This window comes from Colossoma macropomum, unplaced genomic scaffold (assembly GCF_904425465.1).
Source record: "Colossoma macropomum unplaced genomic scaffold, Colossoma_macropomum, whole genome shotgun sequence".
NCBI lineage: Eukaryota > Metazoa > Chordata > Actinopteri > Characiformes > Serrasalmidae > Colossoma > Colossoma macropomum.
Genome location: NW_023494810.1, coordinates 34,213,617 through 34,285,705, shown reverse-complemented (window position 1 = coordinate 34,285,705; position 72,089 = coordinate 34,213,617). Strand labels below are relative to the sequence as shown.

General features: G+C 41.7%; 1 protein-coding gene and 1 pseudogene across 1 annotated transcript in view; one reads left to right on the top strand and one right to left on the bottom strand.

The window, feature by feature from the left end:
- Positions 1-35,173: 35,173 nt before the first annotated feature.
- On the top strand, positions 35,174-65,057 carry LOC118800034 (annotated as a pseudogene).
- A 1,415-nt stretch (positions 65,058-66,472) lies between these two features.
- Positions 66,473-72,089, bottom strand: part of LOC118799421 (olfactory receptor class A-like protein 4) — a 5,647-nt gene continuing 30 nt past the window's right edge. Inside the window, exons 1-3 of the mRNA XM_036559264.1 lie at positions 71,983-72,089; positions 67,074-68,018; positions 66,473-66,604 (exon numbers count right to left, since the gene is read on the bottom strand). The exon at positions 71,983-72,089 is cut by the window's right edge and continues 30 nt beyond it. Coding sequence (XP_036415157.1) covers positions 66,473-66,604; positions 67,074-68,018; positions 71,983-72,069 — 1,164 coding nt within the window. The 5' untranslated portion in view covers positions 72,070-72,089. The remainder of the gene's footprint in view (positions 66,605-67,073; positions 68,019-71,982) is intronic.

The following is a 72,089-nucleotide window of genomic DNA, read 5'->3' as shown; positions in this document are numbered from 1 at the left end:
TTTCTTTCATTCTCTTCTATTCTCCTCCTACTCTTTCTATTTCTTCTGCTTTCTTTACTTAAGATTTACAATAAAATACTTACAACAAACGCGTCTTCTGACGTCTTCAATTGTTTCATACAAACTGCAGTGGCTGCATTTATTAAATCTGTTGTGTGCACTGCCTTTTTAATATGACGAGGTCACTGCTGATTGGGTAACACCTCTGACACGCCCAACAAATGAGAGAAAATGTACCTCAAAGCCTGATGCACACCATTTCACACTGTTTCAGCATGCTGTTCAACCCAGAGCAACCAGTACAACGTTTTGAGATCGAATGCCTCCCTGTTCTAGTAGTACTTTCGAAGGAGCAGCATTTAAGATTTAGTGGCCTCTAGTGGTCAAGTTGCAGACTGCACCCAGCTGAATCCCCCTCCCTCACCACTCCCTTTCCAAGTGTGTAGTAAAACCTATGGTGGCCGTCAGGTTTTCTGCCGTCGCCTGTCCTGATTTTGTTTTGCTTCTTCATGTTTTCTCTTGCTTGTCGGTGAGGATTCACCCTCCTTAACTTTATCTTGTGCGCAACATGGCGGCCTCTGTTGGAAGAGAAGCCGCCAGAGAACTTGTAGAGAGGAGAATTACCACTCTGTAATGTCTTCTGGTTTCTCAAACTCTAGAGGGCGCTCCTGAGCGAGTCCAAATTGAATAAGTTTAGATGGAGCATTTGAGCAAAATCATAGTTTATAAATGATTAAACGTAAAAGAATACATTCATTTCCTGAACACAGAGCAGCATAAAACATTTTAACACTGCTGTTATATTTTTAAGAGCTTTTAAACTCGAGTTATAGGAGTTTAAAACGCGCCTCATGTACGTTCATGATGTTGGTGAGCGCGAACAGCCAATGAGCTGCTCAGCTCGCCAACCAATCAGCACTCAGTAGCAGTAATGTTAGCGTCCTGCTGCCCAAAACCCGTTTGCTGTAGAAAAAAGGAAACATACAGGTGAGAATTCTTCGCTGTTTTAGTGAAATTCATCCTCCTACTTTCTAAAATTAAAGGAAAGTTCTGGTTCAGTGATTAGAAACTATTTTAACTTTTCATTTTTAGCTGTTTAGCTCCATTTACTCCCATTCATTGAGGACTCACTCGCGGGCGCCCTCTGCTGTTTTGCAGTCATGATTTTGATATAACGGGGGAAATAGGAAGTGGCCACACTCCTCATAAACTGGCTGTGGAGCCACTCCCTGTGTAGATATGAAAGGTTCATTCTAAGCTAACGAAAACACAACGATTTGAAACAGGTGTTTATACACTAATGAAAACATTTTCTTTACTGTTTTCCATTTCCGCTAAATCTTGAACACACTGAACCTTTAAACCAACAAAATACAAATATATATTACAAAAGCTGGTTTCGTCATGTTCTTTGTTGGACGGGATCTCTTTTTCTTTTCCCCATCATCCTTCTAAGCAGCGAATTCACACCTCACACGCACAGCTCGTACCTCAGCTGTGCATTTTGTTCTGTTTTCTGGTTTTTACAGGTCAGAATGGATCCCTTCCCCCCCACAGCGGTCATTACAGCCGGCTGAATGAACCAAAACATCCCACGCTGTCCTCTCCTCTAATCTTCCATTGTGTCTCTCAGTCCATCTCTCTCCTCATCTGTGCGCTGAGAGTCATTCCTGGAACAAACCGCTGCTCTCACTGTTTCTCTCTCTTTGGAGGACCTTGAAGATTCGGGACAGTCTAATGGTTTTCTTCTTAAAGCCATAGTTCAAGAAATGACCTTAAAGGGGAATTCCACCAATTTGTCAATTTTTTTGCATAATTCCGTCACTGTGATGTAAACAAATTCGTGCAAGCTTAGATTAACGTTAATGTCTGGTACACATTTCAATTGAAACATATGGAATATCTTTTACATGCATCAAATGTCCACATTTAATCTGGTTTAACCCTTGTGTGGTGTTGATGTGTTTGTTCCTCAGTGGTCTGCTGGACCCACCACAATATTGTTTATTAAATCAATACAGCCATAACAATGTATGTAAAAATACCAGATGTTTAAAATATCACAAGTGTCCAGCGTAGGGTTCTTCTTTAGCAGCTGTAGCCAGTCAGCAGCCTGTCCATGTTGTCCACCCTCACACACATACACACACACACACACACACACAGACACATATACACACCATGTAGGAGGAGAACAGAGTGAAGGACACAGCACCTCCACACTTTTACTCCCCACGGGTTCAGCCCAACACCACACCTGTATTATAAATGTGTGGGGGGTGAACAGAGTGAAACACTGAAAATGGGTTCTTCACTGAAATCTGAGGTTGAAATAATAATAAATCACATTTTTTCTTTTGGTAAACAGTGAAATACCACAAAGGGTTAAGGTCCCTAGCTAACATAATATTAGAAACCCCATATGTGACTTTTAACATAACTGTTGACTTTAACATCATTAACTCAGCGAACCTAGGGGTCTGTCATTTACCACCACAAAATGGACCACATAATCAAGTTTATTAGAGATACTGAGCACCTCCACACACCTGTGGCGGTTCAACACTCAGTACTGAAGGAGGCGCTAGAGGACAAATCAGAGAGGATCTACTGTTATTCAGCCTCAGCAGCTGAATGTGGACAGTAGAGGAGAGTGAGCTGCTTTACCTGCTCTGTTGGATTGGAAAGACGATAATGGATCATATTTTGTATGATTATGTAAGCCGTCTTTGTGTGAGACTGAACTGCTTGTCTGCTGTGGTAGTTGAGAAACATGCTGGCGACCACTTGGACAGACTTAGCTGTCACTATAGCGCCCCCTGCTGTAACGCTCAGAATGCAGCTCGCACTTGTGTTGCATTATGAAAGGCGTTGTGACACATTTTTGAATCAGCATAGCTTGAAGTTTCGCGGCTTAGCCATGCAATGATAATTAGCATACATAAGCTTCCATTACATATTAGCTACATTAGCTTCGTAGCTGCAGTGCTTAACCTAAAGAAGCAAACTCGAGACGCGAAACATGTCTGATCGGCTATGTTTGAGGTAAGAAGGGCAAACTTAGAGCTGAACTGTTCCACCGATTTTGTAAAAATCATTTAATGGTTTAGATGTAAACAAAATCATTCAGAGAAGTTTGGTGTGAAATGTACCTTTCTAGAGAAATTTCACGGAGTCAAAACTTGTTGTTGATGAGATCAGCACTTTCCATTCGCCCGGGGCTGCTCTGCGTCGGCGCCGGCAGGTTCAGTCTGTCTCTCTCTCTTCTTTAAACCGCTGAAACTCCTTTGTGTTGTCTGGTTCAAATTGATACGGATCTACAACATTTTGGAAACAGACCTGCTCAAAGTTCTCCGTGTACTCTGCCATCTTCCAAAATAGGTAAGAAAACCGTAAAAATAAACTGTAAACAAAAGCCATCGCTGGCGTTAGCCGTGTTGAACGGCTGCAGCTACAGGCTAGTCACAACAGAAGCACGTTAGCTGGCGCGCATTGATCTCAGCTGAGCTGCAGTTTTCACAGGAAACACTGAACTAATCCTGGAGTAAAACTTTATACTAAAACTACATTTTAGGCCAAAACTTTATAACAAAACTATCACAAAACAATGTCTCAAGCCATGCATTCATAACCATTTTGTGTAATAACTTAACAGGATGCGGCTTTTAGAGCCATTAAACGTGTCAGACGTCTGGTTCCTAGAACTATAATGGGGAACAATTCTGACTCTTTACATTTCTCTGGAAAAGCGCATTTCACACCGAACCACTCTGAATAAGTTTCTTCACATCTAAACCATTGAACGAGTAATTTTACAAAATCAGTGGACTTCCCCTTTAAAGACACACAGGGAGAAGCACTGCTGACTCATACACACTGCAGTGAGCAGTGCACAGTGTGCGCGTACGTGTGTGTAAGAAAAATTAGGCCTATTCATTTTTAATGCCGTGTAAGACGCCCCACACTACAGCGGCTTCGCTTGATTCTGCTGCCTTTGTTTTCTGTGTTTTCTGCTTTACAGCGTCTCAGCAGCACTAGAGCGTTACAGTAATGCTGGGATTTGCCATCCGCCGTAATGAACATAATCAATCTGTTCTCTCGTTGCCGCGCGGAGCTGCTGTGAGTCAGACTGAAGACTAAAGGCCTTACGAGAGAAACATCAGGATGCAGGTGGAGTTTATTGGGGCATAAACACTGCGGGTTGATAGCGAGGATGACAGTCTCTATCCCGGTAAACTGTTCCGCCTTACAGTCATATCACCTCTCAAAGGGGAATTCCACAGTTTTCCCCTTTCAAAGCTGTGGTTAATGACAGTCTGTGCTGTCAGACTCCTATATTAGCTACTGAGCAACTGCTCTGTGTTTTCTTCAGAAATCATAACTTTTGGACGTGATTTTAATGCAGACAGAACAAGATTATAGAACTGTGTAATGAAAACATCACTTCAAGTGTTTCTTTGATTTATGTAATCATAATAATAGATGAGAGCATCACATCCGGGTACTTTGCCCTGGCGTAATGCCCCGCCCCACTTTGGGTGAAAGCAGCTGGCACTAAGTGTTCATCTTTGACAAGGTCTAGACAGGACTTTGACAATTAAATAGCATAAAATAAGAATATCTTTATATTATATTTATTTATAGCTATTAGGAGCCCAAATCCTGTGGCCAGTCAGGCAAACTATTGTGTCATGTGATCGTTCAGCATCATTATATAGAAAAAATGAAAGAAATATGGGCTGATAAGTGTCCTTTAAGCCTGTGTGTATCAAAGTAGACAAACGACTCGACCCAGTAGCCAGAGGCGTCGTATTTACGATTCAATTCCCTACATTTTTATGATCATGGTATTAAAGGAGAACTCCGCTGATAAAAGGTCTGCACAATTAAGTGGTTAAGATGGAAACAAAGTCATTCAGAGTGGTTTGGTCACTCTGAGTCAGAATTGTTCATAATAGTGGTGATAGGAACCAGACGTCCACCTCTAAAAGCTCCCTCACAGAAAGATATACGATAATATGAGCTCTAAAATGTGAGATATATGCTGTCTGATGTCTGATACATTGTTTTATGATAGATTTATGATAAAAATTTGGCTTAAAATGTGTTGTATTGTAATCGAATCATGGTGGAGGGATACATGCAGGGCGCTGTGAGGCAAAATAGTCCCCAGGGAAAACTTATTTTATTAGGTTTTCCACTATTTTCCATCATCAACATTCCATATAAACTCAGAAGACTCGTGTAGGTTCACTGTGTTGTAGTCATGGCGACCCCTGATTCCTGTCACCACCACTGTAAAGACCTCTGAACCAGCAAGTTTCTCTACATTGGACCATTTCACTTCAAACCATCTGAATGACTGTGTTTACATCTCAAAGACTGAGTTATTCAGAAATTTTGAAAAAATGGTGGAATTCCCCTTTAAAGCAACATTTAGACACACTTTGATTTTGTATTATTTTGGTGATAATCATAACACAAAAATCACAGAAAACAGGCAGGTGAAGCTTTTTGACTTGGTTTCTATGTTTCAACAAACCAGGAGAAAAGCCAGCTGCAGCCAGTGCTAGCGAGTTAGCTGTTCGCTAACTAAACCCTTAAGACAGGCTGACACTAAACTGGGATGTCCTGGTTTTTCACTGTGTTCTATTTACTGCCCTTTTAATGCAGCATCAGCGTTCACTACGCTGACTTTTAACATTATAACTGTTGACTTTAACATCATTAACTCAGCTGTGATGACGTGTTTTAGCCACAGACGTGCACACACTGACCGACCGGGTCCCACAGTTTACCATTTTTATCCTCTCTGGACGGCCTCATCTCTCCTTTTACTGCCCTTCGCTCTTTGGGAAAGGAAAGAAGATCAAAAACTGGGTTTTTCATTGTTAGACGATCTCAGTTAAAGAGCTCGTTACCCAACTCGAAAAGGGCATTTCCAGAAGAAGAGCTGTTAAACCAAACATTTTGCTGCCAATGAAGCGAGTGAGTTAGCAGCCAGTCAGGTGGAGTAGCCAGTCACAACTGACCCGCTGAATACCAGAGTTCACACACTAACTACAGCACTACTGCACACCGATCTATGGCAAGAAAGGGAGATAGTTGGCGACAGTGGGCAGCTGCAGTTAGCCAAAGAGCTAACATTGACTTTTATACTATCCAGTGGGTAAATTAGACACTGAAGGTGGGGCTGCACTCCTTCAGAGGTCAACACAGCCACTGCAAAGTCAAAGTGCTCCGTAACATCCTTACTCTGTTTCTGTCTGTGTCTGCCTTTGTTTACCTTCCCTCGCGTGTTTACCCATGTGCTTTTGTTTTTGTTTTCATTTCTGTCTCCTCCCCCGTCCTGCCTCCTGGTTACCTGCCTCACCTGTCTCTCGTCTGTAGCCCCGCCCTCTTATCAGCCCCAGGTGTTTCTTGTTCACTCTGAGTGTATTTGCATCCCTGGTTGTTTGTTGTGTGTTTGTTTGGTGTTTTTGTTTCTCAGGCCCTGTTTTGTGTGTTCTGTTTCCTTCACGCTCCGTAGTCTTTTGTTTTCTTTCTGTTTGAGTGTTTGGTGTTCTTTCTTCGTCTCGTTCTTTGTTTTGTTGCTTTTGTAGATTCTTTTTTGTCATGGATTATAATAAAACCATGGACTTGCGCTTGCCTCCTGCCTCTTTTGCTGTTTTCCTTTGAAATGAACGTAATTACGCCCACAGAAATTACGCTGGCAACACAAGTGTGTGACTCTGCCTTTAAGCTATTATAGGGTCAGTATTAGCTAGTTGTCCTGCTAGAAAAACCAGCATTGACCAGCATGCCTGGTCACCAACAAAACCAGCATTTGTTGTATTTTAGATGCTGGTATGCTGGTCAACCAGCATGACCATTCTGGGTGAACAGGTTATGATGAGGAAAATGGTTTAAAAGCAACAGTAAAAGATGGAGAGTGGCAGTGTGGTTGGAGGGTCGGTCGGCCGGTCGGTCAGTTGGTTGGCATTGTATGTCCCTTATTTGTCCACACTGAATGTGCTAACCCTAATCTTCAGTCACATTAGGAACAGAGGTGTCAAACTCGACCACTAAGAGGGCCGTATTAAAAAATCTGAACAGATCTGTGGGCTGTGTGTTTATTTTATTTTTATTTAACATTTTGTGGCGTGCGCCCGCCCCCCGAACATCGAGCGGCGACGAACCCCGGCAAGGACGGAGGACTGCCCATTTGCTTAAACTGGACACCTGGCATCTGTTTTTGTGGCACTGGCCCATAAATCGTCGTTGGGGAGCGGGTGGGAGCACACATTAGGTTGCAGTGCAGGCTGGGAACTGTAGTGCAGTTTACGATGGAATGGGCTAATGTTAATAGTAAATTAAAACAATTTGGCAGGCTGAATAGGATTGTGCCACGGGCCTGACTTAGGCCTTGTGTTTGACACATGGGGTTTAGACATTTGCAGGTTGCGGCAACAAAAATGTCCTCCATATCAGTGCAATTAGCGAGCTAGCTAAGAAGCTAAACAGTAACAATATAAAAGTGAACATACCAGATAATTATTCATTTGTGGGAGTGCAGTGCACTGATCGACAGCCAGTGTGTGACTCTGCCTTTAAGCTATTACAGAGTCAGTGTTAGCTAGTTGTCCTGCTAGAAGAACCAGCATATGTTGTGTTTTGGATGCTGGTCCATTCTGGGTGACTAGTTAAACCAGCATAGACCAGCATTAACCAGCATAGACCAGCACGGACGTCATGCTGGTCTGTGCTTTTTTTTTCAGTAGAGTGATCACGCTGCTCTCTCTCGGTTATTATTATTATTATTATTATTAATAATAATAATAATCCTGAAAATCAGATCCAGCACTTCTCACAAACCAGACTGGGCTTCAGCAGTTTTACTGTGAAGAAGTTCAGGCTGAAATGAGAGGAAGGGTTTGGGATCTAGAGGAAGCGCAGAGGAGGGTGGGTGGACGTTCGAGCATCAGGTGTGCTGTGGACCATGAAAAGAGAGAGATAAGAGAGAGTGTGAGTGTAAAGTGGTAGAGACAGACAGAAAATACGGGAAGTAAAAGAGAGAGAGTGTGTTGATTGTGGTAGAGAGAGAGAGTCTAGTGGGAGAGAGTGAAAGAGAGAGTGTGTCGAGTGTGGTAGAGAGAGAGAGAGACTCTAGTGGGAGAGAGACAGTAATTAACAGTATGATAGCTGTCACTGCTTCCCCCGATTAAGCGGAGCTGACCGTCGCTACAGCAACAGGTCCTGCCTGCACTTAAGAGCTTCCGCTGCTCGTTTCTCTCTTTCAGCTACATCTCTGACTTTTTTCCTCTGTGATTCGTTTCAAAACTTTATTTTCATGTTTAAATTAAACACTTTGACAATCAATTTAAGCACAAACATAAACAATATAAACAGGTCCACAGACACTGAGTCATTAGAGCGATGAGAACTTTTCACTTGGGTGGTTTAAAGGGAATGGGTTTATTGAAGAGGGGGCCCTGACCGTCTAAGCGTTGAGCCTATCATCAGGGGATTGTGAGCTCGATCCCCGGTGATGAAAACATCTTGAAGTATTGTGATATTACATTTATGACCCACCTCTACATCAATCTAATGTTCTAATGTGCAATCTGATGTTGGTGTGTGGTCTGGGGCCCTCTGAGGCGTCTGGGCACTGGCCCCAGTGGCCCTGTCAGTAACTAATCCCAGTTACACTTGTGGGCCACATGCTTGGGTTTGTTCTGGCCCGGTATAAGACTGGGTCCTCAGCCCACAACTGACCCACACACTGTAAAATGAGTAGAACCAATGCAAATCTGGCCCAACTACATTGTGGTCAACAACATTCACACCAGAACTGGCCCACAAATACAGACACAAGACACAATTGTATGCAGCTATATGGCGTCTGGCCCTGTTCTGGCCTGCATGCCTCATTTCTTGCCAGTACTCAACCAACACTTGCGTAAGAAAGTCAGAATCGACCCAGAAGTGTCTGCTGTCTGGGATCCCTGGCGTCAGTGCGGCTTTGTACGGAGCTGATTTGGTCGTGTGTGTGTGTCTGACTCTGACTCAGACTCCTGCTGGTCTCTCTCTGAGTCAGACAGCGATGTGACACTCCTCAGTAATATAATTAGACATGTCTCTCACATACTGATGTTCTGCAGGGTGGCGCCGCGGGGCAGGGTGTTACTGCTCATCAGAGGTGTGTCTGTAACTCTTAACCACATCAATTACATAATTACAGACACACTCATCTGTAATCTGGTCTTTTATTATAGAAAAACCGGTAGCACTTTCTATGAATGTCACCTTTGTAAGCATCTATAAACACATTCATAACATGTTATAATGTATTCATAAGGCATTATAAACATGGTTATAAATATTTATAAAAAAGAATTACACTGAATTACACTTTATAGCCATGTTTATTATACATTATGAATTGTTAATATAATGCATTATTAATAGTGTTAATAACATGTTATACTGTCAGGGCCAAAGAAGTCAGTCCCAGCTTGGAGAGCGTAAAGTAAAGACAAATACCAAGCTAACGGTGGTGAACATTACCTTTCCCACATTGGGTAAAACACTGATGGCAGCTCTAGTTTAAACTCTGACATTTGAAGCCTGTAATGAGCTTTACTGTGAATGTTTTAGTGTTTCAGTAAATCCTTCAGTAAATACTTCAACTTGAAGCCTCACTCTGAACACTGGAGGAGGCTTTAGTACAGTACGCTTCACTTTACTTAGAGCGGACAAATACAACTTATGATCTCTTATAATTTGTTATGATCAGCACTTATAATGTATTATGTTAACAATTCATAATGCATAATAAGCATGGCTATAACGTGTAATGCATTTTTATAAATATTTGTAGCCATGTTTATAATGTCTTATGAATGCATTATAACATGTTATGAATGTGTTTATAGATGCTTACAAAGGTGACATTCATAGAAAGTGTTACCGAAAACCCTTCAGTCAGGAGGACAGAGCCGAAGCACTACACCCAGCAAGTGCTGTGTTTAAAGCAGGCGTGTCAAACTGGGGACGTTCTGGTCCAAAGTGCTGTGGAGATCAGCGTTTACCCTCATCTAACATTCTGAATTCAGTTCATGAAGCCCTTGCTAATTAGCTGATGTTTAGCTGTTGAGGCTGCTGGAATAACAGCAGATCCTCTCTGATTGTCCTCTATCGCCTTCTTCAGTACGGAGTGTTTAAAACCGCCACAGCAACGTAAGAACACACGGTGAGTTTGCACAGACGGACCAAGCATTTGAGGGCGTTGGCTGAGCGCCATCATTTGCATTCACGTACTTGCGTTGAGTCAGTTTCTGGCCTAAATTCATTATCTTGTTCAGTATCTCTAATAGACTTGACTATGTGGTCCATTATATGGTGGTAAACTGTAGAACACTTTATCACAGCTGAGTTAATGATATGAAAGTCAACAGTTACGATGTTAAAAGTCAAAGTAGTGAATGTTGATGCTGCACTGAAAGAACAGCACATAGAACACATTAAAAAGCCAAGGAAACTCCAATTTAGTGTTAGTCTGTAACAAAAGGGTTAGATTATCTAACATTGTGACACGCTGTTACCTGTTAACATGGACTAAAGTATGGACGAAGTTCAGGCTCCATGTTGCGGCTACTTTTTTAGCTATGTAATGTACTTTTGTCCATTTTACAGAAGCACTGTGAAGCCATGTTAATTAGAGTGAGGCCTTCGCTTTGTGCCATAAATATCAAAACTTGGTCAAGAAATGAGAGAAACAAATACCTTTTCTAATTTCTATGCTAATTTCCGCTTGTGCACCTATGGGATTTCTAATAGTATGTTAGCACTAAACTAGGGACCTTAACACATTTATATTACATATGTGGAGTTGGGTGAACCTGCGGGGAGTAAAAGTGTGGAGATGCTGTGTCCTTCACTCTGTTCTTCTCTTCCATTCACGCCAGTGGGAAGTTTAATCAAACTTTAGAGATTATATTTTCACTCTTTAACAGTGACGTTTTGGCCATTTCTGTAAATCTGGGGATCTTGTGAGTATTTTGAGCCTAATCACAAATTTTCTGATGAGCTGATTTTTATTTCATTTTGGGTTTTTTTTGGATTTTTACCCAATTTTCTCCCCAGTTTAGTCGTGTCCAATTCCACCCCGCTAGTTAGGACTCCCCCAGTCACACGATACTATCAACGCTAGGAGGATGAAGGCTAACACAGGCTTCCTCCGAGACCTGTGAAACCAGCCACTGCATCTTTTAGAACTGCCGCTCACGCAACGTCACTGGACAGCTGAACGAGCTCGGAGGAAAGCGCCAACCACCAGATCTGCTACGTCAGCTAACAGATGCCTGTGTTGACTAGCATCGCATTAAGAGATGGGGGAGAAGGAGGGGCCAACCCACCCACCCACCCACCCAGAGAAAGCGAGGCCAACAGTGCTCTCTAGGACTCCCGGCTGTAGCATCACCAGGGATCAAACTTGTGATCTCCTGATGACAGGGCCAACGCTTAGACGGGTGCGCCACTTGGGAGCCCTGCTGTTGCCCCAGGAGATGGCGGCAGGGTGAAGCGGTTCACCCAAGACTTAAGCAGTTGAATAGGCCTGCACCATCTCAGTTTAGCCTATATATAATATCTGCCTTAATCTGTCTCTACTATGTGCTAGCTAGCATAGCCTCAAAACAAACTACAGACTGACCGACCATTTTGCCTCTTTTCCTTTAGACCACATGTGTCAAGCTCCAGTCCTGGCAGGCCAAAACACTGCGTGCTTTTCAGCACGCTACCTCATTACTACTACTGAGTGCTGATTGGTTAGCATTACTGCTACTGAGTGCTGACTGGTTAGCATTACTGCTACTGAGTGCTGATTGGTTAGCATTACTGCTACTGAGAGCTGATTGGTTAACATTACTGCTACTGAGAGCTGATTGGTTAGCATTACTGCTACTGAGTGCTGATTGGTTGGCGTGTGCATGTGTGTGTGTGTGTGTGTGCGTGTGGTGTGTGCGTGTGTGTGTGTGTGTGTGTGTGTGTGTGTGTGTATACAGATGATATAAAGTGGCGTGTGTGTGTGTGTGTGTGCGTGTGCGTGTGTGCGTGTGTGTGTGTGTGTGTGTGTGTGTATACAGATGATATAAAGTGGTGTGAGTTTGTGTGATGATGACAGAGCAGTTGGGGATTTTATAGCTATTGGCCGACAGCAAGGTCATCCTTCCTCTAATCTTCCTCATCCTCCTCTCATCCGCACTCCTCCTACATACCCCCATCTCCCCCCATCATATCTCTCTTTCTGTATATACTCCTCTGTCCACTGTCTCTCCCTCCTCTCTCTCTCTTTCACTGTCCTCTCTCTCTCTCTCTCTCTCTCTCTCTCTCTCTCTCTCTCTCTCTCTCTCTCTCTTTCCCTCCATATTTCTGTCACATTGAAGTTAAAGTTCAAGTTCAGTGCAGCTTTTTTGGCATGACTGTAAGGTCCAGTATTGCAAAGCATCAAAGCGTTATAACAGTGACAACAATGACAACAACATGATCATATAATAACAATATATATATATATATATATCAATAAATGTGAGAAGGGCCTAATTAAGGTGTTTATGACCTTATGATGGCAAACTTCATTAAGGAGCCCTTATCCTATATTTGTCTTGTATTCGCTAATTTGTTTTGTTTTGCTTTTTTGTTTTGCTTTGTTTCTGAGCTGAGTGACCTCTGTGTGGCGCTCTACAGTGTAATATCACTCTGTCCTGGTCAGCGGCGATGTTTGTGAGGGAGTTATTCAGGCAGAACGCTGACCAGGCCCTGTGATGACCCCCGCTGCCCGCTGAGTTTAAAGCGGAGCAGCTGTGGCTCTTGGCTCAGTTTGTGTTTCACTCATTAACTTCCCATTTACTATTAAACATGCATCTCTCAGTGATTCAGTTCTGTTAGGATTCTTTAGGAAATGATTCAGTACATCATGATTCAGATTGTTTTGATTCTTTTGGTCTGATTCCGATTTCTTGTTAAAGCTGCACTATGTAAGATTGTGTTTTTGACAAAATTGAAGGAAGTGTCACCAGGGCCAGTCTCAAAGTGGAACTCTACCCATTTTTCAAAATTCCTCCATAATTCAGACGTAAACAGAGAGATTCAGAGAGGTTTGGTGTGAAATGGACGTCTTTACAGTGGTGCTGATAGGAACCAGGGGTCGCCATGACTACAACACAAATATAGACATTTTATTTACTCTCCAGAACCACCAGTGAACCTACACGAGTCTTCTGAGTTTATATGGAACGTTGATGACGGAAAATAGTGGAAAATCTGAAATAATAAGTAGCAGTAGTGCCAAAACTGATTGGTTAGCATTAGTGCTACTGAGTGCTGATTGGTTAGCGTTACTGCTACTGAGTGCTGATTGGTTAGCATTAGTGCTTCTAAATGCTGATTGGTTAGCGTTACTGCTGCTGAGTGCTAATAGGTTGGTATTACTGCCACTGAGTGCCATTAGTTAGCGAGCTGATCAGCTTATTGGCTGAGTGAGCCGTCATCATGAATGGACAAGAGATGCTGTTAAAAAAAAACTTTCTTCAAGATCAAAGACACTCAAAAATATAACATAAGTGTTCATATATTTTATGCTGATGTGTGTTGAGTAAATGAGTGCGGGGGTCCCACGCACAACCCATGTTACAGAATGATCTGCAATTACACATTTCCACCAGAGAGGTCTCCAAATCCCTAAATCTTACATAGTGATGCTTTAAAGATATTCAGGTCCCAAATGTAACTAGTGAACTATTTACACCATTACTGTTTACAGTAGTGTAATATAGACAATAAAAACAAGACTCTGAACTTATTTTATTGGATTTTAATGTTAGAAAATAGCTGAGGCCAAAAAAATGAAAGCATACTTTATTGTCATCGTAATCCATCATAATTGCAATTTCTGCTGGCATGAAATAAGTTCTTACTTTAATTTAACGCCTCATACAGTAGATTCATAGTAAAAAATTATAGAATTAATCAGCGATTCTGACGTTATTTGATTCTCCTCAATAAGATCTCACACTGAAACGCTGCAGCTGTGTTGCTGATTGATTAAAGCCAGCAGGTCTGTAAAAGCAGGAGGGCTCCCCAGTTTTGGGGAAATTGCAGTTCCTCATTCCCTCTGTGAGATCAGCCACAGCGACTGTGTTCTATAATCACACACTCCGAATCAGAGGATCCCACTGTGTTCATTTTAGCTCCTTTCCTGTTCACAGATCCCTGATGCATCTCATCTGCTAATTCACTTATCCAGCTCCGCCCACTAATGTGCTTTTCACGGCTGTGAGGTTCGGGCACGCTTTAAAGAATGCAGAGAAAAATCCTGTTCTCTTTTTAATCATAAGCAAAACATGGTACACAGCGGATACAAATAAAAATATAAACATATAACAGTGTACACATACATACATTTGCTATGGGGATATACACACAAATGTTTGGGGTCCCTGATTTCATTCATAAAAACCCAATTTCTTTGAAGATGCATGTATAAAATGGTTCTACAATTAAACTACTGTCTTAGTTTCAAATAGTCTGCAGGAAGCTGTAAAAATGAAGAGGTTGTGGATGATAAACGAGCTGTAAGTGATTTCATGGTAATTGAGAAATTTACAGCATCGAGAAAGAACTGATAAACAAACTGACACCCACAATGCTTCATGCCTCATAACAAGCTGGATGGTCCCTCTCCTCTTTAGGCTGGATGAAACAGCATCCATGATTCCAAAAGGAATTTAAAAATTTTATTCGTCGGACCACAGGACGTTTTCCACTTCACCCCAGACCTGAAATGAGCTCGGGCCCAGAGAAGGTGGCGGCGTTTCTGGATCCTGTTTATATATTATTTCCTCTTTGCATTGTAGAGTTTTATCTCACATTTATATCACAGTAGCTACATTTAGAGTCAGTTATTCATTAAACCTAATGAGAAACTGTAGAACAGACTCAGTTTATATCACAATACCTACATTTAGAGTCAGTTATTCATTCAGCCTAATGAGAAACTGTAGAACAGACCCAGTTTATATCACAATACCTACATTTAGAGTCGGTTATTTATTCAGCCTAATGAGAAACTGTAGAACAGACTCAGTTTATATCACAATACCTACATTTAGAGTCAGTTATTCATTCAGCCTAATGAGAAACTGTAGAACAGGCTCAGTTTATATCACAATACCTACATTTAGAGTCGGTTATTCATTCAGCCTAATGAGAAACTGTAGAACAGACTCAGTTTATATCACAATACCTACATTTAGAGTCGGTTTTTCATTCAGCCTAATGAGAAACTGTAGAACAGACTGAGTTTATATCACAATACCTACATTTAGAGTCGGTTTTTCATTCAGCCTAATGAGAAACTGTAGAACAGACTGAGTTTATATCACAATACCTACATTTAGAGTCAGTTATTCATTCAGCCTAATGAGAAACTGTAGAACAGACTGAGTTTATATCACAATACCTACATTTAGAGTCAGTTATTCATTCAGCCTAATGAGAAACTGTAGAACAGACTCAGTTTATATCACAATACCTACATTTAGAGTCAGTTATTCACCAAAAATTGAAAGTTCAGTGCAGCTCCGCTGGTTCTCTGCTGTTCTGCTCCACAGAGTGAAACAGTAAAAAGGATTAAAGTTCCATCTGTGTTCCTGAATGTTCTGCTGTGATTGTCTGAGCTGAACTGAAGGCCTTTGTGGGAGAATAAAGCTCGAGACGTGAGATTTGAGTCATAAATCAGTAGTTCTGATCTGAGCTGTCACTCTGACTCACTCTGCAGCGCTACAGGCTCACAAGGTTCTACACACAGACCGATGGAAACCAACACCACAAACAGGACCAAACAGGACCTCCACGGTCACGCCGCAGCGAGGCGGAGAACTGAGCACTTTACAGAGGAATGTGAAACCAATGTGCTCAATGTCTGCTCTCTCACCTCACTGAAGACCTTATCTCTCTCTATCGCTCTCTTCTTTCTCTCTCTTCTCTCTCTCTCTCTTCTTTCTTTGTCTCTTTTCTTTCTTTCTCTTTTCTTTTTCTCTGTATTTCTTTCTTCTTTCTCTCTTTCTTCTTTCTCTGTCACTCTTTTTATCTCTCTTTTCTTTCTCTATCTGTTTGTCTCTCTTTTCTTTCTTCTTTCTCTCTTTCTTCTTTCTCTGTCACTCTTTTTATCTCTCTTTTCTTTCTCTATCTGTTTGTCTCTCTTTTCTTTCTTCTTTCTCTCTTTCTTCTTTCTCTGTCACTCTTTTTATCTCTCTTTTCTTTCTCTATCTGTTTGTCTCTCTTTTCTTTCTTCTTTCTCTCTTCTTTCTCTGTCACTCTTTTATCTCTCTTTTCTTTCTCTATCTGTTTGTCTCTCTTTTCTTTCTCTATCTCTCCTTCTTCTTTCTCTGTCACTCTTTTTATCTCTCTTTTCTTTCTCTACCTGTTCCTCTCTCTTTTCTTTCTCTATTTCTCATTTCTTTCTCTAGCTGTTTCTCTCTCTTTTCTTTCTCTGTCTCTCATTTCTTTCTCTATCTGTTTGTCTCTCTCTTCTTTCTCTATCTCTCCTTCTTCGTTCTCTGCCACTCTCTTTATGTCTCTTTTCTTTCTGTACCTGTTCCTCTCTCATTTATTTCTCTATCTCTCATTTATTTCTCTATCTGTTTGTCTCTCTTTTCTTTCTCTACCTGTTTGTCTCTCTTTTCATTCTTTGTCTCTCTTTCTTCTTTCTCTGCCACTCTCTTTATCTCTCTTTTCTTTCTCTATCTATTTCTCTCTCTTGTCTTTCTCTTTATTGTTCTTGTTCTCTCTCTCTCTTCTTTCTTTAGCTCTCATTCTTTCTGTCTTTCTTTCTTTTTCTCTAGCTCTCTTTTTCTCTATCTTTTCTTTCTGCACTTTCTCTCTCTTACTCTTGCTCTACCTGTCTCTCTCTCTCTCTCAGTGCTGAAGGCTGTTGAAATAAGAGCAGTGGAATGTAGGATGATGAAAATGTCATGCTGTCACTCTTTCATTCTCTCTGAGCTGTACTCTCTCTCTCTCTCTCCCTCTCTCTCTCTTTTTCTCTCTCTCCTATGCTGGTATTTCCACTGCTTCTGGCAGATTGTGAGTCCAGAATGAGGTCAGAAAGAACACAGCTACCTTTCTCTTTCACCGTTCTTCCTCTTTCCCTCTTTTTTCTCCTCCCCTCGCTCTTTCTCTCTGTTCCAAACCATTCCAGGCACATTTTAGTAATAACACAACTCTACACTCTGTACAGTGCACGTCTTCCCTGCGTGTTTTTAAGACAGTGCTGTTTTACTGTCTACTGTGAATCTGTCTGAATTTAACACGTTGGAAACCGTATAAAATATAAAATGTGCCATAACTTTTGCACAGGTCACGCTTCATGCTTTAATTTTTCCTCGATGTGTTAAATTCAGCATATAAACAGTAACTCTGTATTAAAATGTGCAGAGGTGTGTCTCTGTAGAGGACGTGTTAATTTATTCACACTCAGAAAATCAACAACAACATGGAACCTGACTGAGGAGAACCGTCTGGACCTGCTGGTTCATCAGAGGAGGCCTAATGATTTCTGAGTACTTAAAAAAATGCAATTTTAGTTCATTTTTATTGAACAGAATCATCATGTTTGCTGTGTTTAATCTATGTGTGTGTTGTAATAACACTGTTATTACACTGTTAACCTTTGGTTGGAAACAGATAATTATCCAGTCAGGATTGTTTTCTCTGTGTCTACACTCCTAAAAAAATATGGTTCTTCAGGGGTTCTTTAGTAAAGACAGTGCTGCTGTATAGAACCATGAACAATGATTTAATGGAGAAATTGTTGTATATAGTTCTTTATAGCACCGAAAAGAGTTCTGCTATTGTACATTTAAAAAAAAGATGGTTCTTTAATAAAGACAATGGTTCTATATAGAACCATAAACACTTAAAGAACCCTTTTGCATGCTTAAATAGTACTTTGCATCATGAAATTGATGAAGAATGTGCTATAGATGGTTGTATACGGCTCCATATAGCACCAAAAAGTGTTCTTCTGTAGTTATAACGTCAGGCTTGTCACCTTTTTTTGGTTTTATATGGGCCTATATAGAACCTTTTTTGAAAAGGGTTCTATATAGGACCATATAAAACACATTCTCCATCAATCTGAATAACCCTGTCATGATACAATGAACCCTTTAATCATGCACAGGGTTCTTTGAGTGTTCAAGGCTCTACACAGAATCATTTTCGCTATTTAAAGACTTAAAGAACCTTGATTTTTAAGTGTTTATACTTAACATGACATTTTAAGAACAGCAGAACCTATTTTGGTGCTATACAGAAACATTTGCAAGATATTCTCCATCAATCTAAAGAACTATTTCACCATGCAAGGAACCAATTAAGCATGCAAACGGTTCTTTGAGTGGTCATAGTCCTATTTACAACCACTGTCTTCACTAAAGAACTCTTGAAGAACCATGTTTTTAAAAGTGTAAATAGACACAGCCAGGTGAGCTCTCTCATTGGTTAGGACTTCAGGAGCTGGACTAAAGGTCTTACACGTTAGATTCACTACCAACGTAATGAGGAAATGACAGAGGAATCAACCAATCAGGCTCTGATTTACAATGGATGGAAGAATGTCACTGTAGTCCTTTTAGAGGTTCTAGATACATCAGTGACAGTGAACACGAGTCGTAGTCTAAGCAGGTTTTGGGTAGTTGTAAGGAACTGAAAACAGCAGCAGCTGTATGCCAGGATTCTTTAGGGAGACAAACTGTCACTCTAGTCCTTCTAGACGTTCTAGATATGTCATTGGCAGTGAATACGAGTCGTAGTCTACACAGATTTTGGGCAGTTGTAAGGAATGTGAAACAGCAGTGGAAGCTCTATGTCAGGACTCTTTAGAGAGACAAACTATCACTCTAGTCCTTCTGGAGGTTCTAGATACATCATTGATTGTGAATACGAGTTGTAGTCTAAGCAGGTTCTGGGTAGTTGTTAGGAATGTGAAACAGCAGTGGCAGCTCTAAGCCAGGAATCTTTAGAGAGACACACACTCTCACTTTAGTCATTCTGAAGGTTCTAGATATTTCACTAACTGTGAATAAAATGTGAAACACTAGTGGCAGCTCTATGCCAGGACTCTTTAGAGAGACAAACTGCCACTCTAGTCCTTCTGGAGGTTCTAGATACAAAACTGACAGTGAATACAAATCATAGTCTAAGCAGGTTTCAGGTAGGAATGTGAAACAGCGGTGGCAGCTCTATGCCAGGACTCTTTGGAGAACTGTCACTCTAGTCCTTCTGGAAGGTCTAGATACATCACTGTTCTTTTTCTTAGGATCTGATTCTGTCTCTCTCTTTCTCTCTCTCTCTCCTCTGAAGCTCTTAATGATCACTCTCACGTGATCCAGCTTGACTGAGATGAGGATGAATTTCATCTTTAATTTCATTAATCAGATTCTAATCACATCATAATTTGATGAATAGGCCTGTGAGCTGTTTCTTTCTCTGCTGAACTGGGCCAATCACTGGCTGAACTTACAGTGATAGTTCACCAAAAATCAAATATCAAACATCACACTTTTACTAAATCTGTGACCTTTTTTCTTAAATGCTTGTCAGAATAAAAGTACTTTGTTTTGGCTGGGGCGGCACGGTGGCGCAGTGGGTAGCGCTGTTGGGTTCGATTCCCCGCTGGGTGACCAGGGGCATTTCTGTGTGGAGTTTGCCTGTTCTCCCCGTGTCTGTGTGGGTTTCCTCCGGGTACTCCGGTTTCCTCCCACAGTCCAAAAACATGCAGTCAGGCCAATTGGATGTGCTAAATTGCCCCTAGGTGTGAATGTGTATGTCTGTCTGTCTGCCCTGCGATGGACTGGCGACCTGTCCAGGGTGTGTCCTGCCTTCCGCCCAATGACAGCTGGGATAGGCTCCAGCACCCCACCGCGACCCAGAAGGATAAGCGGTTTAGATGATGGATGGATGGATGTTTTTGGCTGCGCCGCCTGACATTTGAGGAAGTGAGAACGTGTTTCAGTGAGTTTAGCACTCTTAAAGGTGCCGTATTTTGCAACATGGACTTTATTTAAAAGTTGAAACATGAAATCATGCCAAACTGTTTTATTCTGAATTTTATTTAACCAAATTACTGTCTTTGATGCATGTATGGTTGGACGGTTGCACCACCTGACATTTTTAGATTTTTAGAGGCAAAAAAACTAAAATATATTTTATATGGATGCACTGAAAATTGTTTCACAAAGAATTTTTCACAAATAAAAGGTATTGTTGAATAATGTGATATATGTCTTGTGTTTATTAAAGTATTTTTGGGGAAAATAATGGGCTTGGATACCAAAAATGCACTTAACCTCATAACCCTCATATATATATATATATATTTCATGACAATGTTTTCTGTCCAGGGGCGGCATGGGGTCGTAGTGGGTAGCGCTGTCGCCTCACAGCAAGAATGGCCTGAGTTTGATTCCCGGCAGGGTGACCAGGGTCGTTTCTGTGTGGAGTTTGCCTGTTCTCCCCGTGTCGGCGTGGGTTTCCTCCGGGTGCTCCGGTTTCCTCCCACAGTCCAAAAACATGCAGTCAGGCTGATTGGACATGCTAAATTGCTCCTAGGTGTGATTGTGTGTGTGACTGTGTATGTCTGTCTGTCTGCCCTGCGATGGACTGGTGACCTGTCCAGGGCGTATCCTGCCTTCCGCCCAATGACAGCTGGGATAGGCTCCAGCACTCCACCGTGACCCAGAAGGATAAGCGGTTTAGATGATGTATGTATGTATGTATGTATGTTTTCTGTCCAGTCTTTCGTGAAAAAACAAGCAAACAAACCAAAAAAAAAACGATTAAATTAATGAAATAGATTAAAACACAAAGGAGACAAGATGAAAGGGAACAGTTCCTCTTGTGAATCGGTCTCAGCTGTAGTGGTCAGAATATTGTTTTCTGAGTGCTGTTGTTGTTTTATAGTCACTAATAAACTGAGTGGAGCTTCAGCTCAGCGGAACAAAATCACCGCGCTGACATTTCGCCTGCTCTGCTCTGAGTTTGTGCTGCTGCTGTGATTCTGAGTGTGTGTGTGTGTGTGTGAATGCAGGCTTTGTGTCGGGCTGACTCACTCGGTCCACACAGCGTGTGCTGCAGCTTTCCTAAAACCCGTCCAGTTCCGATACAAAAACACTCACTGTGCTGGAAACAATCGCAACAGTGGACAGGAGGCGACCAACGACAACGACTCATCTCTTTGTTCTCTCTCTCTCTCTCTCTCTCTCTCACTCTCTCTCACTCACACACACTCTTGTTCTCACGCTTTGAACTCTTGCACTGTATCAGTTCATATGAACAACACAGTTTATAAGCTCTGCCTTCCTTGCAGCTACACGCATTGGCCACTTTATCAGAAACGCCTACCATATAGGTGCACTCTGTAAGGTAAAATCTTCATCCGACAGAAAATTGTCCAATCAGGATTGGTATCTAGATACAGCTGAGCTGCTCTCCCATTGGTTAGGACTTCAGGAGCTGGACTGAAGGCCTTACATGTTAGATTAAGTGCTAACATAATTGGGAAGTGACAGAGGAATCAACCAATCACACTCTGATTTACAATGCAGCCAAATTCTACACTCTTAAAAAAGATGGTGCTTCAAGGGTTCTTTAGTAAGCACAACGGTTCTATATACAAATGTAAACACTCAAAGAACCCTTTGCGTGCTTAAAAAGTTCTCTGGATGGTGAAATAGTTCATCAGATTGATTGAGGATGTTTTGTATTAGGTTCTTTATAAAACAGTATAATAGTTATGTCCTAAAACTGATTGGCTGAGCTGTAAAACCCACAATATACACACACCCCTGACCACTTCACAACAACTGAACTCTGTATCACTGCACCACGGCACCAAAAAACCCTTCTGCCGTTAATGAATAATCTTTGACTCTCACGCTGCTCACATGGAGCACCGAGTGTACTGATGAACATATGTTCATTATAATAAGACAAAAAGTTTAAAAATTCATGGAATGACCACAATATACAGTGATGGGCGACCAAACGTCCTCCTCATGCAGCAGTCCATGGTTGCTTCGCAATGATATCACACTCTATTTTCTGAAAAATTATGTATTTATCATAATTTATAGAAGCCTCACTGAGAAAAGGAGACGGACACATCAAACAAAAAGCTGAACGATGAACTGACCACCCCAGAGTCCAGACCTCAACACCACTGAATGTGTTTGATTACTTCAGAAAATCATCAACCAGCTTCTAAGACTGAACTTTGGAGGTGTGTCTGCAGATTCTTTGAGGAAGTGAAAGTGAGTCTCCTGAAAAGAACGGAAGCTGGAATAAAGGTAGAGAGTGACTCACTGACTCACACAGCTGAGAGTAGATTTAGCTGTTGAGGCTTCTGGGTAATTTTCTGTTAAACGTGTGGCTTTTGCTTTTGCAATGAAAAATTAAGCTTGTTTTGGCTGCAAATAAATGAAGGTGGGTCTCTCTCTCTCTCTCTCTCTCTCTCTCTCTCTCGTGTCAGAGAGAGAAAAGTTTCCATTATAATTTCCTCCTGTAAAAATCACACTTACACTCACACACCCACACACACTCGCTTGTTTCTGTGCATTGTGGGGACATTACATAGACCTCCATTCATTTCCTGGAGACTTACCTAAACCTTAACCATAATATTACTAGCCTAACCCTAAACCTAACCCTAACCTTAAAACATGTCTTCACCTTAAAATTTAATGATTTAGGTGCTGGGACCAAAGCTGGTCCCCACAAGGAAGAAAGGTCCCCACAGTGTGAGTGTATAAGCAGGTTTTGGTCCCCACAACGTGGCATAAACCCGGTACAGATGTGCACACACACACAGCGCTTTTTACTGTCCATTAATAACGGCTGTGGTCAGTAATAAAGCAGAGGGAACTCCCTCGTCCTGCGGAGAAACAGCACTGACATTTAAACAGCAGCACTCTGAGAGCACTCACTCCCTGCTCTACCTCTCTCCTCTCTCCTCTCTCACTCCCTGCTCTACCTCTCTCTCTCTCTCTCTCTCTCTCTCTCTCTCACTCCCTGCTCTACCTCTCTCTCTCTCTCTCTTCACTCCCTGCTCTACCTCTCTCTCTCTCTCTCTCTCTCACTCCCTGCTCTACCTCTCTCTCTCTCTCTCACTCCCTGCTCTACCTCTCTCTCTCTCTCTCCCTTTCTCTCTCTCTCTCTCTCTCTCTTTCACTCATTGCTCTACCTCTCTCTCTCTCTCTCTTTCTCTCTCTCTCTCTCTCTCTTTCACTCTCTCTGTCTTCCCCTCTCTCATCCCTCCCTCTCTCTCTCTCTGCAGGTTCAGGCAGCTGATTAAAGAAATTAAAGATGGAAGATTAGAGGCTGTTAGAGGTGCTGACAGGTAAACTCTAACACACCTGCGCGCTAGATCACTCAGGTGTTATTGAAATTGTCCTGTGTTTAAATACGTTTTACTCAGTTACGTCTCCAAAAGAAAAAAACATACTTTTTAACTTCTCACTCAGAGCTTCAAAGCACAGTTTTCTCTCGAGTTCCTGCACAAGTATTTTCAAACAGTCTATATATGGACAGTACTTTGAGATGAATTTGTATTCCAGTATCTGAATTTTAAGTATTAGCAAGTGAACATGACAAAAGTGAGTGTTGTAGGTATTGATACTCTGGGAAAATGCAGTTATGATTTAGTTATGATTAGTTATGATGCAGTTATGATCTTGTTTATTTGAAATACACTGTGTGTGTGTGAGTGTCTTACCCCATATGTACATGGTTAATGTAAAGTACAATGCAGATCACAGAAGTCTTTCAGTTCAGGTATATTTAGTCATATCTGTAACTTTTGTTAGAAGTACATACAATTGAACAATTAATATCAAATACAAATAAATCCATTTTGAAAAAATATATTTAACAAATACATTTTTGGCCATTTTCATACATTGCAAAAATATATTTGATCAATATGTTTGGAATATTTCGCTGTTGTCGGATCAAAACCTCGTATCTCCAAAATGGTAACTTTACAGGAGAAGAAAAATACTTTACTTTTAATGTAAGTCAATGGAACCAGAATTTCTTCCAAGTCATTTTAGGTCATTTCTTTTGGTCCATTCATCATGAAACACACAATGTAAAGGACAACAGGCTTTTTCAGATTATGTCAAAAACTGAAAACTGTCAAAAATGTGAGGTTTTCTTCTGACATTTTTACTCCATTTGGGCAAAATGTTGTTTACATTTTGCCTATTTTTAGTCAAATCATGTTTTTTAGTCTATTTCATTCTAAAGTGACAGTTTTAGTCAATGAAAAAATACAATTTCAGTTGACAAAATTGTGCACGTTTGTACATCACCAGCAGCTGCAGACACACAGTTGAGATGAAAGTTTGTATGGGAAATATGTCACATGGCAGTCCTGCGATTTTGGTCATTTCTGCAAGTGTTCAGAGAATGAACGATTGCAACACGTACTTGTGGTGGTGCAGAGAGTTCTAAAATATCATATAACCAAGCCACGGCCTCTTAATTCCCAACTCCTAAAGAAAAAGGTGAGGCATTCTATCCCAACTACACTGTTCCTGCTGTAAAGCATGGTGGTGGTAGTATTACGCTCTGGAGCATAAGAAGGAAGATTGGCTCAAAATTCTTCAGCACAACTTCAAACCATCAGCCTAAAGATTAAATTTTGAATACGGTCAGCTTAGTTGCACAGGAGGGCGCTGAACACTTCCACTATAAGCAGTGTGTGCATAAAAACATCCGCCAGCATCTCAGCTGGTACCATTTATTGACTTTCTACAGTATGGTCAAATGCAGCAAAGAAACGTCTGACAAAACTGCAAATAATGCAAAATAAGGCAGCAGGAATTATTGATATTAATTACAATGTCCATATAGAACCAACATTAATAAAATGCATCAGAAACTTACGTGGTTAAAGGTTGAGGACAGGTGGAAGATGATTCTTATTATCCAGCAGATCTCTTCAATCAACTGGAGCAAGTAAAAAGTACATGTGTGGAACAGTAATTTATAGAGCCATAAAGGAGTGGAATTCCCTACTGGTCTCACTGCTTAAAATTGAGGGCAAAATAATGTTTAAAAAACGCTATTTAATAAATTTAGAGATCAGTTAAGTAGATTCTTGTAGGTCCTTGACAGCTGGAACAACACCATGGTGGAGTGGGCATTCACCAGAATATAGTCACTGAAGTTTTTTGTAAATATATGATATTTTCTTCAGTGTGGTTTTTCAATCATTTGTCTTATGTTATGTTATGGTTACATTGTCTACTTTGTATCTATTTTGTATTTTTTTGTTTCGTTTTTCTTGATTTTTTGTGTTTTATATATCCTGTATTGTTAATTGTTACCGCACTATTTTTGTTATGTATGATAGAATCTACTGGACCCCAGGAAGAATAGCGGCTATGACAATAGCAGCTAATGGGGATCCACAAACGGGGATAAACAAACAATAAACAATTGGCACACGGCCTTTCTGTGTCCTCTGAGTCCAATACATATTTTGCGATCATTATACAATGTCCTTTTAGCCGCAGAGCCGCAGATCTAGACCCGCAGTTTCACTCCAGCGGTTTCAGGCCAGTGGAGCTCACGCTCAGTAGGACAGCGCGATTGTATCATGTAAACAAAGTCCTTATAGAAAAGTTGAGCGTTACGAGTGTCACATTCATATTACAGCCAGTTTCCTCATTCATAAGGCCTCTGATATAAACAGCGACTGTTTGTGCTGGTTGGATGTGTGTCCATGAATATTACCAGACCGACACCAATATATGAACCAACCACTGCTTATGTTAAACCATAAACCGAAACACATTACAAAACCATCAGAAACCAAAAGAAACACTTAAGGGTTTCGAAAGTTTTTTTCAGCTTTTTTCGTTCAAAAACTAAAGTGTATTTTAGCCTAAAGCTTAATACTAATACCTAAAGCTTAATGCTCAGTTTAAGCTGCTTAAGGTAAAGTTTTATACCTGCACAGGTAAGGTAAGTGTTCACATAAAGCCCTGTATTAGGGGTAAGTTAACTGAGCTGTATGTCTACATAGGTTACCCAGAACACATCAGCTGTAGTTGGTGTAATATTTACCCTGTAAATCTCTAAATGTGTTCAAACAAACGTTTGTTTTAGCCTAAAGCTTAAAATTTAACATCTGACCAATGTAAATGTATCACAACTTTATTGGAAACCCACATGATCAAGTCAAGTCAAGTCAAATTTATTTGTAAAGCGCTTTTTACAACTGACGTTGTCACAAAGCAGCTTCACAGAAATCCATTAAGGACAAAACATAAAATGAACATAAATGACTGAAATGTTGATCAGCCTAAAACTAAGAAAAACCAAAACAAGTGTTGTGAGCTTAACGTTACTGTCTGGAGTGAACCTGCTGGAGTGAACCTGCTGGAGTGAAACTGTGGCTCTGCAGACATTACTGGGTTGCGTAGATTATTTCATTGGTTATGCTAGCTGAGGCACCAGAATGTAACTGCTGCACCGTTTAAGGTGGAACGAGAAAAATTTGAAAAAGAAAAAGAAGCTGACTTCAGCTATTGAAAGAGCTTTAATCCCTTTAATTAAAGGGATTAAAGGGATGAGTTGAACTGAATATATTGTTGTAAATGTGAAAATGTTTCCCAAGATCTGGACTGAATGTATTTTGAGATGTTCCTGCAGTGTTTTTACAGCGGTAGAGCTTTTTGGGCATGAAATGGCCTGTTTGTCCTGAGCTGCCTGTTTCTGCGGATAGGGGTGTGACGAGTTTTGGAAAAGTGAACTATTGTAAAGTTTTCCATAGGAATCTCAGGCTGAGTCAGGGGTGGCACCACCCCTCCAAAAGTGGCGAAATGCAATTAGGCCATTGACTAAAACTGCCTTTCATGTCATGCTAATGACATCTTTATAAACCTACTCAGAGTTGGGAAGTAACTAGTTGCATTTACTCAGGTACATGTACTTCCCTAAATACTGATGGAGTATTTTCAAATCATAATAGTTTTACTTCTACTAAAGTATATTAGTGAGTAAAGGATCTTTTTCCTGAGTTACATTTTAGCCATTCATGCCGTTTAGGGAAAGCGGGAGGTTTTTTTTTGTGTCCTAAACTCAAAAAGTGGTGAAGCGTCACCCCAGTACTGTGAAAAGTGGCCACCATGGTTCCGGCAGCCCTGGGTATAGTTACAGTTGCTAGGCTATGAAGGACGAACTGGGTGAATCAGTCTGCTTCAGAGAGAAAATACCAAAAAATATCAAAGACAGAAGCTGATTGTGGGTGAAGAGCTTTCCCTGAATTTGTAGAAAAGAGCATTTCCAGAAAAAAAACTGTCAATCCAAACATTTTGCTGATACTGAAGCTAGCATTAGCGCTGCTATGGTGAGTGAGTTAGCAGCCAGTCAATGTTGGAATATCTAGCCAAAAAGGGACCCCCAAATACCAGGGGGGTGGGGCCCAGTGGATGTTGTTATGCAGACAACTACTTGTAGCGGAAGAGTTCAGCGCCATCTTGTGCAGCTAGCCAACTGGATGTTCCAACAGGACAGTAATGCAAAACACACGTCAAAACTGGGGTTTGGCAGCAGTTTAGCCCCGCCCCTTCATGCTGAAGCGGTAAAGAGTGCTTCAGCCCAGACTGCAGTAAAGCATGGTGGTGGTAGTAATATGCTCCGGAGCTGTTTTGCAGTGGAGCTGGTACAAGACGGAACATTGCCTAAAAATTCTTCAGCACAACTTCAAATCATCAGCCCAGAGATTAAATCTTGGATCCCGTATGCTTAGTTGCACAAGATGGCACTGAACACTTTCACTATAAGCAGCGTGTGCATAGAAACATTCGCTGGTGTCTATAGAGAGTCTATAAAGTCTATAAGGAGTGTTTCAGCCCAGACTGCTGTAAAGCATGGTGGTGGCAGTATTATGCTCTGGAGCTGTTTTGCAGTGGAGCTGGTACATTGCAGAAAGTGGTCAATAAACAGCAACAATGGGAATTTCCATTACAGCCTTCAAAAAAAAAAACCCTCTACATCCTTTTTTCTTTTTCTTTCTTTTGTTTTTTTAGGGGCAGGGTTAGCTTTTTTCTTAGGGTAAGTTTCAGATTAGATTCAAACTTCACATCCCACCAATAAGGTATCATTTCTCATGTGTGTAATAGGTTTAGCAGCACTAAATTGGACCTAATATCAGTGATCTACATTGTAAACACAGATTATAAAGTTTTATTTCTCTGATTCACTGCTTTGTAATGGCCTCTCTTCATTCTCTCTCTCTCTCTCCTCTCTCTCTCCTCTCTCTCTGTGCCTCAATGAGCCGGAGGGGCCAACTTTGTACGGTGTGTTTAAACAGCTACCAACAAATCCGGCTCATTCTGCCTTCAAGGGACCTGATAACCCGACACCGTCTGTCTCCTGTGACAGGCTGGCTCTCACTGTTCATCAGGGAGTTCAGTGAATTTAGGGCAGGCAGTAAAATTCGGGCACAACGATAAAAGAACTGCTCTAAAGTGTGACTCGGCTCCCTTTGACCTTACTAAAGAGCCGTTCAAAAGAACCGGGTGGTTTCACCGACCCTGACTGACTTTGAATGATGTAGCCAAACAGTCTGTTTACATTTTTTTGCAACTTCACTTTTTCAAAACTCTTCACACCCCTCTCTTCAGCACAAACAGGTCATTTCATGCCCAAAATGCTCTGCAGCCCTCAAAACACTGCAGAAACATCCCAAAATACACACAGTCCATCAAAACAGCAACACTAGTGTTCTTATTACAGGAACACAGTCAGTCAGAGCTGTTAGCATTAAGCTAGATCCACTGTTCTGTGTCATTTGCACTCTCGATTTCGTTCATCCAAACTAAAATTTTGCTTTGCATTGTTTCGCTGAATGTGTAATTGGGTTGAATAAAAACAGTAAGATTGTTTTTCATCACATTAAATATTTTTCTAGGCTGATCTGACAATTTTTTTACACTGAATAAAAAAAAACATTTTACCAGAAAAACATTGAGACAAATTTGTACGTTCTTAAAAAAGATGGTTCAAGGGTTCCTTAGTAAGGGCAATGGTTCTATTTAGCCATTATTTCTATATAAAACCATTTTCATGCTTAAAGCGTTCTTTGCCTGGTGAAATGTTCTTCAGATTGATGGATAATGTGCTGTATAGGGTTCTATACAGAACCTTTTTGAAAATGGTTCTATACAGCACCAAAAAGGGTTCTTCTATTGTTACAATCTAACATTATAACAGTAGCAGAACCCTTTTGGTGCTATATAGAACCATATTCAGCACGTTCTCCATTGATCTGAGGAATGATCACCATGCAGAGAACCATTTAAGCATGTAAATAGTAGAAGTTTTGACGTTTTTAGTCAATGAAAAAAATACTATATCAGTGGACAAAATTGTGCACTGTTCTGTTAATGAAAGGCTGCAACACATAATTGTCTAAAGAAAGTTTTTTTTGTGGATTTTCTGAAAATATGACTAAATCTGCTGGGTCAAAAACACATATACAACAACTCATACAACAAATTATCAATGTGGTGGTGCAGAGAGTTCTATAATATCATAGAACCGAGCCACGGCCTCCTAATTCCCAACTCCTAAAGAGAAAGTTGAGGCATTCAAACCCAAATACGCTGTTCCTGCTGTAAAGCATGGTGGTGGTAGTATTATGCTCTGGAGCTGTTTTGCTGCCGGCGGAGCTGGTGCAGTGTATTGCAGAAAGTGGACAAAACAAGAAAGAAGAGTCAGGAACGCAGCCTCTGATTGGTCAACAAGTCAGGAACACAGCCTCTGATTGGTCAACAAGTCAGGAACACAGCCTCTGATTGGTTGACGAGTCAGGAACACAGCCTCTGATTGGTCAACAAGTGACAAACACAGCCTCTGATTGGTCGACAAGTCAGGAACACAGCCACTGATAAGTCGCCGAGTCAAGAACACAGCCTCTGATTGGTCGACAGGTCAGGAACACAGCCTATGATTGGTCGACAAGTCAAGAACACAGCTTAGAATTGGTCAGCGAGTCAGGAACACAGCCTCTGATTGGTCAACAAGTGAGGAACACAGCCTCTGATTGGTCGACAAGTCAGGAACACAGCCACTGATTAGTCGCCGCGTCAGGAACACAACCTCTGATTGGTCGACAGGTCAGGAACACAGCCTATGATTATTGATGAATTAGGAACACAGCCTCTGATTGGTCGGTGTTGAATTTGTCATTATGGATTTATTTTACAAAGTCTCCAAAAAGACAGTGCAGCTCAAAGCTGGACTACAAAGATTCTGAAAAAATACAGTCAAACTGGAGTCATTTAAAGAGCACAAAGCCAGCCTTCCAGGAAAAAATGGAAGTAAGTTTGTAGCATGCAGCGTTCCCAAGATGTTTACTCTTTTATATCCGATGTCCGTTGATATCACGCACAACATCGTGGACCTGAGAGGGTTATAAAAGAGAGGAATGTTTTCCATGGTATGGATCCTCTACTGTGACTCGATTTCCACTCTGCAGTGCACATCTGAGCTCGTGCTCCTCCACACAGATCTGTGTTCATTTATATTTATCCTCTCCGGCTGACGTGTCCTCACTCTGTCACTCCGCGTCCTGGAGAAGCGGCCGCTGACCTCAGAACCTCATCTGCTGCGGCTCTTTATAGACATCTCAAGGACCCTGGAAGTGTTCCCGGGAAGACCTTGCAGGGGCCGTGTTACAGAAGCAGCCTGTGTTTTTATCCCACGTTAAGATCTGACAGGTGCAGATAAGACTTTTCACAAATTCATATTGCAGAAGCAAATCTGATCTTAATTTAGGAATCTTATCTTCTCTTACAGCATCTTATCTCCAGTTAGGAAATCCTTCACTGCTCAATTGAAGTCGGCAGTCAACTGTCATGCCTGTTGTCTAGCAACCAACAATCTGTGCAAAGCTGAAATGTAAACCCTATCAAAATAACATCAACAAGTTAGTGATGTCTGGCCCACACTACCGGATAATCGGGTCAATTTTGAGGCTGATTTGCTCCTCACAACATTCACAGAAGGTCTCCTGATGATCAGGGTGGTCTTAAACGATGATCTTCCCAGATGATCCTGTGGTGCAGGGGGTCTATAATTCAATATGTACTCCTCTGATCTGGTCTCAGTCCAGGCAGACTGCCCTGATTGTGTTCATGAGCCAATCAGAGGAGTGAACAGCAGACTAATCCAGACTCTCTTACTGCACATACAGAGCCATTCAGCTCTGCTCACTGGTGGTCCGACAATCTACACACCTCCCATCTTCAGGAGACCCTGAGTTTGATCCCCGGTGATGCCACAGCCCCCCGTCAGTCCGACAGATCAGATCTATCCCCTCTCTCTCTAAGTGGACAGGGTGGTCCTCTTTCTCTCCCATCATTCAGCATGATGCTAACCAGCACTGACAGCACTTCTTCTCCTCTGTCTCTCCTTCTCTCTCTCTCTCTCTCTCTCTCTCTCTCTCTCTCTCTCTCCCTTCTTTTCTCTTCTTCCTCTCTTCTGTCTCCCCTTCTCTCTCCTTCTCTCTCCCCCTTTTCTCTTCTTCCTCTCTTCAGTCTCTCCTCTCTCTGTCTTTGTCTCTCTCTCTCTCTCGCCCTCTCTCCCTTTCTCCTTCACTTTCTCTGTCTCCCTTCTTTTCTCTCTCTCTCTCCCCTTTCTCTTCTTCCTATCCTCTGCCTCTCCTTCTCTCTGTCTCCCTCTCTGTCTCCCTCTCTCTCCCCCTTATCTCTTCTTCCTCTCTTCAGTCTCTCCTCTCTCTGTCTTTGTCTCTCTCTCTCTCTCGCCCTCTCTCCCTTTCTCCTTCACTTTCTCTGTCTCCCTTCTTTTCTCTCTCTCTCTCCCCTTTCTCTTCTTCCTATCCTCTGTCTCTCCTTCTCTCTGTCTCCCTCTCTCTCCCCCTTATCTCTTCTTCCTCTCTTCAGTCTCTCCTCTCTCTCTCTCTTTGTCTCTCTCTCTCGCTCTCTCTCCCTTTCTCCTTCACTTTCTCTGTCTCCCTTCTTTTCTCTGTCTCTCTCTCCCCTTTCTCTTCTCCCTCTCATCTCTCTCTCTCTCTCTTTCCTTCTTTTCTATTCTATCCTCTCTCTCCCTCTCTTTCCTTCTCATTCTCTTCTCTCTCTCTCTCTCTCTCTCTCTCTCTCTCTCTCTCTATCTCTCTCTCTCTCAGTGTCGGCTGACTGAGTTTGGTGTTTGTGGAGAACACCGTCCTCCTCTTTAACACGCCGAGCGAGACGGTGGAGATGTTGGAGGGTGGACCAGATCAGACTACGCAACTTCAGCCCGATTTCAGTGTCAGGCCTAAATACGAGCGTCAGGATTGTGAAACGGGTCCTGTAGTGTGACGTAATCAAAGAACAGCGCTGTGGCATCTGGGATGCTCTGATAAAAAAGTCTGACATGTCTGATATTCTTTTCTTATCTCTCCTGTGGCGCGCTCTCTGGTGTTAGCCAACAGTCCGACAGAGCGCTGTGTGGTGCACATATGTAAACACAGTGAAGAGAAAAATGTCCAAAGAGTCCAAAAAGATAAATGTTGGTGATAAACAGTGTTTATGGCGTCTGTTTACCTGCAGTGAACCTGGTAGCTGCTTTTATCTAACGCATTCGTTGGCTCAAGGTAGAGTGCGTCCTACACAGCGTCATTAGCAGCAGCGGTTTGCAGGACCCTCCTCTGCTTCTATAGCGCCAAATGATCTGGCTTATTGACAATTAATAACTGCAGCAGCGTCAGAACTCCTGACCCCAAAAATCATTTTGGATGCAGAAGTAAACCTTTTTGTAGTTTATCAGTGGCGTATTGTTCTGGACGTCCCTTCACTTTTAATAAGAATCATTTTTATCAGCTGAAGTGAATCTAAAATATTTTTACTGGGTGAAACAGCAAAAACAAAACTGATCAATATTCAGTCAGATGTCAGTGTGTCTCTCTAACCCTGTCGAGATGAAGGTGAGTGTGAGTAAAGCCCACAGTGGCTCCTCTAAACGCTGCTGAATGTAGTTTAAAGCCTGAAAGTCGTTTGTGTCGTTTGTGCGTCTCTCACACTCGAGCTTTAATCTCCGAGCGTCAGACGCTGCTGGACTTCAGTAAATATTACAGACGTTCACTCTGTCAGTTTTAGCTGAGGAGCTGCGGAGCCTCTCGGCTTGTAGGCCGAGACCGCGGCGTCGCCTGAAGCAGCCGGCTGAGGGAGGAGCACCGTAAGTGGAGCACACAGACAGCCGGCTAGTGTCTGTGCTAGGCTAGTAGCTAATGGCTAACCCCAAGAGACTGGGTGTTCCTTCTGCTCTCTTTTCCCCGTTAACTCATTAACTCATTACGGTCAAAGGTGATGTTGCACCTTTGGCAATAAATTGGACTAACTGACCCCAGGCAATGATTATAACTGAGGCATTAGTGGGTCACTCACACGCAAGACCGTAAATGTGCTGTTAAATGCTGGTTTAGTTTCAGCACAAAGAGAGTGTTAAATAAAGACCTGTGCAAATAAAACGTTCAGATTTGAGAGCAGTCGCTCATTGCATTGTGTGAATAGTCTCACTTTAAGGAGAGTAAATTGTTTTTTAAGCCTATTTACTGAGCAAATTCCTCACTAAATGGCACAGGGTGGTGAGAGGTTAGCAGTTTGGTTTCTGAGATTGCCTTGACTTGTCACTGCTTGATTTAACTGATGCATCTGATAAGTAAATAACACACTGGAATCAAGCAAGGAAATCATCTGGCACTGCAGAGAACGCAGACAAACACAGCGCAGGGTCAGAATAAAGGAGTGAAGAGAGTAAACAGACAGAACACTGAGATATTCAGGGTATTTTGTGTGTTAAGCAGGCAGCAGTTGAGTCACTCAAACTAATGATGGATTTACTTAAAACAAGTGGTTCCACACAATCAGGTTCAAGGCTTCTATAGAACCAAGAACAGTCCAAGAACCATGTGCATGCTGAAATGCATGGTGGAATAGTTCTTCAGATTGATGGAGAATGTGTTGTATATGTTACAATGTCAAGCTTGTAACAATAGAAGAACATTTTTTGGTGCTATTTAGAACCATTTTCAAGAAACGTTTGATACAGAACCAAGTGCAACACATTCCCCATCAATCTGAAGAACCATTTCACCATGCAAAGGGCTCTTTGAGTGTTCAGTGTTCTATGTAGAACCTCTGTATTTACTAAAAAACCCTTGAAGAACCATCTTTTTAAGAGTGTAATTGACTGAGTTATTTGTACTAACGAGTTCAGGTAAATCACGCTTAAGTGATTTGAGTTCATTCTAATTACTAGACTGATTGTTTCTATGTATTACTCAAAAATTAAATGTTGGATTTTTTAATGTTGTGTCAAGTGGTTCCATGTAACTGTGTTGAGTAGCTTTTAAAGGGGACCTCCACTGATTTTTCAAAATTTCTGCATAATAAAATGGTTAATGTGACAACAAAGTGGTTCAGAGTGGTTCTGTGTGAAACGCTCTGTTCTAGATAAACTTACCGAGTCAGAACTGTTCACAGTGGTGGTGATAGGAACCAGACGTCCACCTCTAAAAGCTCCCTCACAGAAAGTTCCTACATGAAATGGTTATGAATTCACTGCCTGATGACTGAGGCACTGTTTTATGATAGTTTAGAGAACTTAAACTCCATTCGTGGTGGAGGGATACATGCAGGGCGCTGTGAGGCAAAACAGTCCCCAAGGAGAACTGATTATTTCAGATTTTCCACTATTTTCCATCATCAACATTCCATATAGACTCAGAAGACTCGTGTAGGTTCACTGGTGGTTCTGGATAGTGAATAAAATGTCTATATTTGTGTTGTAGTCATGGCGACCCCTGGTTCCTATCACCACCACTGTACAGACATCTGAACCATTTCACACCAAACCACTCTGAATCTCTCTGTTTCCATCTCACACACTGAACTATGGGGGAATTTTGAAAAATGGGTGGAATTTCACTTTAAGGGAGGGGCGAGAGGTGGATGGGGCGAGGCCTTCTTCACACTACAGAGAGAGAGAGTGAGAGAGAGAGAGAGAGAGAGAGAGAGAGAGAGAGAGAGAGAGAGAGCGCTTCGTTACTGCCGTCGTCATCGTCAGAGTTCACGCAGAAACTTTTAACTGTGGGACACGCGCGCCCGCCCGCTCATGGATAGGTGAGAGCGTCTCGCGCCCTGCAGCTTTCCCTGCGCGGACCATGAAGAGGCTCGCGCTCGTGGGGCTGCTGCTCACCCTGAGCGCGTGCCTGCACCCCACCGGCACGCGCAGCGACCCACCTGGCACAGGTAAGGCCCAAGTGCACGCACGCGCCGCTAGAGTGTGTGGACACTCAACACACACACAACAATAAGGATTATTAACGAGCTGATCGCGAGCTTTCACGCGCACAGAGATAGGAGCAGTGAGCCGAGCTTCACTCTGAGCTATATCACCCCCAGCTTTGATTGATTGATTGATTGATTGATTGATTGTTTGTTGAAAACACGTCACAGACAGACATGCTGTAGCTGAGCTGCAGCCCTGTAAAGAAATGTGGCCATATATGCACATATATCATAAAGAATCAGGCGTATGTTTCAAAATATATGAATGTAGTGTAGCTGTATGTAAGTATCAAAGCTTGGACATATATGCACAATATTTAGACCATACATACACGTCTGATAGGTGGATGAATACATCGCTGCTGTCAGAACAAAATCTTGTATCTTCAAAATAGTAACTTTACAGGAGAAGGAAAAAACATAATTCACTTTTAATGTAAGTCAATGGAACCAGAATTTTGTCCAAGTCATTTTGGGTCGTTTCTTTTGGTCCATTCATCATGAAATTTACACACAATGTAAACGACAAGAGGTTTTTTCAGATGTCAAAAACTGAAAAAGGTTTTCTTCTGACAGTACCTATATATATGTGTAACACACACTCACACACACGCATATGTTTGTATATGTTGATAAATAACAGAAATATATATCCTATATTTGATTTAAAAATAGCCAGTGTCAAATAAGTTGGCATATATCGCACATATATGTCCATATGTGACTAATATAAGTAGGCTATAAGGAAGCTCCTTGTATGCTAATATGTCATATATTTGAAATCGGTTTATTGCCAGATCTCAGATTCTCGTTTGAGGCACTGCAGACCCTGTAAATCATTGAACTCTGCTGTTATTTCAGAGGAAATAATTAGCCTGGCTGCTCTCGGTTGTTCTCAGTTTCCCTTAAAGGGAAATTCCAAGGGGCAGAATTCAAATGTAAAAGGGAAACAGAGCCTCTCCGCTTTGCAGTGACACATTCTGACCTACTGCGCTCATTCTGTGGCAAAAGGCCTTCGAAAATGCATTTGAACAGATTTTTATTTTCATGGTCTCCTCAACCTGTCAATCATCCTGTCAGGGCGGAGCCAACAGCACGCTCAGCAGAAAAGGCTTCATCTGAAAACACAGCGGCCGAAGAGTTTGTAGCTGCTCCTCCGTTAGCAGATGAGGTGAAGGAGAGATAAACAGCCACTTGTGATGCTTAACGTCTTTATTCACGACCCCATAGGAAAGTGTTTAGTCGACCAAATGGGTCCAAGTTTTCTGATTTGAATTAAAATTTTCATTTTCATTTTGATACTGATATGTTTCCATAGTGACCTGTCCAGGGTGTATCCTGCCTTACGCCCAGTGACAGCAGGGATAGGCTCCAGCTCCCCTCCGCGACCCAGAAGGATAAGCGGTTTAGATGATGTGTGTGTGTGTGTGCTTCCATAGTTGATGGGCCCCTGAAGTTCCTTTGCTCCTTTTTAATGAGAGGAACAATGAGCAGAAGCAGAGCCTCGAATTCCCCCCACTGACACACAGACCCTGTTTGCTCCTGGTCACTTCCTGTGTCCGGTACCTGGAGTGTATCCTGATAAGATTTTAGCCAGTAGTTTACACTCAGTAGTCAAATCTCCAGTTAGTCGGACTGAGATCGGATTGCTTTGCGGAACGAAATATGCAAATTTACTCAATATGCAGCAACCAATTACCAACAGTCGCGTCTGTCTGAGTTGCTGTTAAACATTTTGTTTTTGTTCGATTTAATCTTCCTCGCAGACACGGATCACAAGCCCAGTGACGCACTGCATGGGGAGGAGTTTCGGTTGTACTGGGAGGAGTTTTGGTTGTACTGGGAGAAGTTTGGGTTGTACTAGGAGTTTTGTTGTTCTGTGAGTTGTTTCGGTTGCACTGGGAGGGGTTTTTGGTTGTATGGGAGGAGTTTCAGGTATACTGGGAGGAGTTTTGGTTGTACTGGGAGAAGTTTCAGTTGTACTGGTATGGGCTTTGGTTGTACTGAGAGGAGTTTTGGTTGTACTGGGAGGAGTTTCGGTTGTGCTGGTAGGAGTTTCAGCTGTACTGGGAGGAGTTGCAATTTTACTGGGAGGATTTTCCGTTGTACTGGGAGGAGTTTGGGTTGTACTGGGAGAAGTTCCAGTTTTACTGGGAGGAGTTTTGGTTGTACTGGGAGACGTTTGGGTTGTACTAGGAGTTTTGTTGTTCTGTGAGTTGTTTCGGTTGTACCGGGAGGGGTTTTTGGTTGTATGGGAGGAGTTTCAGGTGTACTGGGAGGAGTTTTGGTTGTTCTGTGAGAAGTTTCAGTTGTACTGGTATGGGCTTTGGTTGTACTGAGAGGAGTTTTGGTTGTACTGGGAGGAGTTTCGGTTGTGCTGGTAGGAGTTTCAGCTGTACTGGGAGGAGTTGCAGTTTTACTGGGAGGATTTTCCGTTGTACTGGGAGGAGTTTCAGTTGTACTAGGAGGAGTTTGGGTTGTACTAGGAGGAGTTGCAGTTTTACTGGGAGGAGTTTTGGTTGTACTGGGAGAAGTTTGGGTTGTACTAGGAGTTTTGTTGTTCTGTGAGTTGTTTCAGTTGTACTGGGAGGGGTTTTTGGTTGTATGGGAAGAGTTTCAGGTGTACTGGGAGGAGTTTTGGTTGTTCTGGGAGAAGTTTCGGTTGTACTGGTATGGGCTTTGGTTGTACTGAGAGGAGTTTGGGTTGTACTGGTAGGAGTTTCAGCTGTACTGGGAGGGCTTTGGTTGTCGAATGTATCTTGGAGAGACGGATGTGTTTATGCTGCTATGATCTCAAAGGCGTTTCAGTGGAGAGAGCTTTTAGATTATAATCAAGCGTAACACAACAACAAAGCTGAAAGTTTTTTTCCGCCCTGCTAGTAAAGTTCCCACTTCCCGCGCATGCAAATGGTTCTTAGAGTGTTTATGGTTCTAACCAATATAGTTCTCTGCATGGTGAAAACATTCTTCAGATTGATGGAGAATGTGTTGTATATGGTTCTAAGCACCAAAATGGGTTCTGCTACTGTTACGATGTTGTGCTTGTAACAATAGAGGAACACTTTTTGGTGCTATATAGAACCGTTTGCAAAAAGGTTCTATTTAGATCCATTCAAACACATTCTGCATCAATCTGAAGAACAATTTCACCATGCAAAAACCTTTTAAGCATGCAAATGGTACTTTTGAGTGTTCAGTGTTCTATATAGAACCACTGACTTTACTAAAGAACCCTTGTAGAACCAGTTTTTTTTAAGAGTGTACACTGGATACACCACTGGCCCTCCAGGGGTCGTAAAACAGAAACATCTTAAATCTAAAATCTGATCTGGTCAGCATCTACTATGAATTATTCAGTATCTACTATTAATTATTCAGTATCTACTATCAATTATTCAGTATCTACTATCAATTATTCAGTATCTACTATGAATTATTTAGCATGTACTATGAATTATTCAGTATCTACTATTAATTGTTCAGTATCTACTATGAATTGTATAATAACTAATATAAATCTAAAATCTGATCTGGTCAAAGGGTTCTTTGAGTGTTCAGGGTTCGGTCTTTACTGAAGAACCCTTGGAGAACTGTCTTTTAAGAGCATATAATTAGATTTTTGACTCATAACTTGTGAAATATGAGGAGAAAATGTCTGTACAGCAAAATGTATCAGCTTTAGAACATTTTTGTTTACTATAAAGTGCAATCATTTTTAAAAGCGCTGTTGATTTTCCACATAGAGAAGAACAGCTTAGGCTGCAGACAATGCGTGACTTCAGAGGCCCATTACAGTCACAGCGTTCAGGGTTTTTACTCTGAAAAGCTCTGAAAAGCAGCTGTAATGCGTGGAGGCTTAGCAGCATTGCGTAATGTGGTGAGCAGGTAATAAAGCCCGTGTTGAGACAGTGCAAACTCATTCCTGTCTAATTAGGAGGCGGATATCAGACACAGCGAGCGAGCACTGCTAAACAGGACGAGCGCTACGGTCCCCGCTACGGTGCTCAGCGTGGCCTTGTTTTCTCTGATTTACACTGTTATTTAGTTACAGCGCTGCCTGTGTCCACAGCCTGTCAGATAACGGTCTGTTGTTCTGTCAGTGTTTTCACTGAGGGGTTCATACTTTATGCTCACTGACTGAAAGGCTGAAGCCAAAAGCAACACAAAGCGAAACACACATTCCTGGATCTGCTCTGCTGCAACACACCTTCACTTCATGAAGAGCTCAGTAATGATAACGAGAGAATTCAGATGTGTTAGAGATCAGACAGTATCTACAGCCCACACGACACAAATCAGACACTGCTGATCTAATCACTTACACTGAAGACTTTACTTTTTACCCTTAAATGATATTATTTAAGACTTACTATTTACAATATTATTTATCACTCATTAATTACGTTAACCTATTACTTATAACTACGAATTATTCATCTACTATGAATTATTCAGTATCTACTATCAATTATTCAGTATCTACTATCAATTATTCAGTATCTACTATGAATTATTTAGCATGTACTATGAATTATTTGGTAACTACTATTAATTGTTCAGTATCTACTATGAATTGTATAATAACTAATATAAATAATTTAATCAGTGCTGTGAATTAATCAGCATCTTCTATGAATTAATCAGTATCTACTATGAATTATTCAGTATCTACTATAAATTATTTAGTATCCCCTATGAATTATTCAGTACCTACAACTTTTCTGTCACTGCTATTAGAATAACACAGCCACGCAGTGAACGCATTAAAGTACTGAAGTGGTTTGTAAAACTATTCCAATTGAAGTAAAATATACTAGTGTGACACAGGCTGAAGTGAAGCATTGATTTTATGGCCTACTTTTGATTTTCAACTGATGTTATATAGTGTGTTTAATTTTGACTCTCTGACGATCAGCTTGATTGATCTGATGATTCGTCTAAAAACGCTGCAGTAAAATCACTTTATTGTTGATTTTCAGTGCTATAGATCTAAACGAGAGATTCAAAACGGAAGATTCTCAGTTTGGATACGGCTGTGTGTGTGTGTGTGTGTGTGTGTGTGTGTGTGTGTGTGTGTGTGTGTGCATAAACAATAATAAACCATAAACAATATGGTACAATGGGGACTTAAAACACTGTTCAGCTAACCGTCAGTAAAGTGGGTGGTCAGCCAGACAGATAGATAGAGAGAAAGATAGATAGATACATAGATAGATAGATAGATAGACAGACAGACAGACAGACAGACAGATAGATAGATAAATAGATAGAGTACTTCATTAATCCCACAGGGAAACTGTGTAAACAGATTTTCTGGGCATTAGAAGTGCTTCAATTCCATTATCATCAATCCCGCCCCCCAAATCTCCTGTAAATAAAGCAGATGTTCAGTCTGTTTATCTGTTCAGCTTAGACTGCTTGAGCGAACAGTCAAAAAAACAAATGTAAAAAAAATCTGTCTATACATAAAAATGTAGCTACTGTTATTGGCCACTTTATCAGAAACCCCTCTTATACAGCTGCACTGTGCAGGTTTAGACTGCATCTGTTACTGTACAGATTATCAGCCCTTCTACAACATTCATCACTGGAACAAGAGACCACCCCTGACCACCACTGACCACCACTGACCACCACTGACCGGATATTCTCTCTTGTGAATTATTTAGCATCCACTGTGAATTCTTTAGTATCTACTATGAATTCTATACTATTAGGAGTTGTAGTGTCTGATATGGTGGTGTTGTGCTGATGGGACTGTAGGTGCCTGTTAAATATAAACTCTACTGTATTTTTATGTGTTTATAATGTCTGAACTATCAGCAGTGCAGGTGGGCTGGGATGATCAGACCCTTTATTAACAGCTTTATTACAAACATGGCTCACGGGTAAACAGTAACCGTTCTTTAATGGTTCTTGGACGCTTGTTTAACAGGTGTTGATGCTTTGCGGTATGTGGGGTCACTCACGTCTCTTTTCAGAAACACTGTTCTTTAAAGCCGTGGTTCTGAGATGGGTTCTCCGGCTCCACACAGCCCACACTTTTTCTCTCTCACTGTGTTGCAGGTTAGTTTGGATGTAAAAATGTGGGGAGCCCTGAGGAGAACCACTGCTTTATAGAACCGTCCATTCAAAGGTTCTGCAGGAGAACAAAAGTGGTTCTATAGTGATGACACAATTTTTTTTTGGTCCCTTAATTTTAAAGAATGAGGTTTGTTGTTGTAAACTTGCATTATATAGCAGCCCGTGTGTGTGTATGAGTGAGTGAGTGAGTGAGTGAGTGAGTGAGTGAGTGAGTGTGTGTGTGAGTGAGTGTGTGTGTGTGTGTGTGTGTGTGTGTGTGTGTCAGTGTGGAATGTGTGTGAGGGAGCACTGCTGCATTCTTCTATTCCCCCAAGAGTGAAGAGCTTTTAATAATGCATCTCTCTCTCTCTTTCTCTTTATCTCTCTTTATCTCTCTTTTTATCTCTCTCTCTCTGTATATATAACTCTGTCTGTATATATGTAAATATATATATATATATATATATATATATATATATGCCTTTTGTCTTTCTATCTCTCTCTCTATCTATTTCTCTCTCCTCTGTTTATCTGTATCTCTCTTCTCTCTCTATCTCTCTCAATAATAATGTAATGACTGTGGAAATGGGTCCTGTGTGTGTGTGTGCGTGTGTGTGTGTGTGTGTGTGTGTGTGTGTGTGTGTGTGTGTGCCCGTGCCCGCAGTAGTAAATGAGGAGAACGATGGAAAAAGGTAATGGCAGTGCAGAGAGAGAAAAACAGACATGTATAGAGAGTCAGGGGTAGACAGAGAGAAAAAGAGGAAAAAATAGGGGAAAAAATAGGGGGATAAATAGAGAGATAGAAAGAACAGGAGAAGGAAATTTTCAGAAAAGAACAAGAAAGAAAGAGCAAAAAAGAGAGGTAGGGAAAAGAGAGAGCGCAAATAAAGAGAGTGAAAAAGAAAGAGAGAGGGAAAAGAGAGTGAAAAAGAAAGAGAGAAGGAAAAGAGAGAGAAAGCAAAGAAAAAGAGTAAAAAAGAAAGAGATGGAAAAGAGAAAAAGAAAAAGAAAGGGGAAAAGAGAGAAAAAAGAAAGAGGGAAAAGAGAGAGAAAGCGAAGAAAGAGTTAAAAGAGAGAGAGAGGGAAAAGAGAGAAAAAGAAAGAGAGAGGTGAAAGAGAGAGAAAGAAAGAGAGAAAAGAGAGAAAGCAAAGAAAGAATTAGAAAAGAAAGAGTGAGGGGGCAGAGAGAGAAAGCAAAGAAAGAGTGAAAGAGAGAGAAGGCAATGGGAGGGAGAGGTAAGGGAGGAATGGAAGAAGTGATGTAATATTGAATATATGTGGAGTGTATAGTGTGTGTGGCCTCAGGCAGACGTCTGTCATCATGTACAATACAGGTGTGTGTGTGTGTGTGCATGTGTGTGTGTGTGCATGTGTTTGTGTGTGTGTGTGCATGTGTTTGTGTGTGTGTGTGTGTGTGTGTGTGTGTTATCAGTGAATCTGTGTTACATGATCAGCGCTCTGGTATCTGTGCTCAGTCAGATAAGCTCATGATTGATGATTGTTTATGACAGAGATCCAGAACTTTCTGTTTAACCCTTTAAACCCTTCGGCTGACCTCTCCAGGCTCCGCCCACAAACCATGTTCTTTGGTAGCTACTGTTCTGAGGTTCTACAATGTTTACAGAACACAGAAAAATCCCATTCTACCTAATCAGAAACTGAAGAACATGACTGAGTTTATATAGTTGGACAGCAGTCGTAGCAGAGGAAAAATTATGCAGAAAAAAAATTCTGCATAATTAAGTGGTTAAGATGTAAACAGAGTCGTTCAGAGCAGTTTGGTGTGAAATGCCCTGTTCTAGATAAACTTACAGAGTCAGAACTGTTCACAGTGGTGGTGATAGGAACCAGACGTCCACCTCTAAAAGCTCCCTCACAGAAAGTTACTACAGGAAATGGTTATGAGTTCACTGCCTGATGACTGAGACACTGTTTTATGATAGTTTAGAGAACTTAAACTCCATTCATGGTGGAGGGATACATGCAGGGCGCTGTGAGGCAAAATAGTCCCCAAAGAAAACTTATTATTTCAGATTTTCCACTATTTTTCATCATCAACATTCCATATAAACTCAGAAGACTCGTGTAGGTTCACTGGTGGTTCTGGATAGTAAATAAAATGTCTATATCTGTGTTGTAGTCATGGCGACCCCTGGTTCCTATCACCACCACTGTAAAGACATCTGAACCATTTCACACCAAACCACTCTGAATCACTCTGATTACAACACAACAGAAATATGCCGAAAATTTGAAAAATCGGTGGAATTCCCCTTTAAGGTGAGTGAGCCCACTTTACTAACCTAATGCTATTTTATGAGGTATTAATTGATTTAGTTGTTTTCTTGTTTGGACCTGTTTAATTCTAGTCTTAACGCTGATGTAAAGCCGCATGATGATGTTTCGATCTGGGCTGTTGGGGTCATTTGGTGAAATTACACAGACACTTTATCTCGTAAAAAATTAGCCAATCAAATCACTACAAATTACATCATCAGAGCTCCTTCAGTAAAACTAATCCATTTTAAATCCAGTTATGAAATGTTAGCCCTCTGGGGTCCAATAACTCGCCTGCGCATCAAACTCAATGTTTCTATATCTGCGTCTGTATCTTTGTGATGATCCAGCTCAGAAATCCAGTTCAAACACTTCCTGAATCTGTAGAGTCGCCCTTTCCATTCCGTCTTATCACGAGATCATACGAGACTCACATCTGGAGTTATGAGCCTATGAAGAGGGGCTGAGATACACGTCATCATTTTTGTGAAACTGTCAAACTTTAACCCCTTAAAATCTCAGGCTTGTTACATACTAAGGCTGAGTACTCAGTAACTACAGGGACTTCAGTGCAAACTGGCTGTTCTTAGGTTACAGAAGTGTATAATAAAATTTTGGGCCTGCTGGCTTTGATCTTCCTGTCGTTCGTGTAGGTTCAGGGTCTTCAACCTGGCAACCCACGTGACCTTCGAGTCTGGGGAAGAGGGGGCGGGGCACACAGCTCTCTTTAATATGTTGAATTTGGACTGCAGTACCATTGGAAACACTTGCTGTCATAAAGAGATATATATGTAATAATTAATAATAATAATAATTTTATATATATAGCACTTTTCATGCCGGTGGCAGCTCAAAGTGCTTTACAGACAGGTGATGAAACAGTTATAGAAGAGATCATTAGTACTTAATTAGAATCAGAAGAAAATGAAGAAGATTAAATTAGAAGATAAAAACCACGAGACGTTCAGTTTCAGTTAAATGCTGATTTAAAGAGAGACGTTTTTAGGTGCTTCTTAAAAGTGAGCACTGAGCTTGACTGTCTAATAAAAGGTGAACTGAGCTCCACAGTTTAGAAGCAGAATAACTGAAAGAGCCTCTCCATGTTTTCTGTATTTTACAGAGGGTATTTGTAGAAGGCCTCTATCTGCAGATCTTAGATTGCGTGCTGGAACATAAACAGACAGACACTCTGTGATGTAAGCAGGTGCTTTAAGGTTGTTTTGATCTTTAAAGACTCGTAGCAGAACCTTGAAATCTATCCTGAATTATACAGGCAGCCAGTGCAGCTCTTTCAAAGCGGGACTGATCTGATCTCTCTGTGTTGTTTTTGTTAGGATGCTGCTGCGTTTTGTACGAGTTGTAAGGGTTGTGTAGTTTTCTTAGGAAGTCCAGTAAGAAGATCATTACAGTGATCAACTCTGCTGTAACAAATGCATGAACAGGTTTCTCTGCGTCGCTCTGAGAGAGAAAAGGCCGAACTTTAGCGATATTTGATAAAAAGCTACTTTAGTGACTGTGTTTACATGTGGGGTAAAACAGAGCTCAGAGTCTAAGATCACACCCAGGTTTCGTACTTCAGGTTTGGTAGATGAAGCTAAAGAACTGATAATTAATGAGTTTCTGTACCAACGATCAGTAATTCAGTTTCTTCATGATTTAACTGTAGAAAATTTTGCGACATCCACTGAGAAACATCTGACACACAGCTGGTTAGTCTGTCTACAGAGTCTTGATCTTCAGAAGGAATAGTAATGTATAACTGGGTGTCGTCAGCATAGCTATGAAAATGTATACTATGTGTGTGTATATATATATATATATATATATATATACACATACATCATCTAAACCGCTTATCCTTCTGGGTTGCAGTGGGGTGCTGGAGCCTAAGCGGTTTATATATATATATATATATATATATATATATATATATATATATATATATATAAATCCTTTTTGAAAGGAGTTGTATTTATCACCAAAAAGGGTTCTGCTATTGTTACAATGTCATATTTATAAATGGTGGTTATTTAAGGGTTCTTTAGTAAAGAAAATGGTTCTGTATAAAACCATGAACACTCAAAGAATCCTTTGCATGATTAAAGGGTTCTTTGCATCATGACAGAGTTCTTCAGACTGATGGAGAATGGTTCTCTATAGAACTTTTCAGAAAAGGGTTCTATATGGCAGCAAAAAGGGTTCTGCTATGGTTACGATGTCAAGCTTGCAGCAATAGCAGAACCCTTTTTGGTGCTATATAGAACCATTTTCAAAAAGGTTCTATATAGAATCATCTACAGCACATTCTCCAAGAACCCTTGGAGAACCATCTTTTTAAGAGTGTATGGTTTACAGAGAGCCTCAGGCAGCTGAGTTTAGTCTGTATGTTTTCTTTTTGGCTGTGATAGAGGTTTGATGCCCCCCCAGAGTTAATCGATATCTGAGCGGTTCTGCTGAGAGCTCTCTAATCGCTCTAGTCTCCGTCAGCCGGGTCTCAGATGCAGCTCTGAATGCAGTGAATAATGCAGCAGTAAATCAGCAGTAAACACCTGCAGTCAGTAATTATTACAGTAAACACATCACAGGCCGCCTGTGTGATAGAATTCATCACACATCGCCACCTAATTGTCTCCTTTTCTTCGTTCTGTCGCTCAGGACGCCCGGGCAGAGGGGCTTCAGCAGAGCCTTTAAAATTAATTTCACATTTTATATTAATTTCATTACAGACAGGAGGGATTGGAGGGATAAATAACTATTAAGATGATCTCTCTCTCTCTACTCTCTCTCTCTCTCTCTCTCTCCTCTTTCTCTCTCTCTCTCTCTCTCTCTCTCTCCTCTCTCTCTCTCTCTCTCTCTCTCTCTCTCTCTCTCTCTCCTCTTTCTCTCTCTCTCTCTCTCTACTCTCTCTCTCTCTCTCTCCTCTTTCTCTCTCTCTCTCTCTACTCTCACTCTCTCCTTTCTCTCTCTCTCTACTCTCTCTCTCTCTCTCTCCTCTTTCTTTCTCTCTCTCTCTCTCTCTCTCTCTACTCTCGCTCTCTTTCTACTCTCTCTTTCTATCTATCTCTCCTTTCTGTCTCTTTCTGCTCACTCCTTCTCTTTCTACTGTCTTTTTCCCTCTCTTTTGCCACTTTCTCTCTTTCTGGTCTCCCTCTCTATATCTCCTTTCTATTTTTGACTCTTTCTACTCTCTTTCTACTCTCTCTTTATATCTATCTCTCCTTTCTGTCTCTTTTTGTCTGTCTTTCTGCTCACTCCTTCTCTTTCTACTGTCTTTTTCCCTCTCTTTTGCCACTTTCTCTCTTTCTGGTCTCTCTCTGTCTATATCTCCTGTCTATTTTTGACTCTTTCTACTCTCTCTCTCTCGCTTTTTCAACTGTTTCCTTTTCCCTCCTCTCTCTTTATCTTTCTACTATCTCTCTTACTCTCTCAATGGCATTAGCGATTAGCATCTATAATGTAGCTACATAGCTTTTCACAGTAGTAGCAGCAACTAAAGCCTGAATTCGTCCTTACTTTGGTCTATTTTTTGCTAATTGGTGGGTTATAGCTTCTTTAGTTTTAGCACTGGAGCTAAAGCTGGAGGCTAAAGCTGGAGGCTGGTGGGTAACATGTACTGGAAGCTTATACCCCACAGTTTGTAGATGCTAATTGCTAATTCCATTCCATTACTTGTTAGCTAGGGGTGGCACGGTGGCGCAGTGGGTAGCGCTGTTGCCTCACAGCAAGAATGGCCTGGGTTTGATTCCCGGCTGGGTGACCAGGGTCCTTTCTGTGTGGAGTTTGCCTGTTCTCCCCGTGTCTGCGTGGGTTTCCTCCGGGTACTCCGGTTTCCTCCCACAGTCCAAAAACATGCAGTCAGGCTGATTGGACATGCTGAATTGCCCCTAGGTGTGATTGTGTGTGTGACTGTGTATGTCTGTCTGTCTGCCCTGTGATGGACTGGCGACCTGTCCAGGGTGAATCCTACCTTCCGCCCAATGACAGCTGGGATAGGCTCCAGCACCCCACCGCAACCCAGAAGGATAAGCGGTTTAGATGATGTATGTATGTACTTGTTAGCTACGTTAGCCTTCAGACACCAAGCATGTCTTGGCTGATTGACTACATTTGGAGTAATTAAGGTGGGGAAACTGTGTAGATTTGATTTTTCAAACAATTATCAGTTTAAATCAGGGTGGATTTAGTGATTCTGGGGCTCTAGGCAAAAGACAGGAATGGGCCTCATGGATTGGGGGACAACTGCACTGCAAACAACAGACAATTTAATTTTATTATGTTAAAAGATCTCACTATAGTAGGTAATTAGAAATATCCTGCTAAGCTAAATTATCTGCCAATACAGTGATATAATTTAGTACAGAGTAGCACAGAAGTAAAGAAATTTATTTATTTATTTATTTTCATTTCTTTTGTTTTCCAGGAAGTACTAATTAATGTAAACCCAGGACAATTTGAGAGAAGTAATCAGTTACTTGTAATGGATTAACCTTTAGTAATTACTGAAACACTGTAGCTGGTTATACTAACATTAACGCTGGCATTGAGTACAGTCTGCCTGTCCAGCGCTCTGTTCTGACTGAAAAAACTAATTTTGCGAGTTTTCTTACCGACAACAGCAAAACCAAACTGCTCACATTTTAGTCTACGCCAGCTGAGCGCCATTTTTGACGGACAACAATGGTTTCTGTCTTTGATGGCCAACATCTCTGCTGGTCCACCTCTAAATGGATGAGGAGAAACTTCATGGAGTGGGGAAATAGAATAAATATCTCCCACCCCTCTATTAAATATTATAAGGATTTTAACCCAAAGGAAACAATTTGGAGAGAAGTTTCCAGAGTGCTGAAGTTTGTTTTGGGCCACTGAATGATGGGGATGCTTAGCTAGCTGGCTGAGTGGACTTATCAGATACAGCTTAGCAGAGAAAACGAGCTGCTCAAAACAATAGTGTAGCAATGAAACTCGCCCATTTCAGCTGAAGGTTATGTTTTGACTGGACACACTTTTACCGTTTCCGCTGTAGACATCCTGAAGGCTTTGCGATTCTCGCTGGCTGTTGTTTTTTGCGTTTCTCTGCTGCACTTGGATAACTTTTATTAGAATTTTCCACTCAACACCCAGAAAATCACACAGATCAACCTCCTTTCCTGAATGTATCTCAGTGCGTATTTCATACCAGTCTGTCTTCATGCGGTTGTGTAACATTACAACATGGAATAGTCTATTGTACTCATGATGGGGGGTGAGGCTGCATTGAAATGACTGAAAGTGATCACTGCAATCAGAAATAACAGCTATTTTCATAATGTGTAAATCGCTGCTGTCAGAACAAAACCTCATATCTTCATTTTTGTCGTTTTCCAGTTTTTGACAGAATTTGAAAATACCTGTTGTCCTTTATATTGTATGTAAGTTTCTTGATGAATGGACCAAAAACAACGACCCAAAATGACTTGGAAAAACGTCTGGTTCCATTGACTTACATTAAAAGTAAAGTAAGTTTTTTGCTTCTCCTGTAAAGTTACTATTTTGGAGCTACAAGGTTTTGTTCCAACAACAGCGATGTATACATTTCAGAATAGAATATTGAACATAAACATGTACAGTATTTCTTATTTGTATTTTCATGGGGGTCCTAGGCAGCTGCCTACGTTTGCCTTGTATAAAGAGTTCGAAGACCCTCACCATCCTTCACTTCTTTCTCTCTCTCCTTCACAGAGTTTGACTGTTGTGAAGGTGATATCTTGCTCCTGTTGGACTCCTCCGGAAGCATCAACACTTACGAATTTTCCCGCCTGCTGCACTTCCTGACGGACTTGCTCCGCCCCTTCCTGTTGGGGCGTGGCCAGGTGAGGGTGGGGATGGTGCTGGTGGGCACTGAGCCGCGGGAAGAGTTTAGCTTCGATGCCTACAACTCCCAGAATGCCCTGCAGGAGGCGCTGCTGAGAACACAGCAGCTCCGCGGCGACACCAACACGGAAGCCGCATTGCTATTGGCTCAGAGGTTACTACGCCGACCACCAGGGCACGACTCTCCGCCCAGGGTTCTGCTGTGGCTGACCGACGGAGTGAAGCCAGGCAATGTGGACGAACCGATGGCGGCGCTGCGTCAGGAAGGCGTGTCTGTGCTGGCGGTTTCTACTGGACATGCTAATTACCAGGTGCTCCGTGGCGCTGTGACTCCTCCCACTGAAGCGCACCTGTACTTCGTAGACATTGATGACATCGGCATCATCACTGAAGATCTGAGGGAAGCCATCATAGGTGAGACAGAACGAGAGGATCATGAAAACTGCAGAGTTTCAACATAACAGAAGTGAAAAAACTACATTTCCCATATACAATTCCCGTATCAATGCTCCGCCCACATTTCTGTCACATTTGATGCTTTAAAGGGGAACTCCACCGAGTTTTCAAAAATTCTACGTAGTTAAATGGTTAAGATCGAAACAGAGTCATTCAGAGTGGTTTAGTGTGAAACGCTCTGTTCTAGAGAAACTTACTGAGTCAGAACTGTTCACAGTGGTGGTGATAGGAACCAGACGTCCACCTCTAAAAGCTCCTCACAGAAAGTTCCTACATGAAATGGTTATGAATTCACTGCCTGATGACTGAGACACTGTTTTATGATAGTTTAGAGAACTTAAACTCCATTCATGGTGGAGGGATACATGCAGGGCGCTGTGAGGCAAAATAGTCCCCAAAGAAAACTTATTATTTCAGATTTTCCACTATTTTCCATCATCAACATTCCATATAAACTCAGAAGACTCGTGTAGGTTCACTGGTGGTTCTGGATAGTAAATAAAATGTCTATATCTGTGTTGTAGTCATGGCGACCTCTGGTTCCTGTCACCACCACTGTAAAGACATCTGAACCATTTCACACCAAACCTCTCTGAATCACTCTGTTTACATCTCACACACTGAATTATACAGAAATTTTGAAAAATGGGTGGAATTTTACTTTAAGCTTAAGCGTGTTACCCTATAGAAAGAGCTTAGCTAGCTGAACCAAAACACTTGAGTGATTTCTTTAAGTACTGTTTACATTTTGATTGGTGACAGCTTAGCATTCTGTAGATGCTAATTGCTAGTGCTCATTTTTAATTTGAGAATTGCTGTAAAGTTCCCTTGTAACAGGTTAACGGGTTAAACAGCAGGCCAACAGGGCAACAGTGAGCAAACAGGCGCAGATTTGAAAAGTGTTGTAATTGTGTTCCAGTGCTGTTTGTTTATCGTGTCAGTTGTATGGCATTAGCAGTTAGCATCTATAAAAACGGACAGAAGTATGATACATAGCTTTTAACAGTAGTACCAGCCTGAAATTTGGCTTCTTCAGCTTTAGCACTGGAGCTAATACTGGAGGCCTATGTAACTAACAAGCAATGGAAGCTTATATTCCAACAATTAGCAAGAAATAGACAACATTTCTTTCACATTAGATGCTTTGAGCTTAAGCTTGTTCCCAGAGTTGGGTAGTACCTTGTTGTATTCACTCAAGTACATGTACTTTGGATTTGTTCTTTGCTGAGTATTTTTAAATTGTAGTACTTTTAGTTCTGCTTGAGCATATAATGATCAAAATAGTCAAATTTTTACTCAGTTTAGCCATACTTATTTAGTTATTTTCCTTTTTGTGTTTAATTTAATTTGTTCCTCTTCTTCTCCGCTTTGCCAAACTTGTCACAGATGAAATCACATTTTTTGTGATTTCGAGCTGACATAATGATTAGCAGTTAGCGTTCTCCTCCGAGCATGTTGAGCTTTCCTATGACGTTGTATTAGCTGCATTTAGAAAAGCTGCAGTGGCACTTGGAAGCTACACATGCTTCACCCTAACAGTAACATATTTCAATGAAAATTCAAGTGAAAATCTTTTGACACAAGATTTTGCACTGGAGCTACTAGGCTAACGTAGCGAATATGTAATGGAAGTTTCTGTCATAACTAGGCAGACCAGACGTCTTTGTTTTCCAGGGTCTGTCCCTGTTTTTCCTGGACTGTCCCTGGCTGGAGCTGTCCCTGGAAATGTCGCTGTTTTTAACTGTGAATTAAAAGCACAGCCGAAGGTTTTGGCCAGCAGAGGGCGCTGTTGCTCTCTATTGACCACTTCTACAACTCGCTCGTCTAGTTTTAGAGAACACTGCTGTGTAAAACTCCACCAGAAGCTCACAAGTGTCCACTGAGTCCACAACATCACTACAGACGTCTTTTCAGGACTCGAGGTAACCCAGGGGTTAAAGCAGGGTGGAGTTACGGGACTGAATCGCTCTACCAGCTGATCGGGGGCTCTGATTTGTACAGACAGACAGTCTGCTTGAATGTAGCTGCAATGAGATTCACAATCAGAGCATCGTTTTAAACTGAGTCACTTTTTCAGCCTCCATATCTGACTTATGGTGTATGCTAACAGCAGTGTCTCTGTCCGTCCAGAACTGGAGCTGCCCAGGGGTGAGTTTAGGGTCTGGATACTGGGCTGCAGCCACGGGGCTTTTTCTGTAGCCATGGGTCTCTTTTACTGCCAGAGTATTTAATATGAATATGAATTATGGGCTCAGTACAGCCACAGAATCTTCAGTGACAAACATATCTCTGCCTCATCTCTGCCTGAGCCGCTAGACTTAGTGACTTTTGAGGCCCTTTTTACTGAGAGACTTTGTTTCTAAACAGCGATGAGCAACAAATCTAACAAGCAAGAAATATAATATTTTATAGGACTATTGTAATTTATTCTCATGCATGCTGACCATTTTCTTTACTGAGTGTTCCAGAGTTGACCAGCTTCACTCTCCATGGTAGCTACTGTATGATATTCTAACACGGCTTACAGTGTTATTCAGTCAGTACCCAGTTTTATCACTCGGCCTTTATCATTTATTACAGTACAGCGGTTATCATGGTCAAAATACTGGAAACTGGAACTGGCCCCCTTTTTTATTTCATAGATAAAAACATTAGAAATTTTAATGATGTGTTGACCGGCGACCTGAAAATGTCCCCATTTTTCATTTCAGAAATATGGTCACCTTAACCATAACGTTCTGTAAAAGCTTATCCAACCTCACAACAGTAGCTACAGGAGCATAGATTTGTGGGCGGAGCCTCGATAGGCCAATTACGATGGCATTTACTTTTCTGAGTATCATCAAATCCTAATAAATTTACTTCTGCTTATTTATTATATTGGTAAGGAAGTCAGTCAGTTCCACTTTAGTCAGTAACATCTAGTTACTAATTCTGTTTTGGAGTTTAATTTCATTCTGCTGTGCTGGTTCAGCTCCTGTTCTGCTTTACTGGTTCTCCCAGAGCTTTAGTGTTTTATTTTAGACCCAAAGGATCCAAAAAAGCAAAGATTAAATCTTCAGTTGGAGGCTGGATGCGCCAAGTTGTTCTACTGGATTAAGCTTGCAGCAGCTTTCTGAAGCAGGTGGCCTCCATTTGCAAACGTTTGAACCGACATCAGGCTTTTCTAGACAGCAGCCTTCTGATGGATCTTCTGAATCAGATGTGGCAGGATGCTAAGTTGCTAACTGAGGCGCCATCCGTGCTGCCAATCACACATCTGTGTCTGTGATTTATTTACAGTGCAGCAGATGGTGCGCTAACCTGAATAAACATCAAAACACACCCAGTCCAATAAATTAGAGTAGATTTACTTTTAATAAGGCTGCACTGAATTCATAACCCTGGGGGGCGAGCGGGCGTGTGGCCCACCACTTCTCAAAGTACTGGAGCGAAGACCCACCACTTTCTGATTGAGTTCAGGAGGCCTGCATTGAAAAGAAGCTAAACTACACAGAGCGCCAGCCAATGTGAACAGAGAGAGAGGTAAACTTTTTGGCAGAACCAATCAGAATCTCCAGTTCGGCTGGGAGGCGGGACATTTCCCAAACATTAAAGCCTTCGTGAGTTCAGTGAGAGCAGCTGCAGCTCACTAATCCAGTAAAACTGTTTAAATATGATACACAAACTAAAGCAATGGGTCAATTTTTATTTCTAATGCCAGTTTTAATATTTCGTACTGACACTTTAATAGACTAACGTCGCTATCACACCTCATTTGGTGTGGACCTGTAGAACCTTTTCTTTGGTCAAGTCTGTTGGCCAAAATGCTTTGAAAAAGTAGTATTCAGCAACATATTCCGTTATGATACATAGAAAAGTAATGTAATCGCAATACATTTACAGTACATACTGATGAGGCACATGGGAAAAACTCTGTACACTGTAATTTTTATGTATTTCACGCTGTTTCTCGCCGTTACTGGTTGGCGGTTGTGTTCGTGTAAGTCTTCTGTTAGTATGTTTCATGAAATAATCAATTATTCAAATTAAAACAAAAATTAATACATAATTCCCAACGTTATTTTGGCTATCATCGCTTGCTTCAGTCCACTGCTGCTCCCATAATCCCACTGCTGCTCCCATAATCACACGGCTGTTGCCATAATCCCACTGCTGCTCCCATAATCCCACTGCTGCTCCCATAATCACATGGCTGTTGCCATAATCCCACTGCTGTTCCCATAATCCCACTGCTGCTCCCATAATCACACGGCTGTTGCCATAATCCCACTGCTGCTCCCATAATCCCACTGCTGCTCCCATAAACCCACTGCTGCTCCCATAATCCCACTGCTGCTCCCATAATCACACATCTGTTGCCATAATCCCATTGCCCTTTCATGATCTAAGACAACAATTCACCATATCCCAAAAACAAAATTGTACAAATTGGACTTTAAAGTGAGCAGCTGTGTGATTTTCAGGTATGTAAATTGCTACGGTACACCTGTACAAGTTCTTGCAGCACGAGTTGATAATAATGGAAGACAAGCAATAAAATAACAGCAAAGATAGCCTTTTTTATTTTGGCACATGGATCGCAGAATCTATTTTAGGCCAACCACCAGCAAAATTCAAGTTAGTAAACCTAATGTGATACCCATTGACATTAAGTGTCTTTATTGTATATTTTCTATTTATATGTTTACATTTTCATGGGTTTCGAGGTGTGACTACATCCCTGCAAAATTTCTGACCAGTAATCCATCACCCCGTGTGTAATTTGGTCCACTTTAGCCGTTGTGGGGTGAAACCAACCGAACCAAATGAAAAAGATACAATATAGACAACAGTCTTAGCATTATGAGCTCAGTTTTCACAGAAAGCAAACATCTCTCGCTAATGTGGACGCTATCATGATGTGTCCTTTGATCAGAGCACTGAAGTAAGATCACAGCACTGCTATGATGAAGGCTATGCTAAAATCACAGCGGCTGTCAAGCGTGGACAAACAATGGGCTACTTCATTCTGTTATTTTGCCACTCATGTAATTTTACGGTATGAGCGTTAACCCTCTGACGTCCACAAACTCGCCCACACGTCAGATTCTCTGTTTCTATACATGTTTCTGTATCTTTGTGATGATCCAGCTCAGAAATCCAGTTCAAACACTTCCTGAATCTGTAGAGTCGCCCTTTCCATTCCATCTTATCTCGAGATCATACGAGACTCACATCCGGAGTTATGAGCCTATGAAGAGGGGCTGAGATACACGTCATCTGCCTCTCACTGTGTGGAACTGGTGGATTCGTGTGTCCGTCTACATTCTGTGTGAAACTGACCGATGGACAAGTGGAAATCACTAAGGACTGACCATCACGCCGGGAACGCTTCATTCTTCATTCAGTCCACATCGGAGACTCATGTGAAACGGCGTGCAGAGAGTTTACAGCTGCTGAAGCTGCTGCAGCGGTTTTGGGAAGTAGTGATGAAGATAACGGAGCATTTTGATATGAAACATATGAGGATCATGATATATGAAGAGCCTTTAAAGGAGAGTTTAGGGAGAAATGAACAAATGGAGAGAATGAGCTCAGACACCAGAGGGTTAGAGATGCAGAGTGTGAAATTTAGGTGGGATCTGTAGCAGAAATGTAATATAGTTTACAGAAACTTGTTTTCCTTAGTGAATATTCACATATGAATCATTGTGTTTTGGTTATCTTAGAATGAGCCCTTCATATCTACATTGGTAGCGGCTGCTCTTCCAACAGATGCTGCCACCGCCATGTTTCTACTGTAGCCCAGAACGGACAAACCAAAAACTGGCTTTAGAGGGCCCCTTTCGCGCTTTGACGCTGAAGCAGCAGCTTGAATTTGGTGGCACTGCAGCTCCGGTTGGACGCAGAAAGGAGAAGAGTCAGTAGTTGCGGCCGGTGCTGCTGACCATTCTGTGCTGTGAGAAGTTTGTGCACTACAGTTACGCTAAACAGTCCTGTTTAGCATCCTCTGTTAGCTACGCTAGCGTTTTTTCTTCTCTCCCCCAGAGCTGATCCGCGCGGAGCGTCTGCACTTGCGAGACGTGACTACCCACAGTGCCTTGCTGCAGTGGCGACCCGTTCTGGTTGGTGGTTTGGGACACTATGAGCTGCGTTACGGTTCTGACACCGTGGAGCGAAGACTGACCCTGCAGGCCGAGCGGAGCTGGGACGGAGCTCACTGACCTGCAGCCGGACACTCGCTACACAGCCTGGCTCACACCACACACACCACTGCAGCGTGGAAACACACTGACCACCAGCTTCACTACACTGCCCGGTGAGAGAGAGAGAGAGAGAGAAAGTGCATGGGGAGAGAAAGAGAGAGAGAAAGTGATTAAGGTGAAAGAGTGAGAGTGAGAGAGACAGAAGGAGGGAGAGCAAGAAAGAGAGAAGGAGAGAAAGAGAATGAGAGGAGAGAAAGAAAGAGACAGTGAGGAGAAAAAGGAGAGATAGTAGAAAGAGAGGAGAGAGTGGGGAAAGATACACAGAGTGAGAGCTGCACACAGAGAGAGAGAGAGAGAGCTACACACAGAGAGAGAGAGAGAGAGAGCTAACAGAGAGAGAGAGCTACACACAGAGAGAGAGAAAGATACAGACAGAGAGAGTAAATAAAAGACAGACTGGTAGATTAAGAGGCAGTGCAGTTTTAACTCCTTTGTTTATCCATAACAACATTCAGACAAAACTTTTTTTAATATATAACTTTATATAACTTTATATCACTGAATATAAACTCTTCACTACTGCAGGGAGAGAGAGAGAGAGAGAGAGAGAGAGAGAGAATGAATTTCATTGTTTTGATATACTGCTTTATTATACATACTGCACTGAATTCTTTAATAACTTTTTTTCTTCTTTTCGTTTCCCTCCCTTCGTCCTCCTCCTTTCTCTTTCTTTCCATCCTTATCTTCCTCCCTCTATTATGGATCATTTGTCCTTATTTTCCTTAACATTATCTTCCTCCCTCCATTGTTATCTTCTTCCCTACATCATCCTCCTCCCTATGTCATCTTCCTCCCTCTCTACGTCATCTTCCTCCCTCCATCCATCATCCTCCTCCCTCCCGACATCATCATCTTCCTCCCTCCATCATTATCTTCTTCCCTACATCATCCTCCTCCCTTCCTACATCATCTTCCTCCCTCCATCATCTTCTTCCCTTCATTTTCCTCCCTCCTAACATCATCCTCTTTCCTCCATTATCTTCCTCCCTCCCTGCACCATCTTCCTTCCATCACCTCCTCCATCATCATCTTCCTCTTCCCTCCATCATCTTTCTCCCTCCATCATCTTCCTCTTCCCTCCATCATCTTTCTCCCTCCATCATCATCCTCTTCCCTCCTTCATCCTCCTCCATCCCTACATGCTCTTCCTTCCTCCATCACTTAATATTTTTCTTTTCTCTCTCTATCCTCTGTATCCTCTAGAAGTGTTGAGTCCGGTCTCGGTGACCGTGTCGGAGTCCGGAGTAGACCGTGTGCGTGTAAGCTGGGCGCCGCTGCAGCCGGGCCGCGTGGTGCGCTACCTGGTGGAGTTTGGTCCGATTCCTCATGGTGACGTGCGAGCAGTGACCCTAACAGGGAGAGAGAGCAGCACACTGCTGACCCAGTTACAGCCGCACACTCAGTACCTCATCACAGTGACCGCTGTTCACTCCTCCGGCCAGCAGAGGGCCATGTCCGTCAGAGCCTGCACTCAGGAGGGTGAGGGAGGCCGGTGTGGGCAGTTTCAGAGTCCTTATATCTTTTTCTGAGTGACCTAAACACTCGAAACTGAAGGTCAAAGTACAGTTTCAAAAACAGGTTTAAAATCACTGATAAAATCTGAGTAGTTTGTAGCGTTCGGCTCAAATATCGCACAAAAAACCTGATTGTTCAGGACGTTCTAGCTACTGTTGTTGCGCGGATCTCCACACCTGAGGGGGCTTTTCCTGCTTGCATTTTTACCAGCAAGCTGATTGGCTCTTTTTATTAAAGGGCGGGACTTTCTCCGTAAACGGACGACCAGTGAAGTCGTGTGTCGCTCTGTAGTTTACATTATGCCCATATTTGGAACTCTGGGTCTAAGCTTGATTTCTCTACAGCCGTAATGAACTTTTTTTTGAAAAATCGTAAAATAAATAAAATAAATAAATAAAAATATTCAGAAACCAATACATTTTGTCCTGTGTACATTTTTCTCCCATTTATCACAGGATCCTCTAAATTACAAGACGTTAAAGAGACGTAATGTTAATATTGCTACACACAAGCTAATGCTGTTGCTGTTTGATGTCACTAAGCTACACTAAGTAAGTCTTGTTGAAATGTCCAGCTGTACCACATATTTATAGGTAGCTCCATACGTAAAACTTCTAGGTAGGATATTTTGATAGTTTAAATCTCCTTATTAAAAATACTACCAGCATTAAAACTACGAAGCTGAAGTCGGATTCTTATACTCCAACTTCTTGTTCACAGATCTTGTTCCATCTTAAATGGTGCAGCAGTTATTATTAAAATGCTTTAGGTGGCAGAATGTAACTGCTGCACCATTTAAGGTGGAATGGGTAAATTCAAACGAAGCTCGCAAACGTCCTTCGCCAGAAAATTTTACCAGGATTAAAGAAATAACGAGAATGTTTAGAGAGCCTGAATCAGATTATCCAGGGGTTAGTAGTGATGTTAAGCTGAGTCTGTACTGAATGAACATTAAAAACACAATAAAACTTTTAAAACACTGAGTTACTTCATTGTACTAATGATAAGGAGGGCCGCTTGATGGGAGTCATATCACTTGGTTTGTCTTCTTCAAGGACAGCCAGAAGATCTTTAAGAGAGGTGGAAACCACTTTCAGTTTTGGTCATGGTGAGCAGTGCAGCCTGAGCTTGTAGGGACAACCACACTGGCAAAGTGTGCTGGTTTGTGCATTAATCTTAATCTATAATCGTAACGTATTCAGTCAGATCAGCAAAGGTCTTTGCAAGTAAATACAGCCAGTGTTAGCTAAGCTAAAGTGCTGGTTGTACTCCAGTGTTTTTAGCTAATGCCTGTAACTTCCTAATTTAGCCAGCTGCCTAGTTGGCTTTCGAGACAAGTTGATGAAAAGATATTGCTAGCTACCTAGTTAGCTATTTATCTATCCATAGTGACTACCATGCTATTGGTAACCTCTCTAATATTAGCGTTAGCCTAGTGCAGGTTACAGTTGTTGTTGTCTTTCCATAGTTTATCTGTATATGATTTAGGACTGTTACAATTACTCAACTAAAAAATCTTGAATTTCAGTTTATGTTTCATTTCTGATTAATCAATTTAGTGATTAGTTTGAATCATTAACAAAGTATCTGTGAGCATCACGGAAAGAGGAAACCCACACCAGCAGGATCTCACTAACACATATTTGTAGTTACAAATTTCATGTATATGAAGCAAAATTTAATGTTTGCTGTTGCTGATTCCCTTTATATGAAATAAAAGGTTGAGGTTAAACGGCTAACAAGGTACTGCAATAACAAAACAGCAGCAGAATAGGACAGTTAAACTGTGTGGGAAGTGAATACACAGCACTGCTAGCTTGGTAACATTGAAATTTCCGTACAAATAATTGCATAAATAAAATAATATACAATGAATACTACTACATAATGACATGCTATGCTGCTATATCCTGCTATACACTGCTACATACTATGATATAATGGTAATGAAAATTTTAAAAAGTTCATCAATTTATTTTTTTTTTTTTTAATTTTTCAAAGTCGCTTTGAAAAATAGATTTTGCTCATATCCAGTTATATGTAGCACCTGGAGTAATCGTTTTAAACCCTTTCTCTGGACACATTGTGTCTTTAATTGTAAAAAGACTATTTTGGCATTGTTATTTTCTGACCTTCAAAGAAAAAGCAAACAAAACAGTGATTACTCTTCAAAATATTCACCGGATCACTTATAGAACAGACAGTGGCAGCTCTACCATGACTACATTAACTCAGGTCAGTGGCCGTTGACGTTCTTTGCTGTGTCTCTGCTCTAACGCTGTTGGTTCTGAGATGATCTGATGAATCAGCATTTACAAAATGAAACACTGTGCAGTGCTGATTGGTCCACATGGCTGGAGTTTATAATCAGCACTGCTCATATTACATTATATATATTAAACTGCAATTAAGACTGAGCTCATTGAGCCTCTTGGATTAATGAACTGATTTAATGTGAATTAAACTGATCTAATGAAGTTGATGTGGCTATTTATTAGAGCCCTGATAAGCAGCGTTAGCGAGTAAAGCTTTCTGGCTCTGTTGTAGTTCTGCCGGGCCTGGTTGACCTCCAGTTGACCCCTGTGGGGTCGGACTCGGTGAAGGTGGACTGGAGGGGTCACAGTGAAGCGGCCGGACTGAGGGGGTACTGGGTGAGGTGGGAAACAGGAGAGCACTCATCATTATCGTCGTCATCATCGAGGTACCTGCCCGCTCAGTCTCTTTCCACCGTCCTCACACACCTCAGCCCCACCACGCGAGTGTGTGTGTTGCCGGTGTACAATACGGCGCGGGGTGAGGGGCTCTGCTGTACCGCACACACACTCACAGGTACGTGTGAATTGCAGATTTCAGTATTTAAATATATATACTCTGATCAGGCATAACATTATGACCACCACCTTGGATCAGACACAGCAGTGCTGCTGGAGTTTTTAAACACTGTCCACTCACTGTCCACTCTATTAGACACTCCTACCTTGTCAGTCCACCTTGTAGATGTAAAGTCAGAGACGATAGCTCATCTGCTGCTGCACAGTTTGTGTTGGTCATCCTCTAGTCCTTCATCAGTGGTCACAGGACGCTGCCCACAGGACGCTGTTGGCTGGATATTTTTGGTTGGTGGACGATTCTCAGTCCAGCAGTGACACTGAGGTGTTTAAAAACTCCAGCAGCACTGCTGTGTCTGATCCACTCAGACCAGCGCAACACACACTAACACACCACCACCACGTCAGTGTTACTGCAGTGCTGAGAATGATCCACCACCCAAATAGTACCTGCTCTGTGAGGGTCCATGGGGGTCCTGACCACTGAAGAACAGGGTGAAAGGGGGCTAACAAAGTATCAGAGAAACAGATGGACTGCAGTCTGTAACTGTAGAACTACAAAGTGCACCTATATAGTAAGTGGCGCTGATAAAATGGACAATGAGCGTAGAAACAAGGTCATAATGTTATGCCTGACCAGTATATGTATGTAACCCTTAGCTTTTCCAAAGAAATGACCAGTACCAATGTATAATTACTCCAAAAAAACTTCTCCAAACACTTTGATATCTTGCTCTTGTGACCAGGTTTGTTTATAACAGACTGCGTCTCCTTGTGCTTTGTGATGATGCAGCTTACAGCTGCTCTGGACACTGTGAAATATTTGGAAATAGCAGTTTAGCCGTCCACCTTAAGATGGGCACCCACTGCCTTCTGTCTGAGGTCCAGACTTATTTCTGTGCTTTTTGGAATAATGAAGTAATGAATGTAAGAGTGGTGCCTCTTAATGTGGCCTTCAAGAGCCACTAGGCCTGTTCACTGGAGTCCATTAAGCAGAGTTCACTGCTTACTGATTGGGCCAGTCAGGTCAAATGGAGGTCAGATGTGGTTTGAAAGCTAAAAATTTAAATTTCACAGGGGGGCTAATAATTTTGACCACATCAGTTTTCAATATATTTGTTATACAGCAAACAGAAATGTACCAAATGGAGACTTTTTACGTTGATGAATGTTTTAAAAAAGAAATACTGAAGGTTCTGCACTATTACTCTCTCACTATTCAGACGCCTCTCAGGTGGATCTGATCTGACCACCAGGGGCTTTTAGAGTCCACACTGTCATTACAGCAAAAAAAGGGACACGCCACCAAATACTAACAAATTCTGAAATTTGTGGAAATATTTTTTAAAAATCTACATTTTTTACTCTTATTTTATGCTATCATTATAGTATCATTCGTAATGAAACATTAGAGAAGAATCTAAAACAGAAGCATTTTAACTGGTGGTCTCAGACTTTTAGACCCCACTGTATCAAATAAATACACCGAAGGTCCAGTTTAGCTTGTAGCTGCACACAGTGGTCGTTTTATCAGAAACTATGTTACTGTGCACTTTATTAGCCCCCCTCTGAACTCTCATCACTGAGAGAGAGAGACCACCACAGGACCACTGCTGAGCAGATAATATTGGGATGGTGGTCCATTCTCAGCACAGCAGTGACACTGGCACAGAGTGTGCAGCTACACACTCTTAAAAAAGATGCTTCTTCAGGGGTTCTTCAGTAAAGACAATGGTTCTATATAGAACCACTCAAAGAAGAAATAATGGTTCTCTGCATGGTGAAATCGTTCTTCAGATTGATGGAGAAAGTGCTGTAGATGGTTCTATATAGAATCTTTTTGAAAATGGTTCTATGTGTCACCAAACAGGGTTTTTCTATTGCATACAAGCTTGACCTTGTAACCATAGCAGAACCCTTTTTGTTGCTACCTAGAACGCTATACAACACATTCTCCATGCAGAGAACCATTTCAGCATGCGATGGTTCTTTGAGTGTTCATGGTTCTACACAGAACCACTGTCTTTACTAAAGAACCCTTGAAGAACCCTCTTTTTTTAGGAGTGCAGCTGAGACTGTAAACGTACAGAGTGCTCCTAACAGTAGATGGGATGGTTTGATAGGTGTTTCTGAGCTATAAGGCAGGTAAACGTATAAAATAAATGTATTAAATTTCATAATTATTCAGTAAATGATATGAAAGGTGCCGTAGCAGAATCGCCAGCGGTCTCGCGAGCGTCGGACAGCGCTGCGGCCTCCTTCTCTCCCTCCTGTGGTGCTTTTATCAGTCATTAGCTGAGCGGCTCTCAGACTGATCTGTGGAGAATCTCTCACTGCTGTGTTAATGACAGACCTGTTCTGAGGAGCGAAGTCTGGAGAGTTCAGACAGTTTTGCTCTCTTACTTCATCAGAAAGCAGGAGTGCAGAACTTCAGCCTAAACGAGCTTAAAAAAGGCTCTGAAGATATTTAATGACTTGATCGCTCACGGCAGCATATAGAGATGAGTGTGAGGATTAGTCTGCAGGAATATGTGTGTGTTTGTTTGTTTCCTTGCATAATCAGGACAAAATAGAGAAGAAAATACATACACACTTAAAAAAGATGGTGCTTCAGTGGTTCTTTAGTAAAGCAAGTGCACACTCGAAGAACGCTTCGCATGATTAAGTGGTTCTTAATGTCGTGAAATGGTTCTTCAGATTGATGGAGAATGTTGTAGATGGCTCTATATAGAACCTTTATGAAAATGATACTACACTCTCAGAAATAAAGGTTCTGTTCAGGTACATTTTTCGTTCATCAAGGTACAAACAGTGTAAATGTTCCCTCAAAGCTCCAACAGTGGTTCTAAGGTCTGATTGTGAACCTTAAATAAGTTGTTCCAGGTGAAAAGTTCGTATTTGTACCTTTTCATAACCGAATGTTTTAAAACAGAACAGTAAAATAAAAGCCTGGAGACGAGACGGGGTGTGTGGAGTCAGTACAGCTTAGAACATATCATTTCAGTGGATTATGGTTCAGTTATGTTCCCTGACTGAAGGTACTGAGATGGAGCCAGTGACCAGAGGGGAACTGACCCAGTGACAGTCTAGCACCTTTATTTCTGAGAGTGTATAAAGCACAAAAGCGTTCGGCTATAGTTACAAGCTTGACATCGTAAGAATACCAGAAGACTTTTTGGTGCTATATAGAACCATTTTCTGCACTAAAGAACCCTTGAAGAACCGTGTTTTTTAAGAGTGTATATATATGTACACACATCATCGCTGTCCAAAGAAAAACATCTCCAAAATAGTAACTTTAAAGGAGAGGGAAAAAACATTCAGTACTTTCAGTGTAAGTTAATGTAAAGAGATTTAATTCAAAGCTATTTTGGAGCATTTTTATTGGTCCATTCATCATGAAATCTTCACACAGTGTAAAGGGCACGACAAATAAGTGCCGACATATATATATATATATATATATATATACATATAATACATATGAAACATATTATTATTGCATATAGGCACTTATATGTATTCACGTTTGATTCTGCTGAATCAAACTGTGATGCCATGTGGGACATAATATTATTACATATAGGCACTATCAGTTTTTGTCTGATAATTTGAAAATGCCTGTTGTTCTTTACATTGTATGTAAATTTCATGAAGAATCAACCAAAATGACTTGGAAAGAACTCTGGTTCAATTGACTTGCATTAAAAGTAACGTAGTTTTTTTCCTTCTCCTGTAAAGTTACCATTTTGGAGATTTATTTCTTCTGACGACAGCGATATATGGAATCTGTTGTTATTACATAGAGATACTTGAATGAACCTACAGAGTAAATCGCTATTCAGCGTCCTGTAATCTGAACTGTCCACTGCAGTAATGAAGGTAATCATGCTGTAGAGGATTAAACTGCAGCTTTAAACTCCTTCTGGCTTGTTGTTCTCCCATACGCAGCGCTTGACTGCGCCACCCTGAGAGCTCTGCTTTTAATGAAGTGCCGTTCACTTTATATAACACTCTCTCCCGCATCTCTCCGACAGCAGCTGCTGCTCCGTGGGGTTAGAGATGTTTCCGGAGGGAGGAGGAGGAGGAGGAGGAGGAGAGCATCACTGGAGAATCTGGATCATTCTCACATCAAACGCTTCTCAGAGGCTGCTTTCAGCACCGCGTTTAACTCTACATATCTCTGCTGTGTTGAGCTGAAGGAACACTCCAGTGTTTCTCAGCCTGATCTCTGTCTGCGGCGTCTGTAGGGTACGGTCGACTATCACACGTTTCCCTGACTCAAAAATCGCTTATAATGGAGGTCAATGGGCAGCTGCTGAATTCTGTGAATAAATGTTTAAAATACACCGATCAGGCGTAACATTATGACCCTGTTTCTACGCTCATTGTCCATTTTATCAGCTCCACTTACTGTATAGGTGCACTTTGTAGTTCTACAGTTACAGACTGTAGTCCATCTGTTTCTCTGATACTTTGTTAGCCCCCTTTTACCCTGTTCTTCAGTGGTCAGGACCCCCATGGACCCTCACAGAGCAGGTACTGTTTGGGTGGTGGATCATTCTCAGCACTGCAGTAACACTGACGTGGTGGTGGTGTGTTAGTGTGTGTTGCGCTGGTACGAGTGGATCAGACTCAGCAGAGCTGCTGGAGTTTTTAAACACTGTGTCCACTCACTGTCCACACTATTAGACACTCCTACCTTGTCGGTCCACCTTGTAGATGTAAAGTCAGAGACGATAGCTCATCTGCTGCTGCACAGTTTGTGTTGGTCATCCTCTAGTCCTTCATCAGTGGTCACAGGACGCTGCCCACAGGACGCTGTTGGCTGGATATTTTTGGTTGGTGGACTATTCTCAGTCCAGCAGCGACACTGAGGTGTTTAAAAACTCCAGCAGCACTGCTGTGTCTGATCCACTCAGACCAGCGCAGCACACACTAACACACCACCACCACGTCAGTGTTACTGCAGTGCTGAGAATGACCCACCACCCAAACAGTACCTGCTCTGTGAGGTTAACAGTTAAAAAAGGCTTTTTAGTTACTTTCAGATTTCTGGTATCAGCAGTGTGTGCAGTTACACCCTCTTACAAAAGATGGTTCTTCAAGGGTTCTTTAGTAAAGAAAATGGTTCTATAAAGAACCATGAACACTCAAAGAACCCTTTCGATGATTAAAAGGTTTTTTGCATTCATGAAAGGGTTCCTCAGAATGTGCTGTTGGTGGTTCTACATAGAACCTTTTTGAAAGTGGTTCTATATAGCACCAAAAGGGTTCATCTATTGTTATGATGTCAAGCTTGTAACAATAGAAGAACCCTTTTGGGTTCTCCATCAATCTGAAGAACCATTTCATGATGCAAAAAACCTTTTAATCATGGAAAGGGTTCTGTGAGTGTTCATGGTTCTATATAGAACCATTTTCTTTACTAAAGAACCCTTGAAGAACCATCTTTTTTAAGAGTGTGTAACTGCACACACTGCAGATACCAGAAAACTGAAATTATTAATTATTTTAATTATTTTAACTGTTTGACAGCCATGAAATGTGGAGTCGAATCTCAGATGCACGACGTGTATCGTGGAAATATCTTCAGTATCGTGATATATTTGTGCTGATGGAATTCAGCAGCTGCCCACTGACCTCTGTGATAAGAGTCGGTCAGTTTTCTGTTCATTTCTGAGTTCAGGGAAAGTCACTGTCTGTGCTGATCTGTCGTAGTTTAGGCTGAAAAACACTGAGTGTTCCTTTGAGATGGTGAGGAAGATGCTCCAAGGAGGAAAAAGGCAAAGAAAGCAAGGAATCGAGCTGCCTTGATGAGAACAACTTCAGCTCAGTCATGGAGGCGTGATGAGGTCAGGAGGTCAGACAGGTCCAGATCAATCACCGTCCTCCTGCGCAGTCTTTTATTTAGATTCACGCGCACTGATAAGTGTCTCCTACCTGCCTGAATGATTTCTGTTACCTGCACTTAATCACAAAAACACACACAAACAGATAAACAGCGCCAGCTTGCACACACTGCCACCCAGTGGCCATTCGCTGCGTTACAGCCAAAGAAGATTTTGTAACAATGCTACATTCATTGTTTTGTTCTTTTTGTCTGTAATAACTTTCAAGAAAAGGGATTATTGTCACACCGTTTGTGGATTTGAAATGTAATTTAATATAATAAATGTGTCTGTGTTCATTAAATAATGCTATGGCTTTTGTTTGTTTATTTACATGGCAATGAAAAAAGGACAAACTCTGCATACAGTTTTAGGCAATAGACAGATTTTAATTTAAAATTATACTTGTTTTTCTATCAATATATAAAAACACTCTTGGAATTAAATCTTGTAACAGCAGTTTTAAACAAACAAAGGGGTCCTCTGGCTTTTGCACAGTGCTGTAGGCCCATATTAGTATCTTTAAAACTTTCCTTATTTTACAATTGTGTCGTTAGTGCTTGTGTTGCTCTCTGGTGCCCTCTTCTGCTCCACTGTCCTTGCTGTGTCCCTGCAGCTGACCTTTAGTGCCCACACCTGCACCATAGCTATGAGCTTTTTGCGCAGCTTGCCGTGCCCCAGAGCCACCACCAGGGGGCTGAAGCCCACAAACAGAGAGGCGGAAAACTGCGAGACAGTCAGCAAGTTCTCTGTGTGCCTCCCGCCGTCGTAGTTATAATACGTCACCGCGGCAACCTGCATAACCCAGCAAGCCACGAACAGAGTCACCAGCGCCATGATCACGTGACCCGCCTTCCTCTCGTTGCTCACGTGAGCTGTCACTGCGCTCTCAGGTCCTGACGTGACGGCCCGGATGTGCTTAGCCAGGGAGTGCAGGGTTGCCAGATTGGTTCCCACCATTAGCAGCAACGGCAGAACCTCGTTTAGCGCCAAAGAGGCCGAAGCGAACGCGGAGCCCTGGTCACGTGATGGGAAGTCCCACATGCAGCCCAACAGGGGGCGCGTGGTGCAGCTAATCACCATCACTTCAATTGTAGTGTTTCCACGCACGTGAGTCGTGTAGACCAACGCTGGCAGCGAAAACACCAAATTGGCGCCCCACACCAGCCCCAAAGTGACCCAGACCCGCATGCGGTCCCGCCTCAGCGCCTGCGGGCCCGTACTGACCCGTTTGCGCCTCAGGGTGGCGTAGTGGAAGACGCTGAGGGTGAGGGTGGCCCAGCAGCCCACCGCACGCCACCACACCCACAGCAGCATGAAGAAGCGACACCAGCCAGCATCCAGATACATGTTCAGGCCCAGGTCAGAGATGAAGATGGGCACGGTGCGGAACATCGAGGTCAGCAGGTTGGCCAGGGAAAGGTTCAGCAGGATGATGTCTGACGGAGGCAGGTGGTGGGAGGGACTGTCCAGAGCACACTGGAACACCTGAGAGACATAAAGAAAATGGAAAATCTGAAACATGCTGGAATTAGAATATAGTATACGACTGGATTGCTAACAGGTGGATCAAATGAAACAAATAGTCTTACAGTCTCCATAGACAAACACTGGCAGTAGAGTTTGCTGAACAGCGCAGTCACTTTAATCATGGAACTGTTATAGGATGCTGCCTCTGCCACAAGTCAGTTTGTGAAACTTCTGTCCTGCTAGAGCTGCCTCAGACAACTGTAAGTGCTATTATTGTGAAATGGAAGCGTCTTGGAGCAACAACAGCTCAGCCACGAAGCGCTAGAACACCCAAACTCACAGAGGGGGGCTGCCGAGTGCTGAAGAGCACAGTGTCTGTCCTCTGTTGAATCACTAAAGAGCTCTAAACTGCCTCTGGAAGCAACATCAGCACAAGAACTGCACATTAGGAGCTTCACAAAATGGGTTTCCATGGCTGAGCAGCTGCACACAAGCCTAAGATCAAAATGCACAATGCTAAGCGTCGGATGGAGTGGAGTAAAGTGCTGCTCTGGACTCTGGAGCAGTGGAAACGTATTCTCTGGAGTGACCAATCAGCTTCTCTATCGGTCAGTCTGATGGACGAGTCTGGGTTTGGCGAATGCCAGGAGAACGTTACCTGCCTGACTGCACTGTGCCAGCTGTAGAGTTTGGTGGAGGAGGGATGATGATATGGGGCTGTTTTTCAGGTTTTGGTCTAGAACCCTTAGTTCCAGTGAAGGGGAATCTTAATGCTTCAGCACCAAGACATTCTGGACAGTTCTACATTTCCAACTTTGTGGAACAGTTTGGGGAAGAACCTTTCCTGTTCCAGCATGACTGAGCCCCAGTGCACAAAGCAGCTCCATAAAGGCCTGACTGGGTGAGTTTGGTGTGGAAGAACTTGACTGGCCCTCACAGAGCCCTGACCTCAACCCCATCACACACCTTTGGGATGAACTAGAACGGAGATTGTGAGCCAGACCCTCTCGTCCAACATCAGTGTCTGACCTCACAAATGCTCTTTTAACTGAATGGGCAGAAATTCCCACAGACTCTCTCCAACATCCTGTAGAAGCTTCCCAGAAGAGTGGAAGCTGTTAGAGCTGCAAAGGGGGACCAACTCCATATTAATGCCTATGGATTTAGAATGGGATTCATAAAAACTCCTGTAGGTGTGATGTGTGGGTTCCCCAATACTTTTGTCCATATAGTGTATATTTTATTATGGTTGGAGTTTGATGAAAACGTATCATGTGTTTAATCTTGCTTTTTGCTGTTTTTGTTATTTTTTGACATCAAAACAAACAGGAAGTGCAGATTTGAAGCTGTCCATACAGAATGTACCTGCAATTCATTATGTCATTACATTGAAATGGTATAGAAAGCAGCAATAATTGCTCCAGAGGGGTTTATCTTTCCCCAGTGATGTATGTTCGAGCTGGGCTTCATCCTGTTCTACAAATTAAGGGTGAAGTTGTTCACAGCAGTGCTTTTAGCAAATGAAGTTAGCGCTGTCAGATTTATGTTAATGTGTCTGATGTGTTGAAAATCAGTGTTTTGGCCTCAAATGCAGAGACAATAATAATAAACAGGCTGCAAACCTTTTAAAAAGGCATATAAAGTGCTGGAGCACCAGCATAATTTACTAAATGCACAGTCGAGAGACCATTAAACAAACATTTAGCACATTATGCTAATGCTGTGGGGCTGTTTTCTGTGCTGTTTTGGATCCAGCACTTTCTCAGCCTTTTTTGAAGGTTTGGCTTGTTTATTTTCTCTGTCGCTGTATTTCTTGTCCATTACACCGACCCTCTGTGCTTTAACAGGCGTTTTATACCAGATTACAGCTATCGCGGTGTTAGCACGAGCACTGAGGGCTAATACAGGGATTACAGTCACTCAGGCTCCTCCAGGCCCACCCACAGACAGATTAGCGCTGACTGTTTCTGATTGTTTACACACCTAAAGGATTATTACTCTCCTACAAATCCGGCCCCACAGAGCAGAGCTGAAATCAATACCCTTCACCTCCGTCCACTCAGTACTGACCACATCAAAACACAGCAGACAGGATCAGGAAGAGTCGATGTGTGTTCGGTTGATAAAGTTTATTAGGCGATTTTGTTTACATTATTTGAAGTTAATAATTATTCTATTTGAGCCCTTAAACTGCAGGCTTATTATTCAGCTTTTAATCTTATTATTCAGTAACTACTACAAATTATTTAATATCAGTTATTAATTGTTCAGAATGCACTATGAACTATTCAGTAACTACAATGAATTATTCATTATCTACTATAATTATTTGGTAACTATAATGAATTATTCAGTAACTACTATGAATTATTCAATAACTACAATGAGTTATTCAGTAACTACTATGAATTATTCAGTTTGCACTATGCATAATTCACTGTCCGGTATGAATTATTCATTATGTACTCTGTATTATCTAGAAACTACTATTAATTATTTGGAAACTACTATGAATTATTAATCATCTACCTTGAATTATTCAGCAACTACTATGAATTATTCAGTATCTACAACCCCATTTCCAAAAAAGTTGGGTTTTGCTGTGCAAAATGTAAATAAAAACAAAATACAATGATATGCAAATCATTTAAATCCTATATTTCATTCAAAATAGTACAAAGACAACATATGAAATGTTGAAACTGAGAAATTGTACTGTTTTTGTTTTTGTTTTTTTTATAATATTTGCCCATTTTGAATTTGATGCCATCAACACGTTCCAAAATTTGGAATGGTGCAACAAAAGGCTGGTAAAGTTGTGTAATGCTAAAAAAAGCACCTGGTGGTTGATTGACAACAGGTCAGTAATATGATTGTGTATAAAAGAGCATCTCAGAGAGGCGGAGTCTTTCAGAAGTAAAGATGAGGAGGGGTTCACCACTCTGTGAAAGACTGTCGCTGCATCCACAAATGCAAATTAAAACTTTAAAACTCAAAGAAGAAACCAAATATAAACAGGATTCAGAAACACCACCACCTTCTCTGGGCCTGAGCTCATTTAAAATGGACTGAGGCGAAGTGGAAAAGTGTCCTGTGGTCCAACAAATCAACATTTGAAATTCTTTTTGGAAATCATGGACACTGTGTCCTCCAGGCTAAAGACCACTCAGCTTGTTATCAGTGGACAGTTCAAAAGTCAGTATTCATGATGGTATAGGGGGCATTAGTGCACATGACATGGGTGACGTTCACATCTGTGAAGGCGCCATTAATGCTGAACGATATATACATGTTTTGGCAACATATGCTGCCATCCAGACGACGTCTTTTTCAGGGAAGGTCTTGCTTATTGTAAAACCACATTCTGCATGCATTACAGCAGCATTGCCCTGTATTAACAGAGTCCGGTGCTAAACTGACCTGCCTGCAGTCCAGACCTGTCACCACTGATAACATTTGCTGCATTATGAAATGAAAAATTCAACAAAGGAGACCCTGAACTGACGAGCAGCTGAAATCCTCTATTAAACAAGAACATTTCTCTTTTCAAAAGCTACAGCAGTGTCTCCTCAGTTCACAAACACTTACAGAGTGCTGTTAAAAGAAGAGGTGATGAGACACAGTGGTAAACAGGCCCCCGTCCCAACTTTTTTGGAACATGTTGTTGCTATCAAATTCAAAATGGGCACATATTTTTCAAAAAACGAAAAATATTCTCAATTTCAACATTTGATATGTTGTCTTTATAGTATTTTCCTTTAAAAATATGGTTTACGTGATTTTCATATTATTGCATCCTATTTTTATTTACATTCTGCACAGCATCCCAACTTTTTTGGAAGTGGGGTTGCACTATGAATAATTAATCATGTCCTATGCATTAATCAGTAACTTCTATGAATTATTCAGTATTACTCAGATTTCTAATACTCAGATTAAACAGAGTTGATTGACAGACTCATCTGTATTTCTCTTTTCTTACCGCATAGATGACCAGAATGTTTCCCAGAATGCCTGAGAAGACCAGAATACCAAACAGAATGGCGTCTACCGTCAACGCCCTCGTCATTTTTGTCCTTTATCCTTTTA